The sequence below is a fragment of the Arabidopsis lyrata genome (genome assembly GCF_000004255.2).
Source record: "Arabidopsis lyrata subsp. lyrata unplaced genomic scaffold ARALYscaffold_3, whole genome shotgun sequence".
Classification (NCBI taxonomy): Eukaryota; Viridiplantae; Streptophyta; class Magnoliopsida; order Brassicales; family Brassicaceae; genus Arabidopsis; species Arabidopsis lyrata.
Window position 1 is genome coordinate 23,528,216 of NW_003302553.1, and position 72,089 is coordinate 23,600,304.

A 72,089-nucleotide genomic window follows, 5' to 3' on the forward strand; every position below is an offset into this window, starting at 1 on the left:
GAACAATGATGACGCTGGTTTTGTCACCATGTATGTCCGAGTACAAGTCCTTATTATCACCAAAGAAGGTTAATGACTTAAGTCCACTTGATTGATATCATTGAAAATCTTTGCAATATCTTTTTTAATAAAAAATTAAAAAATTAAAGTTATATAATATCTTTATTAGAACTTAAGATTTTAATTTATCTTTAATTCTACCCAAATATACAAAACATAAAACAAAAAGAAAATCTATTTAAAGTTATTTTATATCTTTATGACCCAATCTAATCTTTATTTTCATTATTTGGTTAAGTTTTTAACACATCAATTACTGTGAAAACCGATTCTTGATTTACACGGATCATGGATGGTTAATATCGATATGATGACTTATATTGATTATTGAGTTGATTGGCCTCAAATGATTTTCTTGTGCTAAATATGTACTTCAACGACGATTAGGCATTTCTATTGCAATTCAAGTACAGTCACGAGTGGTTTTAAAACAACTGAAATCACTGAAACACACCAATCATCATGTAAAGGATTATATTTAACTAGATTTTTCATGTCACATACCAAAAACTCAAAACCATGAAAGGTATTGTTCAATAAACCTACCAACCATCTTAAAAACTATCGATTAAACAAACACACTTAGTAAAGGGATAGAGGAATAAGAAGTCCAAAAAATTCCAAACATGAAATATCTAATGACTCAAACATCAAAACATCTTAAAATCAATAAACGAAACAGACTGTTTTTAATTTAGTTACAATCAGAATTCACTTTGTTTGGCGATGCCGCTTTTGCCATATGAGAAAAAGTATGGCATAGCCGATGCTTTTAAATATCATATACTTTAGAGGAGGTTTAATACGTCTGAAAACCCATCCGGTTGCTGCTACTCTAACTTGCTTTGATAATTGGGAAGATAGTGAAATTTATAGAGGTCCTATGAACCTGTCTTACTACACAAGTGGGGGACATGAGGTTTTGATGCTTGATTGTATAGAAATCAACGAAGAAAATGTGATTAGATGTAAATCTAGCAATGGTAAAGAGACAGGGAATGAAGGATATACACATGTTTCACCTGAAGTAATGGTGATGGTGTTGGAGGCGCTAGGAAGAAAATGGGTGTCTATAGTTGTCTAACAAAACCACATTATCTTCTATATGATTTTTATTCCATAGAAATGGCGAAGGGTTCGTATTTTGTCCAAATTGAAGACAATGATCCTGAAAATAGAAAGTATAGGATTGACTATGCCAAATAAGTTGCCAAATCTAAATCTCCAACAAGGATGTGTGGTTCTCGAAGATATGTTTGTCCCTTTAGGTTTCTTCTCTCTTTCTCTTATTTTCAACTCTCATGATTAACTTTAGACAATCAATTAGTTGTTTTGTCTCTGTTTTGTTTGAAATGAATTATTAAATGAACCAATAAAGAGAAAGTGAAATATTACTTTTATAGATATAATTATTAAATGTTTCTATTTGTAGTTTTTTCAAAAGGAGAACAAAAAATAGATAAACATACAATTTGAGATTTAATTTTTTGTGCCGACTACTAGAAGCGTTTGGAAAATGGGAACAATGACGACGCTGGTTTTGTCACCATGTATGTTCGAGTGCAAGTCCTTATTATCACCAACGAAGGTTAATGACTAAAGTCCACTTGATTGATATCATTAAAGATCTTTTCGTTTAAAAGTTTGCAAAGTAATTTCTTTTTTTATTTATTTTAAGTTATATAATATCTTCATCAGAACTTAAAAATTTACTTTATCTTTAATTCTACCCAAAAATACAAGACATAAACCAAAAAGAAAATCCTATTTAAAGTTATTTTATATCTTTATCACACAATACAATCTTTATTTTCATTATTTGTTTAAGTTTTTAACCCGTCAATTACTGTGAAAACTGATTCTTGATTTACACGGATTATGGATGGTTAATGTCAATACGATGACTCATATTGATTATTTACTTGATTGGCCTTAAAGGCGTTCAATTTTCTTGTGCTAAATATGTACTTCAACAACGATTAGACATTTCCACGCCAATTCAAGTACAGTCGCCAATGGTCAAAGAATAACAAATTATAGTTTTGATTATTCTACATTACAAAACCACTAAAATCACTGAAACACACCAATCATCATGTTGATGATCATATTTGACGAGATTTTCATGTCACATACCAAAAATTCAAAACCATGAAAGGTATTGTTCAATAAACCCATCAACCATCTTAAAAACTATCGATTAAGCAAGCACACTTAGTAAAAAGATAGATGAATAAGAAGTCTAAAAACTCCAAATATGAAATATCAAACTATCTCAAACATCAAAACATCTTAAAATCAACAAATGAAACAGAGTGTTTTAACTAGCATAAGCACTGTTAAATCTCCTGTTCAAAAACGCGGCCTCCGCGGCGGCATAATCGGCGACTAGGCGCTCGGCGGTCAGGAGCCGCCGCGATTTCGTCAATTCGGCTAACAAATCGGGAAATGTTAGAAACTTTTATTTTTAGTGAAAATAAAGGTATAAATCAGTTTTTAAAGTATAGATCTATCATATTTGGGTAAAAATCACTAAAAATACAAGAGAAAACGATAATAATCGTGAGAAAAAAATGAAACGGCTGAGATTAGGGTTTGAAGTCGCAGAGAATGATGAAGAAGACGAGGGCATTTTTGTCATTTCACTAAACCAGAAAAAAAAAAGAGCCAAAACAAACATATGCGAGGTTCGAACCCCGGTTCATTAGGATTCCTACACGCAACAAGCCACTGGACCAAGTTATTCTTTAAGTTATGTTCTAATATTTAGTTTATATACATATATGTCGATAAAAATACTAAAAATTAATCCCCGATTTAATTCCGATTTCCGATTAATCGCTAGGCCCGTACTCACCGCCCGACTAACGCCTAGCGATATTTTGAACAAGGGTTAAATCCTCCATTCACCATAATTATTCTTTCATTTTTGTATGTTGATTAAAATAATAAATATAATAATTGCTACTATGGCGGTTAAAGTTGTAAGAGAAAAATGGTTAAGTGTGGTTATTGTTATAAACCATATGGATGGACTCCATAACCGGCCTATGGCCCATTAGGGTTTTACCTTATTCTCTATATCCTGCTATTATCCTTGTATATATATCTTTTATACTATTAATGAAAGACACAGTTTACAACACGTTATCAGCACGAGTTCTGCTTAACTGAGTAAACCCTAGCCAACTAAGCAAACACGAAACCCTAACCGCTTGAGACAAAAGAAAATCAGATCAAACCCTAGCCGACCTAGCAAACAAAAATCTAAGTCTAAGCCATGAGTTCCTAAATCGATGCCGCCTTTATTTTGTTTGACGATATCTCCGACCTTCCGCTTCACTCGTCCCATCGAAAGAAAACCACCGTATTCGAGATAAGTTTTCATGCCGTAGTACTTACTTTATACGTTTTATATTTGTCGGCTTAAGAATTAGCATATCTATTTATATTCTATAACTAGCGATCTTGTATATCATATGGTATAACTACCATTGATATTATAGAATTATCGATCTGAATAATTAATATAATTGTGCTTCATAATCGGATCATCATATGCACGTTCGCATCATCGTCGTGATTAATTGCTTTATGAAACACTTCATGATATATTTTATTGTTTGATTCCACTTGTCTGGTCAATATTGTCATGCTGTGGTTTGTTATTTCTTAGCCTATTGCTTGACTAATATTCTATTAATTAGAGTTTTACAAGTACAAAGCATATTAGTAGTCGACGTGATCATGCTTTATTATTTGATTCAGTTTGCTTGGTTAATACTGTCAGGTTTTATTGTTTAATTGATACACTCAAACCGATAGCATGATTTAGTGCTTTATTGCTTAATGTTGTATTGAGGCACACACTCGTACGTCTGGTCGTATCGAATTAATTAATAATCATGTTTGGTCTTCGTTGGTTTGGTTCTTATATTTTCAAAATTTGTTGGTTCTCCTTACTACACATATATTTTATACTTTTAATCTTACAGTGCCATGGGGAAATCATTGCATCAATTATTAACCGACTACTCATACTTACTCTCGTTTTAATTACTAAGATTCGATCCAGTATTTAATTGACTTATATGATTGAGATCTTTGAGCATTGTCGTTTGTTTGATTCATGATAATTCTATGAGCATTACAGTTTGTTTGATCTTGTATTTAATAAACGTTTCTTATTTATTAATTTTTGGAAACGAAGGAGTATAAAGAAGACTAAGCAAATAATTATCATCCGTTCACATCTGCTCCATTTCATACGTATTAAGAGGATCTCTCCGATTAAAAGATAAGTACTATTTATTCATCATACTTAATATTGATACATGATCAAATAAAGTTTGATTTAATTGAAATAATTTATATATATATATATATATATATATATATATCATATGATCTCGTTTGATAAGATAAAATTTGCACGAAAATTGGCACATGTGATTTGATTTATGATTTTTGTTTGGAGAATTAATTGAGAAGTTAGTGAATGGAAAGATGTTTAATGGCATGATAGATTGAATGTTTTAATATAAACCCTAGGTTAAACCGAAAGTAAACCGGTTTAATAAATCTTAAGTCACTGTTTAAGATCAAGTTTCCCATAAATGGAAAGTTTCCAGAAATAGAAAATTTCCATAAATAGAAAGTTCCATATAAGGAAAGTTTCCAGAAATAGAAAGTTTTCATAAATAGAAAATCTCCATAAATAGAAAGTTCCATACATAAAACTGAAATCCTAGCAAAACTAAAACTAAACCATAAATCGCGGATGCTAAAACTCTAAAACTTAACCGCGAAATCCTAATATCCTAATCTAGTATGATCCGATTGTTTGGTTGTTCTTCGTTGTATACTAGATCAATCTTCTAGGGTTGATTTCATCCATATATATATAACATGATTGTTTAGAAAACACTTGCTGAAGACAAGCATGGCTCGGTCTTAAATACCGCATGACTTGATCTAACTGATTACATGAGTTCTCATTTAACTCTATATATTGTAGATGTCAGAAATCAACTATTATGAATACACGGCACTCAATGCCTCTAGTGACAATTATTTACAATGGGCTTTGGACACTGAGATTGTCCTAAAGAAAAAAGGGCTTGGTGAATCTATTGTGGAAGGAAACAATGTTACCAGAAGAGAAAGATATAAGGCGATTACTAACATACGCCATCACCTCAATGAGAGTCTCAAAATCAGTACCTCACTATTAAGAATCCTCTGGACCTCAGGACAGAGTTGAAAAAAAAAATCAATATAACCACCAAAGAACGGTGCTATTACCCAAAAGCCCGATTCGATCGGAAGAATCTCAGATTCCAGGAATTTAAAACCATGAATGAGTATAACTCAGCACTATTTAAAATAGTGTCAATACTGAGATTCCGTAGTGAGGAAGTTACTGAGAATGACTTGCTAGAGAAAGCATTCTCGACCTTTCACACAAACAATATATTGCCTCAACAACAATATCGTGAAAAAGGTTTTTACCATATATGCGAGTCTAAACTCTTGTTTTGCTACTTGCTGAGCAAAACAATGAGTTATAAATAGTGAAATGAGACCTCCTGGTCCTACCCCATTATTAGAAGCCCATTGGGCTGAAGAGCCTAAAGAGCCTAAAGAGACTAAAGAGTCTAACCACGTCCAAAGAGATAAGTATCATGGCCACAGTCATGGTAAATGGAATGAACATGGTAGAAGTGGCAATTATAATTTATATGATCAAGGAAACCATTCATATGGTTAAGGCCGCCGACCCGACTTTGGTCGTAATCGAGGTAGAGGCCACGGTATACCTAAACCACAAGACTCAAATAAACTTGTTTGCCACTGATGAGGAATGGGGAAACCATTGGACTAAGACGTGCAGGACACCTAAGCATCTCGTTGATCTCTATCAAGAGAGTTTGAAAAGAATCTAGAAGCTCATTTAGTTCATCACGATGGTGAAGAAGATTTCGACCATGAGATAGATGACTATGAGAATTTAATAAACGAAAAATATCTAAAGACATGGTTCATTAGCCAAATTGCGGGTATAGCTAAATTTAGTGAAGGCTAAGGGCAGGCCCATGGCAGGCCCATATTCCCAAGGGCACACATTCTCAGATGCTTCATATTCACCCAGCCCAAAGGGGCTTGTTGAGTTTCAAAGAAATGTGTTTGAATGGTTTCCACATTGAAACTAAGGGTGAAGGGAACAAAGGATTCCCATATATTACTAAGAGCACCCAAGACCATGAGAAGGTCTTAGAGACTATACCCGCGTCATAGAATTTTACTATTTCAAGGTCAATATGATAAAGGCTAATACAGTAAACAAAAGGGTTTACTAAGAAATTCACTAATGGCATGACTGGCCTGGCCAGCCTGGTTCTAACATGATGCGTAAAGCTGATATTAAAATCAAAAGGGCACACCTCTTAAGGACCTCACGTGTGTAGCATGTACACAAGGGAAACTCATACTAAGGCCATCACCAGTCAAAGCAACTAGAAACTTGGTGTTTCCTAGATTGCTGGCCCAGACCATAAGTCTGTGAGCCCACATACTTAAGACTATATGTCTAGATAATGCTGGTAAATTATGTCCCAAGCGTTTTATGGCTACAGTATGTCCATGAGGGGGAGAGTAGTATACCCCGTGGCACATGTCCATACTTGAACTCACAGTAGCTGCTTGGGGACACGCAATATTACATGCAACAAGAGCATATACGCATCAGGCCATTCTAGTGAGCATAGATATTCACCATCCCAACTACTCACAGGTCAGGATCCAGATATGTCCCATCTAAAGACATTTGGGTGTGTCACCTATTTACCCATAACACCACCACAAAGAGCAAATAATGGGACCTCAAAAGGGGATGAGAATATACGTTAAAAATGATTCTCCCACCATCATTAAGTATCTCGAGCCAAAGGCCAGATACAAGGATTGTCATCTCAATGAATCCGTTTTACCAACACTAGGTGGAGAGACTAACAAGCTGGTCAAAGAACTTACATGGAATCAAACATCCTTCACATAGCAAGATCCTCGGACTCCATCAGAGATCCAAAAGACTATATATCTGCAAAAGCTAGCTAAAACAGTTGCCAAGATTCCTATAATAACCCAAAGAGAGTAACAAAATCGTACATACCAGCTTGTAATGCACCAGTACATATTGATGTTCACAAGGAACATAATCAAGTTGTTACAGAGGCTACAACACGTAAGAAACGTGGTAGACCCAAAAGGTTCCAAAGGCAAAAACCCTCGGAAATCAAAGAAAGGTGCAAGGGAAACCGAGAAGGTTCAAGAAACCATAGACATGGCCGGCTAATAGACATAACCCTAAGGTACCAATCAATGAGGTTTGGGACGCCAAACCTCAAGGTCCTGAAGGTGTAAAGAGATCTCTATAAACTATATCATGTCTAGAATACAATAGAACCGAAAAGATGTCGACATCAATGATAATATATTTGTGCATAAGGTAGCAACTGAAATGAATGAGGATCAGGAGCCCACATCTATACTAGAGTGCACTCAAAGACCTGATTGATTAAAATGGTACAAGACCATAAAACGTGGAGCTAATAATCATTAAGAAGAAGAATGTGTTTGGTCCAATACGAAGGACACCATTCAATGTAAAGCCAGTGGGACAAATGAGTCTTTGTGATTATGTGAAATAAACATAGTGAAAGCGTGATATATCAGACACGGCTTGTCGCACAAGGATTCACACAAAGACCAGAAATAGAGGAGATATACTCCCCTGTGGTGGATGCTAAGACATTTAAATCTTTGCTAAGTCTGGCTATATAAAAGAGAAAGATTTGCGGCTAATGGATGTAATGCCTGCATATTTATATATGTCCACTGGATAATATATGAGATTACCAGAGGGTATTGAGCTCAAAGATAAGAAAGATTCTCGAGAACAACACTGCATAAGGCTGGACAAATCCTTATATGGACTGAAACAAAGCGGACGTATGTGGTATAACCGGTTAAGCGAATATCTCATCAGAGAAGGCTATAAAAACGATCCGATCAGTCCATGTATTTTTATCAAGAGGTTTGCAAACAAAGGATTTGTAATCATAGCAGTGTATATGAATGATTTAAACCTCTGGGTAATCGACCAAACAGTTGAGTATATCTAAAGAAAGAATCTGAAATGAAAGACCTAGGCAATAATTAAGTTCTGTTTGGGATTACAACCTGAGTACGTGAATAATGGAATCCTTGTGCATCAAATGACATACACTGAAAGAGTACTCAAGGAGATTTAATAAGGACCAGGCCCGCCCATTGACTAGGCCCAATGGTGGTAAGAAGCCTCAGATTGGATAGTGATCCATTCAGTCCGGAAATGCCATACCTCAGTGCCATAGGAGTTCTAATGAATTTGGCTAGACACACTAGACCAAACATTTGTTTTGCCATGAGTCTCCTGTCTAAATTTAGTTCATGATCAACCCAAAGGCACTGGAAAGGTTTAAAGGAAGGTTTGGTTAAATTTTAAAGTTTATTCTTCCTGCGTTGTTTACTTAGGTATATTCTATACTGATCTAACCAAAGAAGTTCCAGTTTGCTTTGGTTTAGTTTGATTTGCTGATGCAGGTTATTCATAAGATCAGATTATGGCATGGTCAATGAATAGGAACTACGTGTGGCTTGATCCCTTCCAAGGGTACGTAGGCAGCCTTCCTTAAGGCGCAACTACTACTACATCAAAGACCATCATATTTGAAGACAACGCAGCATGTATTGCTCAACTCAAGGACGGCTACACTAAGAGAGACCGGACGAAGCACATTTTTCCAAAGCTCTTCTTCACTCATGAATTACAGAAGGACGGTCAGGTCAAAGTTCAACAGATCCGGTCAAGTGAGAATTCAGCCGACCTATTCACCAAATCATTGCCGACTTCAACGTTCCGGAAGCTCATTCATCAGATCGGGATGCGCGGACTTAAGGATCTACAGTGATGCTCATATCAGGGGGAGTAATGCGTGTTGTACTCTTTTTCCTTCACCATGGTTTTGTCCCACTGGATTTTCCTGGTAAGGTTTTAATGAGGCAACATTCCCCAGCGCATTATAGAGATCACGTTTTAGTATCGGGCACGGTTATGTCTTCCAAGGGGGAGTGTTATAAACCATATGGATGGACTCCATAACCGGCCTATGGCCCATTAGGGTTTTACCTTATTCTCTGTATCCTGCTATTATCCTTATATATATATCCCTTATACTATTAATGAAAGACACAGTTTACAACAGTTATATCTATTATTTCTTTTTTAAAAAGACAAGCATAAAAAATTAGAAAATCTTATTGACCACTACAACTGTATAGGAGAAAAAAAAATGGGTCAATTTAAATACTATAAAAAATTGTTAAATTTTGATAACTATCAAACCGTAGTTAAAATTTCTCCATTCTTTATTTTCTTTATATTTTATGAATATTAACTTTGTGGTTTGTACCATTTACGTAATTTACTATAGTTAATTTCTAAGTTTTCAGTTTATAAAAAAATAGCTTTCATTTACGTAACAACAAATATATATTTTTTAAAAAGCTAAATTTTAAAATTCTAAAACTATTTTATTTTATGGTTTGTTAATATTATTAATTCATTTTCATTTATATATATTTACCTAAAATATATATTCCATACCGTTTTTAACACTTTCACCATTCAAACATTTGGACCGTACTGCATGTGGTTTTGCTTACCATTCATATATTGTTCCGCACCGCTTGTTACACAGTAACCGTACTTGTTCCGAATGGTCTGTTTCTTTCAACCGTACTACAATAAAACTGCATCACACCTCTATAACCGATTGTTCCACATCTCTATTATCGCTTATTCTGCAGCGCTCAAACCGCTATAACCATTTGAAGCCTTAGTTATACTTATACATTGACCCATTAATTACCGATGTGTATATGATAAATGACTTTACCTATATTTTTTTTCTCTTCATTGGTATATTAAACGAAAATATCTAAAAGGTTCAGAGAACAAATACTGCTATATCACGACCACTTCACAACATATTTCAATTTGCTCAACATGGGGATCAATCATACTTTGAGCACCCCATTGAATGCTCCTTAAGTAAAGATGAATCTGTTGGAACTTGTTTTTGACAAAATGGTTTTGACCATTGTTACGGTGGAGTTTCCGGTGAAGACGTTCATCGGAATGACCAGTTCTTGGGCACGATGAAATCGTTGCTGCGAGCACTACGTGGTGGTGTATTGGAATGTCAAAAATAGAGTTCGTTTGAATGAGAAATAGAGGTCCAAAGTGGTTAGCTTGCTAAGCTTGGAATTTTAACTAAATGTTAATTGGACCACATTGGAGGTCAAAGGAGAAACCCAAACACATATGGGTTGGATTTGGGATTTGAGATTAATAATATGGGCTTGTAACCCATTAGTTTATTCTTGTTTGCCCTAATCCATATTGAATTATGTTGTTGACTAATTCAAAGAAATATCTCCTTGATTGATTTTGTAACAACCTAATTAAGTCTCATGAATTAAGGTTGAAATCAATTTACGACATTGACGTTAGAGAATCAAATTCTCATAACTCACGTATCCTCCTCTTTATGGCATAGACGTTGAGCTTTTAGTATAAAGTCAAGCCTTTGTCTTCTCATTCTGATCACCAATCAAAGCATAAAAAATCCCTGTCTTCTCTTTTCTTCTTTTTTGTTTGTGTCTAAGAGTACAACACAAGACTAGTGTTCGTTTAGCTTTTGATTTGAGTGTTGCAATCAAAAGGAGAAACAGTTTTATCCTGGGACTCTAATTGTCATCAAACCGGCACACTACGGGGCGATTTTTGAGTTAAGGAGAGAGATCATCAATGTTCTCGACTCTGTTTACCACCGTCAATCTCCGTTCTTCAATCATCCTTCCGGTATGGTTGATTTTTGATAATTGTTCAATGATAATTGCTTTACAAATATTAGATTGTACCCCTGTTGAAATATTCAGCTCTTACAGAATCAAGTCTCCTTCGTCTGGGAAAACGATCTATTTCCCTACGATAACTATAACATCATACCAGATCCACACCAATCTATGACCTCATGCTATATATCCCCGAACAAATAGTTGTCAACTTATGTTCCCCCAAATCAAATAGTTTTCATCTATTTGTCCATATATCTAGGTTTAATTAATCGGTTACGAACTTAACCGATAGAAAACCATAATAACCCAAGATAACCGATTTAAAAATCTGATTGACTTAAAAACCCGACCCATTCTCAAACCCGACCCGTATCTTACCCGATTTCTTCTTCTTCTTCTTCATCTTCTTCCAAGCCATGATTTTGCAGATTTAATTTGGCTTCTCATGAGATTAATGGATCCTCACGGAGACTTGAAATTATCTAGCCAATCTAATCGAATCTCAACAAGTCTACACCTAATTCATGGGTTTTTCACGTTTCAATTTATGGGATTCACCACATTTTCTTGACTTCCGATCTCCATCTCCTTAGAATTTGAAGCCACCTAAGGTCATAGAAAAGGACAAAATTCCACAATCTATTGATCTCCACAAGCTAAACAATCTTGATTCATGAGATTAATGATTTGCTAAACCAATGCCGTACACAAAACATCAAATTTTTCGTCCAAATATTCAGATCAAAAGCCAAACTTATACAATCCGATAAATCTGCAAATCCATCGTTATCTAGCCTCTCCAAGGAAAAAAAACAGATCAGAAACCGAAAGATAATTGAACCAAAGGAAGATTCACTAATATAGACATTGCTATTTTCCATGCTTCGCCGGCACCGTTGATCGGAAAATACTACCAGAACTGGCACATTTGTGGGTTGAAGATACGAAGAATCAACGGAGAAGACAAACGAATTGGTGAGAATCGTGGATCTAAAAACCATTATAAATTTTACTTTCAACTCAGTTTTTGATCAGAGAAGACAACGACAAGAGCGAGCGAGGGAGGGAGAGAGAATTGAAATCGGATCGATTGGGTTGGGTTTGGTTGTCATTGTAATCGGGTATGGGTCGTCGTAATTTGCTGTAACCGGGTTTTAATTCGGTTTAGCATCGTTTCTATGTGGTTAAATTTGTTTTGTAAACAATAAACCGATTAAAACCAAAGTTTATGGAGATACAGGGGAAAAACGGTCTATTTCCCCCAGAACTATCGTATCTGGCCAGATAAAGTTCGATCTTTGACCTCTGTCTATATACCCATGAAACGGAATTTAAATGTTTATTTCTCCTCCAATTGAAAGTTCGAGAGTTTAATGTCCATGAATCCTGGTTTCGTCGGTTTAGTGCGTAAACCCGAGATGGAACCTTGTTTCGGTCGTAACTTAACCAAAAAATAAAAATGGATTCCTTATTAAAACCCGACCCATTATCGTTGTCATCCCAAAAATCAAAATTCCAAAATCCCCAAATTCAAATTAAAAACCCTAAAAAGGCTGAACTCTCAATTTTCGAATGTGTGATGTGTTGTATAGTCTACGTGGACGCACCACTTGGGGCACACTATATGAGGGCATAAACACGCAACTCCATAGGAAGTTTCTTGAAGCCTAAAACATTATGCTGCTTCTCGATCTTTTAACCCCCCATACATATTGCTCCATTATTATTCTTCTTTCGTGACTTTCAGGGGAAACTTTGTTTTTTTCCTTACGATTAAAATTCTATGACTTCGCCGCCGGTGGACGCAATGATTACCGGAGAATCATCTTCTCAGAGATCTATCCCGACGCCGTTTCTCACAAAACGTATAACCTCGTTGAAGATAGTTCCATCGACAATGTTATCTCATGGAACGAAGATGGTTCTTCTTTCATCGTATGGAATCCAACAGATTTCGTCGAGAGCAATTTGGGGATTTTCAATTTTTGGTTTCTATTTGTTTTTTGGGTAATGGGTCATAAACTGGTTGTAATTTGGGTTTAGACTGGTTCTAATTAGGTTTAATTGGTTAAAGGATCGGTTAGGTATACATTAAACCAATTAAACCCAGCTCTATGGGGTTTTAAATCTCGAACCATTAAGCTCTCGAACTTTCAATTGGTGGGTAAATAAACATTTAACTTCCGTTTCATGGGTATATAGACAGAGGTCAAAGATCGGGCTTTATCTGGCCAGATGCGATAGTTCTCGGGGGGAAATAGACCGTTTTTCCAGATACAGGTTTCAAACTTTGTTTCGGGAGATATAGGTTTTGGAATTTTAAATCGGAGAGATTTAAGATGAAAAGTTTTTTTTCGGAGGTATTTAGCACGAGGTTATAGATTGGTATGGATCTGCTATGATATCAATAGTTCTCGTGGGGAAATAGATCGATCGATTGGCCCAAATTTGGTAAATATAATGGGCCTCGTTAATAATAGATTGGCCCAAACATCTTAATATATTTCTAAGTCACGTGGAATGTCACGTGCTAATCATCTTCTTCATTCTAAAAAGTAAAAACCTAAATCTGCAAGATCTAAACAAAAACAAAAACTTCAGAAATTTGAATTCCTCAGAATTGCGGAGCAGAAAAAAGCAACCATGGCGAATCCTATTCAAGAGGTACAATTTCGCTAATGCAATTTGGATTCAATCTTCGCTTTTGCAATGTATTATTTTTCTGTGAATTGATTTGTAATTTGGATTTTTTGATGGCAGATTCTGGAGAAACAAGTTCTAACGGTAGCGAAAGCTATGGAAGATAAGATAGACGACGAGATCGCGTCTTTAGAAAAGCTTGACGAAGACGATTTAGAGGTTTTGAGAGAGAGAAGGTTAAAGCAAATGAAGAAAATGGCAGAGAAGAAGAAACGTTGGATTAGTCTTGGACATGGTGAATACTCTGAGATCCATTCTGAGAAAGACTTCTTCTCCGTCGTTAAAGCCAGCGAACGCGTCGTCTGCCATTTCTACCGCGAGAATTGGCCTTGTAAAGTATGGATTCATGATCTCTTGCTTCAACATTTTCGAACTTTTTGGTGGTTTCAATAGATTTCGATTGTGTAGTTCAATGTATGATCTTTGATTAGAGATGTTTGGAATCAAAGAATGGTGCATCTTGTTCATAGATACTAGACCTTGTGGATGTGTCTGCATTGCTTGATTCTTAGAGCTTGTGGATAGTGATGTGTTTCGATTCGATGTCACGGTTGTTTCGATGATTGGTGATTTGTGAAAATCCTGTGTGTTTGAATGATTGATGTTTGTGTAGGTGATGGATAAACATATGAGTGTATTGGCAAAGCAACACATTGAGACACGTTTTGTGAAGATTCAAGCTGAGAAAAGTCCGTTCTTGGCTGAGAGGCTCAAGATTGTTGTTCTTCCTACTCTTGCACTTATTAAGAACACTAAAGTCGATGATTACGTGGTAATAATAATTGCTTAAACAAGGACATTTTTTTAGTCTCTTTAGGATATGATTTAATGGATGATGAATGTTGTTGTTGATGATAGGTTGGGTTCAATGAGCTGGGAGGGAAAGATGATTTCAGCACAGAGGATTTGGAAGAGAGAATAGCCAGAGCGCAAGTGATCCATTACGAGGGAGAGTCATCATCGCTTAAAGCAAAGTCTACTACACAAGTCAGAAGGAACGTGAGGCAGAGTGCTCGTTCAGATTCCGACTCCGAATAAAATCCAAGTTTTTTCAGCAAATTTTCGTTGGTATGTTCATGATCCTCACTCTATCTTCAGCCCTTTTTTGTGTGAGTTTGTTGTATTGTGCGAATTCAGTTGTGATGTTTAATACAAAGTAGGAGATGATCTAACCTTGATAGTTCGAAAGAACGTGTTGATGAACTTTGCCATTCAAGTAATCAAGCCACATGCAAAGCTTAGAGTCAAAACCAAAATCTTTAGAGGGAAAGTCATTCAAAACGTCTGTGTCCATGGATGATTCCATACATCCAACGAAAGAAGTCGCCAACCATTTTCAGTTTTTCTTTTGTTCTACATTACAATGGAAAATAGGGATCTACCTGATATTGTTTACCGGCAATTTTTAAGATCATCACATGAATAATCAGCAACAATTTTTTTTTTATCTCTTAGATATCTTAGTTTACCCGTACTCTAAAGAAGAGTAAGTTTACACGCATACGAACCCTTGTGATCGAAGCTATCTTAGATGTCTCTAGACTAACTTGTTGGCGAATTGTTACAAGAGAGAAAAAAATAGGTGAAAAGTATTCGAGTATTTTGCATTGACCCCAGTTCAGAAACCGGCCGCACTCTCTCTGAATAAAATACAACCACATTCTCACCAAGAAGAGTTATTTCAGATTTCTGATCTTTAGTCTCGAACACACTTACTTCCCAAGAACGACTCTTTTTCTCTCTCGTTCTCTTACTCCTTCAAGCTTTTCTTGAGCCTCGAGACTTAGTTTCACATTCTTTCGTCCTCCTTTCTCCCTTTTGCACATATCCCATCAGTGTTTTGCCGGCTTCTACGTATTTGTTTCTTACTTGCAGTTCAAAAGATGATTGCTCTAGAGATTGAACATAACATTATTTTCCCCCAAACAAGTATATTCATGTAAATGAATACCAAATGAATATATTTAACAAAATAACATACTACATTTACAGTTTTTCACCCAGTTTTTTTCCAATACATTTTTATATTTTCTAATAAGGGTTTTGTGCAAAAAAACCCTCGAAGTAGCCAATTTTTGCAAGAAAACCCTCCATCTCAAATAAATGCAAGTCAATACCACCATCTCAAAAGTCATCCGCAATATAGCCCTCGCGTGTATCGATGACGTGACAGCCGTTAACTCCGTTCCAAAACGTCACGACAAGTGAACTTTTGTGAAAAAAAACACTCAAAGTAGTCAAGTTTTGCAAGAAAACCCTCAAAGTAGCCAAATTTTGTGCAACAAAACCCTCAAAGTAGCCAAGGTTTGTTTTGAAAAAGCGACTGTTGGAGAATTCGATTGTACATGGAAGCAAAGGAAACAATATGGTAATAATCGATTTTGATATCTTCTTAAATTTATGATCATTGGCATGATCAAAGTAAGACATGGTGGAGCCATTTATACGAGAAGGAAAAATCTAGGGTTTAACAGAAGAATTCTGTAAAATTTACATAAGTTTTCTGTAAAACCAGAAAATCTTCTGTAAAAGCCCAAATTCGTCGCAAAATAGACAAAATATTTTGTAAGGCTCAGAGCCTCGAAAAACGTGCAAGCCACGAAATCAACTTCTGTAAGACTCCGAGCTTCGAAAAACGTGCAAGCCACGAAATCAACTTCTATAAGACTCAGAGCCTCGAAAAACGTGCCTGGCACGGAATCACCTTTTGTAAGGCTCAGAGCCTCGACAAAACATATATTACTTCTCTAAAAATCATAGCTAACTCTTGCGTATATTTCGTATTCTCGTTCACTCGAATTCCATCTCTGTAATCACAGAAGCACGATTATCGTTAATAAGAGAAATATCTCCGTTCGCTCCCAAAAACTCGTACTTATTTATTATTGCAACTTCGGTACGAACAATAGGGTGGATAGATTTACATACAACAATTTTTATTTTTGGGTATTATAGGTAAACCCGAACCCGTACCTGAATTTTAAAATACCCGAAAGGTTTTTTTTTGCAAAAATTGGTTTAATGAAGGGTTTTTTTTGCAATTTGGCTACTTCGAGGATTTTTTTGCATAAAACCCACTGACGGAGTTAACGGCTGCCACGTCATCGATACACGCGAGGGCTATATTGCGGGTGACTTTTGAGATGGCGGTATTGACTTGCATTTATTTGAGATGGAGGGTTTTCTTACAAAAATTGGCTACTTCGAGGGGTTTTTTGCACAAAACCCTTCTAATAACAACTCTAACAATTTTCATTTACTTAAATAAATCTTCATTCTTTTATTAATTTTTTTAAATACCATAGTTTTGACATTATCTTTTCTATATTACAGTGAGGGGTAGGATTTGCATTATTTTGTTTAACGTGTTTATCGGTCAAAACACGAAAACTATGAACAGCCAAGAGATTATGACACAGGCTGCGTAGTTTCTTCCTTGAATCAAGGTTTCATACCATGTGATAAGTTGTCATTTTAGAGCTCTCAAGATTTATATTAATTTTTGTCTTAATCCATTGGAGAAATTTTTATATAATGACTAATCAACTTAATTACTGCCTATATCTCATCTCCCGTGATGCTTTTTTCATTTTATAAAAAAAGATCTCCAATTTCATAAGTTTTTTTTCTAGTGATAACTCACTCAATTGCATTATATCTAATTATGTAGCTTAATAATTGGTAAGTAGCAGACAACAGACAAATGAAATAATGTTTTGAACTTTTCATGGATCATCAATCAGACGAACAAAAGAATGTTATTAAGAAAATTTAGGCCATATATATCTTAAACATTTTTAACATCTTTTTATCTGCTCTCTTTGGCTCTATTTTTATCAACGGATCCTACTTTAGTATGGTCCTTAATCCTTATTCATTATTTTGAAAATTTGCAGTACTTGTCAACTTTTTTTTTTTTGACATTGTAGATCATCAAAAATAATGTATACCACACCAAAAGTCACTTTCCATCACTAGTCAACTAAAAATCATATCCCTCGTTGTAAACTTAGATCTTGGGGAGGATGTAATCTGGTAAGATAGATCAAATCACATGAGGAGTTCTTCTTAGCCCCTCTCTTCTTCAAGTAGTTGCTAAGAAGTGGTAACATGGCTTTGAGTTGGCAAAGATAAGATCAAGATAAATTTAAACTTGACAGTGAGATTGGTTTAGTTTTGCCTTAAGCTCAAAAAATTTGATTAGTTTTTTTTAGTGTGACTAACAATATTTTTTCTTCATAATTATGTTTTCAGTCAATTAAACTCTTTGATGCATTATCTAAAAAAAAAGCCATATATATAATTATATATTGAGGGTTGTATTTATATATTACCAAAAATACATGGTTGAATAATACTTTCAAAGAGACATATATAATCCCAATTAACCCAAACATGTAATATTCTATCGTTGACCAAAACAAAAGTAAAACTTAATCTTGTTTTTTGACGTCGTAATTATTTGCAATATAACAATTGGACGTTTGAATAAGCTTATGCAAATATGTATTTAAAAAAAAAAAAATCAAATGTCCACAATTAACCCTATCTACAAGAAGAGTATAATAAAATAAAATAAAATAAAATAGAAATCACTATGTGAGCCTCAACCTAGCCTCACATCAAATTGTCAAAATCTATGATTGGACATTACAGAGTGTAACAAAGTCATTATCATAATTGTATTCATCAAAATTATAAAATAAACTAAATTGCATGTACCATACGTAACCCTTAATTATAAATTTCCTCTCTATAAAAAGAGACAAAAACACACACAAGGAACAAAACATTAACTTTCTAAGCCATGAAGTACCAAGGCAGCTTCTCCATTGTTGCTCTTTTTCTCATTCTCTTTTCTTCATCTGTCTTTGCTCAGCTACAGACAAATTTTTACCGGAAGTCATGTCCTAACGTCGAAACTATTGTCCGCAACCCCGTCCGCCAAAAGTTCCAACAGACTTTTGTTACGGCTCCAGCCATCCTCCGCCTTTTCTTCCATGATTGCTTCGTCCGTGTAAGATTTTTATCTAATCGATATATTGAATTTTTTCCCCATAAAATTTGTGTTTAAGTTTACATTTTGTAAACGATATTGGATAGAAAAAGCAGACTATGTGTTTTTTCATGAAATACAATTATTAAACAAGTAAATGAAAAATATAAATATGAATGTTTGTTTAAAACAATGAAAAAGTGTTATTGGTACTTTCATTTGCAAAAAAGTTTTTTAGATAGATTTTTATTATTTTGGTTTATTGATTCTTCTTATTCTACATAATTTCAATGGTTTGATGATTTTTAAATTCCACTCAAAATCTCTTTGTTTTTCAAAACGTTTAGTTATATTGATTTTGTAATTCTACGAATTTTGAATGTTGTTGAAACAAAGATATTCAATTTATAAAAACTAAACGTTCAAAATACTATGAAGTTGTCATCATGTTTTAAAAATTTATAAAACATAATGAAATCTCTCAACTAAACAAAAAGGATCTCTGCCAAAATGCAAATTAAAGTACCAATAATTAATTCTTAGGAAGACCCATTCTCTTGTATATATTGTTTTGACTATTTAACGTTATATACAGGGTTGTGATGCTTCGATATTGCTGGCGTCTCCATCGGAGAAAGATCACCCTGATGACAAGTCACTAGCCGGAGACGGGTTTGACACGGTGGCAAAGGCAAAGCAGGCCGTTGATAGGGATCCCAATTGCCGTAACAAAGTCTCATGCGCTGACATTTTGGCTCTAGCCACTCGTGACGTCGTCGTTTTGGTACATTTCAACTCTTATATTGATCGTCTTTTTCTAGTTTCCTCGACAACTTTTATCCATCTATTCAGAATTCTATTACTCATCTAGGCTAAAGGGAAATGTCAAAAACACAACAAAAAAAAACCTAGGCTAAAAGGAAAAACAATTCTTGTATTCCTTCTTTTGTGACACTAAGTAACATTAATACATTACTGTTTCGTTTATATGTAAAAAAAAACAAAATCATGATTATAAAAAAATCACTAACGATTTGGTTATTATTAATATTATTATTATTATTATTATTATTATTATTATTATTATTATTATTTGGTTATTATTCTTTTTGTGTGATCATCCATAAAGTTCGGATTCCAATAACGAGAAGGCAACTTATGTGCAGATTTCCTAGCTAAGAGAGTGCTCTCATGTAATGAGTTATGGTCTTTGTATAATGCTTATCCATCTTTTCTAAACATTCTTGTAAACCATGACATTGACTATGAAAGCTAATAAAGTTTTTAGAAGGAAAAATAAAAAAAATCTTTTTGTGTGATTATTATTTTTTTTTTTGTGTGTTATTGTTACTAAAAGACAGTGAAACTAAAGATAATAATATATTGTAGACTGGCGGACCGAACTATCCGGTAGAGCTAGGGAGGAGAGACGGCAGACTATCGACGATAGCTAGCGTTCAACACAGTCTACCCCAGCCTAGTTTCAAATTGGACCAACTTAACACTATGTTCGCTCGTCACGGTCTATCCCAAACCGATATGATCGCACTCTCAGGTATTTAAACCGATGCAAACTGGATTAGACCGATTTTCATATATCTTAGAACCAAGTCTAACAGTTGATTTTTATGATATATAGGAGCACATACTATCGGATTCGCACATTGTGGAAGGTTTTCAAAGAGAATTTACAATTTTAGTCCTAAACGCCCGATTGATCCGACTTTAAATACTCAATACGCGTTACAGTTGAGACAAATGTGTCCCATTCGGGTTGACCCGAGGATCGCGATTAATATGGATCCAACTTCTCCAAATACCTTTGACAATGCTTATTTCAAAAACCTCCAAAAAGGGATGGGTTTGTTCACGTCAGATCAAGTTTTGTTCTCTGATCAACGGTCTAGATCAACTGTCAATTCATTTGCTTCTAATGAAGCAACTTTTAGACAAGCTTTTATTTTGGCTATAACGAAGTTGGGTCGGGTTGGAGTTAAAACCGGTAACGCCGGTGAGATAAGACGGGATTGTTCACGTGTTAATTAGTGATTTGTTGTTTCTTTTTTAAGTTTTGTTAATTTTTTGAGTTTCATGGTTCTTTGATGAAAAAAAAAATAAAGAATTGTTTTACCACCCTTATCTATACTATTAATTGGGAAGCATTGCAAAATAAATAACCTCACTAAGGGTAAAGTATTACATTGAATGCCATTGGAAATTTTTCAATCTATGACTAACTAAAAAATTTCGTCAAGGGGTATAATGGACAATTTGACTATCACTAACACAATGATCTTGGATCTTGTAGTCGGATCTCCATTCGGTAAAATACGCGGGTCTCGGATCTACAAACGGTAAAACACGCGGATCCTGCATAATAATCATAGTGGGCTTTCGAGTAAATAGGCCCAATACGATGCCTGATATTTATGATCGAGATCTACAAAAATTAAAGTTAAAATAAATTAGAATCAATACTTTCACATATATTTCCATAACAAGAAAATCTAAAAATTCGAATTAGAAAATATCACTTCTTCTATATTTCTATAACTACCCAATCCCATATATTACGTTGATTAAAAGAAAACTTATTCCTAGATTTTCGATTTCATTTATGAGTTTTTACCACAATTAATAAAATCCGTTTATATCCATATTTAGTTATGAGTTTTACCAAAAAAAAAGAAGGAAATCTATATATTCGATTTAAACAAAAATCATTTCACCGATCTTTCTATAGCAACCAAATCCCATATATGCAATATATTAGAAGATAACTAATTTCTTTATATTGGAAGGTTCAAAATTTCACCGATCTTTCTATAACAACCAAGTCCCATATATGCAAATCTAAGAAGAAACAAAAAATGACATTTACGTATTTAAAGATATTACCAAAACAAACGTATCCCATAAATTTCGTATACAAAATAAGGATAGATAGTAAAGGTAACAATAATTCGTTCAAAATATTCAAATTTGAAGGTTGTTTTCAATCTGATTCGAATTCAGTTAATATATTTTCCAAATATAACAATAACTATATATTCATTACATCTCAAATCAAGTATATACCTTAAAACTTTATTTAAAAAATGGATTTGCAAATATATTCTTTTGATCTAATAGGTCTAACCCTAGCCGACCTCTTTTTCATATAAATATAGAACTAGGGGAGGTCCCCGCGCCCAGCGCGGGGTTGTATGTTGATTAAGACCAGAATTAATAATTAATATTTAGGGTTATCAAGTTAGGGATATTTATTGAATTAATTTTGTCAAGAGTCTAATTTTTATAACGACATTAATATAGAATTATGGTAAAACGCTATAACTTTTGATATATATTATTAGTAATCAACAATTAATAGTTTTTTTGAATCACAAACAATTATTAGTGTTTATATCTTGATATATATAATAGAATTAAATATAAAAAATCTATATATTTAAACCAACAATATATTAGCAACGCCCCGACCGCCACTGTCCATGGGTTCCCACGTCCAGTCTCGGTCTTTAGGCCCATCTTCTTTGTTTTGTCGTACTCTTGATTTTATGACATATTCATGCTTACTCGTTTCTTTCATATTAGCAACGCCCCGACCGCCACTGTCCGTGGGCTCCCCACGTCCAGTTTCGGTCTTTAGGCCCATCTTCTTTGTTTTGTCGTACTCTTGATTTTATGACATATTCATGCTTACTCGTTTCTTTCATATTTGTAATGCCACGACCGCCACTGTCTGTGGGTTCCCACGTCCAGTTTCGTTATTTGAGCACATCTTCTTGGTTTTGTAGTACTCTTGGTTTTATGACATATTCACGCTTCCTCGTTTCTTTCATATTTGTAACGCTCCGACCGCCACTGTCCGTGGGTTCCCCACGTCCAGTTTCGGACTTTAATTTGGGCCCATCTTCCTGGTTTTTGTTGTATTCTGGATTTTATGACATATTCATGCTTTTAGATTGTATGTCACTGGAGTTTTTCGTAGTTGGAAACAAATAATTGAAAAATATAATCTCTTACCATATCTCTTACCTATCAAGTAAGTCATCTTGCTCTTTGAAGTAGTTATGTACGTAAAATTTCAATTGTATAGAAACAGGCATCTCCTTTGTATATATCGTGTCATATTTATCGTCCCTATTGTAGTATCTTTGTCTCTACCTTCGCCATTGGTCGCTGCGTAACCCTTCAGTTGATCTCTTGTTTATAAAACCCATATAAAAAGTTGTAAGAGAAATATCATTTTCTTAACTGTATCGTATATGTATTTGTAGTATATTGATCTGAGATTGCAAAGATGTATGCCTATCAAGAAGCTCTTAGCAAAGTAAACACTGAAGATAGGTACTAAAAATGAGAGGGTTACAGAGAGCAAGTATCTATCCCTTAGAAACCACTATGTGCAACTGAGAATAATTCATATATGTACATACATACACATGTATACAACGTATTGAAGCTTTTAAATTTAAATATCGAATGCTACAAAACTGGAAAATTGCTTGTGGAGAAAGCAATATGAACATGGCCACATATATAACAAATAACCGATTATGCTTGTCGTAGATCATTCTCTTTCAAACCAAAAGTTTTACCTAAACAACATATCAAGTGACTCACAAGATATACATAAGAGCCATATCCTAAAAATATCCGGCAAAGCAAAAACGCTCCAGGTTCGAGAAGGAAGTCATTGGAAAATTTGAGTATATACCAAACTGGAGAGTAATTCGGCTACAAAGAGAGATGTGTTGGTTTTGAAGAAAAAGCTATGTGATGCTCTACCTTTTATTTATGAATTTTATGCTATGAATATATGTTTTTGTCAGGGTTCAACTTCAGTCTCCGGATTAGAGACTTATATTCATCCGACAAACAATTCGATGTCACAATCAACGCTACAAAATTGGTGGGTTCTCTCTATTAACAAACAAAAAAAAATCCTGGGGTATATATATATTTTTTTTTGTTTTGTTAGATCCATACGACGAAGAACATGACGAAGAACACCAAAAATTCTCATCAATCTGGTACGTTTGATCTTATTTTTATTAGTTTAACAATTACGATTATGTCCGAATCCGAAATAACCATGGCTCTAGACTCCTTCACACCATGGCCACATATCACCGGAGTGGAGACGATTTCAAATTCGGAGCTTCTCTTCGCATATAAAATCATACATATGGTCTCTTTGTTTCGGGTTTCCTCTACAATAATTAGTACATATTTCAAAACTGAGCTACAAAAGAGCACATTGTCAATTTTGTTAAACATCAAGATTGCTTCCTACCTTCCAAGAAACATGATAGACTAATTCACATCCAAGACCAAACATTAGCCACATAAAGCCTGAATCAAATTAAACGATCTTAGGATGCTCTTCATAATCCGTAAGTTAAAGAGACTTGCATTAATATTGCAAATTAGACTCTAGAGGTCCACAATGGTTAATCAGAGTGTATCAAAGACGACGAATAAAGCATGAATTAGAATATCAGCAGAGGAAGCACACAAATATTCAATAAACGTAATCAATCACTGAGAATAGCATGGACCCAACTTTTGAAAGATTCATAAAAAAGGAAGATTTTTCCTATGCAACAATATTCAAACAATGAGAAGATCAATGATTGATGACTAACCATACAACCGAAGCAAAGCCATAAACAGAAACGAAAGTACTAAAGAGCCACAACAGCAGTGATACGACATTTGTTTCCTCGCACTGGAAACAATGACGTGCTTCCATAAATCCAATCTAGTTTTTATTGAAAACAAACCTGCATTCATAATAAACACTACTATTAATTATTATTTTTTATGCAAGAATTAAATGGCAGTATAAAAAATTCAATGGTTAGTGCCAAAAAAAAAAAGCAAGGATTAGTTATGATATCAAATCAAAATTAAATATCAAGCAAGGTATTTACATAAAATTAAGGCAGTGGAGGATCTAAGAATTTTTTATATGACAATATCTACAACTAAACAAAGAAAATTTATATATTTTTAAAACAGAATCATTATTTGTTTTTTGGTAAGATTAAAACCGAATCATTATCATATTAGTAAATTTATCATTTATTTATTATTATCCACGTTAATTTAAAAGTTTAAGAGAATATCTGCTTTTTTCTCATAAAAGGATGGAATAATAACATAACTCTTTTAGATTTATAACTATATTTGACATTATCATATTAAATCTATTAAGATAAATATATTTCTTTTTGAAAAATATAAATAAAATGATAATATAATTATTATAGATTTACAATTATATTATTATCCATGTCAAAATTTTAAAACATTTTACTTTTTTCTCACATAGGAAGATAGAACAATAACGTAACAGTTTAAGATTTACAACATAAAAATAATATCATAATTGGAACGCCAAATCATAATCAACACAATTAACACAACTCTAATGGGAAATTAGAGTTATCTTGTGATTAAAATACTAAACAAACAAAACTAACCGAAACAAAACAAAAGTCTTCCTTTCAAAATCATTAACGTGACGGATTGCTGACTGATTAAGTTGAAGTTTTAGGCATTTAAAGATCTAGAAAGATGATTAAGGTTAAACATTTTTATTTATTTTAAACAACGTTTGAATGTTGACAAAAAAAGAAGAAGAGAAGAAGAAGAGAGTGTTGGGACCATCGGGAGAGACAACGTTGAGCAGCTGCGAAAGAAGCCAACGTTGTCTATTATGTTCCTCACAGTGTTTGATTTGACTTTTGATGACATTACACTCCTGTCCACTTGTTATCTCGAAAGTTCATGCAATAGAAAATTATTAAACAAAACAATTTACTTTTATGTATAAATCCTAGGGAAGAACCGATCAAGCTAAGATCAATGGTTGTGGTTTTAGTACCGTATACTTCTCAAATATACCCGTTGAATAACGGAAATCCGCAAGACGGGGAGGAGACGAAGTCAACCTAGCTGGCAAAGGAGCTAACCCAGCTCCTTTGGTCTTATTTATGGTCATATGTATTTAGCAAAATATGGTATACAAACCGAACCAATCAACAACAAAACCTGGTTTTAAATTGTTGTATATTTCTCAAAAGTCAAAACCCATAATAACCAATGGAACAGAAGAAGCTAATGCAGAGCATACTTACGCTTGGAGTAAAGAGTGATGCAAGCTTCCATTGGCACACCCGAAACCGCATCAGAGCATGGAAAGAAACCTAAAAACCAATAAATTAAACAATAATTAAATCTTAGTGCATGGAAAACGAATCCTATACATACCAAAGTCCGAATCTCAGTGCCTTAGAATGACTTCGATACCAAAAACTTTAAGTTACTACTTCCATATATGTAATATTTTAGTTTGGGGAGAGAGATTGGCAACGAAGAGTAATTCCTGAATTTAACAGCCAAGTTTGTTATTCCTAATCTAAAGAGAAGAATACTTAAATTGTATTAACGACAAAAATTAGCCTCCTCTGAAGATTCATCCCTGAAATAAGTCATCTTTCTGACTTTGTGGCAACTGTGTTATCAAAAGTTGAGTGTTTCTTCTGAAAAAAACATATTTGAAAATAATAAGAACATGTACCTCAACAAAATCGGGAGGTACCTCATCTTTTTACAACAAAAAGAAACATACCAAACCATCGATGATTACCTTCTCAAAAGTTGAAACCAAACTTTTTGATTATAAAAATTGATTTGAACATATAAACCATAAATACAAAAAAAAAAAATCAAATTTGAACATATAAACTATAAGATCACCTGTTTATTTATTGAATTAGGTCCAAATTTTCCATACACCAGTTCACATCGTCCCCTCCATACATCCATCCTACAATAAAAAGAAAAATTAAAATTAGGTAGAAGCAAAAAAAAGTTTGAAAAAAAAGAACAAAAAAAACAAGGGTTAGTTATGATCTGAAATTGAATACCATGAGCAAGGTATTTATATTGAATAGGAGGCGGTGCATAATTTAGGGTTTCTAAATTTTTCGACGATAAATACAAAAAAAAGAAAAGAAAATTTACATATTTTAATAAGCAAATCACTATCATAATAATAAATATTTGTAAAACTGCCATTTATTCATTGTTATCCATGTTTATTTAAAATAATATTTACTTTTTTCCGTAAAAATATGGAATAATAACAACTATTTTAGATTTACTACTATATCTGATACTATCTTATAAAATATATTAAAATTTAAGGGAAAATTAATTTCTGTTTCAAAAATAAGGCGGAACAATAATATAATTTTTGATTTACAATAGATAGACATGCATGGTATCCATATGCGTCATGTCACGCTGATCCATATTTTTTCCCAATACTCGATCTAATTGCTATTATGTGCAAAAATCACCGCCGTTCACGTTCATGTTCACGTTAGCACTCCATACCTTAATTCACATGTAAACCTCTCTGCCTATCTCTGACTTCAGCTCTCTCATCTTCGAGTCTCCCCAAGAAAGTTTTGACACCACACCAACATTTCATTCGTCAAAATTAAATCGAGTTTGCACAAGGTTACAACCGATTAATAGGTGGTCTTCTACCTTCTATTTACGATTTTATGCTATGAATATATGTTTTTGTCAGGGTTCAAGTCAATCTCCGGATTAGAGACTTATAATCATCCGACGAACAATACGATGGCGTGATAACCGTTTCTAAATTGGTGGGTTCTCTTTCATTGATCTACATATTATTTTTTTTGTTCGTTTTTTTTCCAAATATTTAGATTGAAACGACGACGAACACGACGATCATACCAAAAATTTCATCTATTCCGGTACGTTTGATCTTTATTTTAATTAGTTTAACAATTAATAGCCGTTTACGATTAATTTCGGATATCTAAATCTTATTAATTTGAGTAAGGTTAGAATAGTATTCTTTTATGTTTATATTAATGCTCCGATTAATAATTTTCGGATATTTGACATTATCATCTTAAATATATCAATATTATAATAAATATTTTCCTTTTCCGATTTTTTTTTTTGGTATAATTCCTTTTCCGATAAATTATGAAACAGATCTGTTTACACAAAAGGACAAAAAAAAAAAAAAAAAAAAAAAAAAAAAGAAAAAAACCATCAACCGTCTCCATTCACACGTTTCTTCATTATGATCACGAATTCACGTTCATGGAAGCTTCATCATACATTAACACTTACAAGTTTCTTCGTCGAGTTTTTATCCAAGGTTTCTTCGTCAACTCTGTATCCAAGGTAATAAATATTTGTTCTTTTCATTGGTTAGAATTATAGGGTGCAGGATAGTATTGACGTCTTAAAGACATAACATGGGCAAGATACTATGAGAAGCTTGACTATTCTGCTTCGACAGATCAACAGGTGAAATTCTATCACTAAATTATTAGATCTCTGTTATTGCTATGAATATATGCTTTATGTTAGGATTTCAAGTTTTGCCTTCGTTTAGAAGAATTATATTCACACGACGAAGAACACGATGAATTCAATTAAAGCTTCCTAACTGGTACTTCGTTGTTCCTTTTTTTTTTTTGGTTAATTATCATGTTTATTGTTTCCAAAATTATTTTTTCTTGGTTAATTCCGAAATTCAATTTAATTTTTCCAAAATTAATTAGATTTCATTAAGGGTAATTAAGTAATTACGTAAAATCAAGGACTCAACAAGAGCCGAGAGTCCGACACGTCAGCAAAAACACTTCTCAAATATTGTTATATATAGATGTCTAATAACATTTTCAATACTCATTAAACTTTCAAACGACCCCTAACCTTTTGCTACTCCTTTTTAAAAAATGGCTGCAAAAGACCAATTTTGCTACTTCGTTTCTCATTTCTAACAATGGATGAAATCTTGGTATCACCAATCTTGCTAACATCAAACCTTTCAAGACAAGCTATAGAATCCAAGTGAAATCGTTCATTTGTGTAAAGGTGATTAATGCATATCAAACAATGGCAAAAAATTTTGTACTTTGCATCTCTTATTTAGTACTTTCATATTAGCATATACTAGGGAAAAACAAAGTTTTCTATATGAAGCAACCACAATTAGACTGGTAAATATGCAAATCTAATAAACAGAGTGTCTAAATTATGATCTCACTAACCTCTAACATATAGATTTCTGAAAAGCTCCAATGACTGATAGCCTCCTCCATATCTTTATGTTACTCGCAATTTACGCTTGACCTGGATACATTCAAATTTGTTTGTAACATGTTTAAATTTTTGGTAATAGCTATTGTTTTCTAATAATCGTATTTGTTTTTTTTTTCTTTGTTTATCCTCTTCTTCCATTAACATAACTATATTTGTAGTATATTGAAATATATATATATATATATATATATATATAAGTTAAATTAAGTAGAACTCTTTTCAGATAACAGAATATACGGTTAAAAATTTATGGGTTAAAAAAAATAGTTCGGTAAACTGGAGTTTTAATGTTCATCTTGCTTCTGTAGCTAACGACAAAAACTACACGAAATCAAATTCGTGTTAGTTTATTTAATTCACTGAACAAAAATTTGGATATTCAATTGACAATAATTACCCATTGCAGATCTAGCTTCTTGACAATCCTTGGACAAAGATTTCTATTCAAACATAAAAATTCACAGATTGGGAATTGAACCAACATATTAAAAATCAGTAGAACTATATATCTTATTCAATAATATCCTTACCTCTTTAAAGAATTCACGATTTGCAACACAGTATAAACGGAGACGCAATAGCTGTCGCAATTGATTCTTCGATCGAGCCATGTTTTGTAGTTTTTTTTAATGTTATTAGTTTTGTTCGGTGGGTTTTCCTTTTTTTTTTTTAAAGATGAGACAACGATTGTTCCTTTTACAAAAAATTTTCTCTGGATTTTATTAATAAGACTACATTCATCAGCAAGAGTACATAATGGGTTTACAAAATTAAGCAGCCCATGAAAAGCCCAGTCGATGATACGCTAAGGAAGAAGAAGAGATATCTTCACTCAGACACGTGTTAGGCAGTAAGAAGCAACAAGGACAACAACGATTGTTCTTTAATAAAATAAAAATCTGTCCAAATAAATAAATTAAAATTCATTAATATTAAATGGGTGAAGGATGCATTATTAAACACATAACTTCTCCTATTGTTCAAATTATATGTTATGCACCAAACTATATATTTAAGAAAACACATAAAATTATCTAATTCTAACGCTAATTTATTTTTAAAATTCTCAACTTTCAATTCTAAAACTAATCAAATAGAAAATACAAACTTTTGCACCAAACTATTTTTAAAGCACAAAATATAATTCTACAATTATTATGCTAAGTTTATGGTATCTATACTATTTTATAATTCACTAACCCAACAAAATATATTAATACAAAGTTTATGCAAAAATGTTCATTAAAACACTTCTCCCGCAGGAACGTGCGGGTCAGGATCTAGTTCTTATTTAATTTGGAACACCATTTCTCAATATTTGTTAAATATTGCTTGTTACCGCAATTTACAACATACCGAACAATTTGATTAATGAAACAATCTTAAATATTTAGCAAAAAGAAAAAACAATGTTAAATCTTTTCAAAGTGAATGAATTTAATTTAGCAATGTTAAATATTTAGCAAAAAGAAAAAACAAGGAAGCAAACAAGACAAATCTCTTACTAATAATAGGAACTCATTGAGGCTTCAAAAGAGTTCCTTAAATCATGCCACATCAGCAACCCAAAAAACTGTGGCCACGTAGCTCTCTTTACAAGTTCTTTCTTTTGTTTTGTCTTTTGAAATTCACTTGCCAATTAGATAAGTTTGAACGACTCGGCTTCCTCATAAAGTCATAATCTCCCTTTTTCTTCGTAACAAAACCTCTCATCACCTTCCTCTCATCAAATAATTTCGCTCGGATTGAAGATGCGAATGGAGTTTCATTCATCACCGCAACGAGCCCAGCGACCAGAATTTTTGAAGTAACCTCCCTTCCCTGTCTTCTTATTATACAAATACTTTATCTACGTATACGCTTTGGATCCCTCGATTGAATCGAGAATGAATCCAATGGAGAGGTTTCAATGACCTCATTATTAGTAGTAGATTTGTTTCACGTTTTTAGATTCGATCGTCCGTATGAGCAGGGGATATCAAGAGTGTTCTTCAGTCCACCCTAGGCATAAGAGCATTTAAAACTTGGAGTTAGAAAGACAAATATGTTTTATGTAGAACTATCCGCGCATCTGTGTTGTAAAAACAAGGTTTCTTCTCTCTTCTCCAGAAATCATATTGAATTGAAAATTTCATCAATGCTAATTCAAGTGAAGAACAAAGTGATTGTTTTCTTAATTTGGTTTGCTTCTTCTATTTCGTTGCAGCACACCGAAGCTTTGAAGATGTGTGACGGTGGCAGGGTCATGCATGTGTAGAAGAGGAGGCCATACAAAGAGTCGTTGATGTTGCGTTACAATATGAACAAATAATCGGAAGTAGGTTATGCCATTTCACGATTTTTAACAGCCCATTTTACATCAATTGCCATAAGTTCTTCACCTATGAAAGCTTTCTCCCCGTTTCTTTACTCTTACAACATGAACAAATCGCTTTGTCTTAGTAACTACTGGATAGATGGTTCAGCGAGTAAAGAGATTAAATAAAAATAGCTTTCTGGCGTGTCATGCTCTAATCTATTACCCACTTTCCTATATGCGCAGTTGTCAACTTAACACATTGATCTTCCAAGGCTTACAAAAGTTGTTGTTGGTAAGCTACATTGACTGCATCTTATTTTGACCAATAGAGCAGAGAGTTTAGGCCTATTTCTTTAACATTTGATCATGAGGTATTACACTTTATTATCTACCATTGGTTGTTTCCCATGACACAAAGCGTTCTTTTCAGTCTTTTATTGTAAAGGTAATAGGGATTCTTTACTTTCTCCCTGCCTTGGGACTCTTAATGTTATTATGGACAGTCTATTGTGACTTTAGAATAGGTTAAATAATACGTTAGTGTTTCCCTACATTATGAAATCCATATATACGTTTGACCGGGGAAAAGGGGATGAGAGTTGATACAAGCATTCACTAAAAAGGTCAAATGTATAGTTTCTTCTCTAATCTTTCAATTATTTTATATGCTGGTACCGGTGATATGTGGGTTTAATGCTACGTTAATGGGTTCTCAGACTCGATTCATAATCTCTGTTTTCTTTCTCAAAATTAGCATGCTTTATTGAAAACGTGGATGAGCTAAAATCAAAGGGTGTTGATGTGATCATCTTCTTTGCCGATAAGTATGATTGTTTCAATGTCAGGTAAGTTTCAGTTACACTAGCCTTCTCACATTGTCACGTAAGTGTGATCATTTTGTTGAGTCTTTTGCAGAAGCATATGAAGAGAGTTGGCATTTGACCGCCCCGGTCGCCCGTTTCAGTTACACTACCCTTCTCACATTGTCACGTGAGAAATTATCAGTTCAGGTTCATAAGACATTCAACGTTGTGTAGTAAATCAAACTTAATGCTAAGATCTCTCAACTGTTTCACCACAGTCTCTTTCGTTTTACATGTTCTCAAGATAATATTTTCTATATTTAATTTGGTTATCCGTTACATGATGATATATAAGGTCTGAAACGCATGGATATAATAGTTTTTTCACTTGGGACGAATATTAATTCTTCACGTAAACTATAGAGATCCCATGTTATGAGATTAGTATAAACGTGAACACCTTTACTATAATCTACGTAGTTTATGATTTTCTGTATTTTAAGAGATAACATTTGTTCGTTTGGATGCCATGGAAGACCGGAGTTTTATTCTTTCATTTGTTTTCTAGAGTTCTTCTCGCTGATCATATTAACTAACAGTTCTCCGTTTTAACAATGAAGCTGTAGGAAACAGAGGAGTACAAGGAATATCAATTTCCCACAAATTTGTATACAATTGTGAGAGGTAAATTGTCCATCTATTATCATTCTCGAATCTTCAAAGTAGAATTGACTTCATCTGATGCTTAGTTAACGTCTACATCAAATTTATCATTATCTTTTCGTCAGATCTTTAATAGTAGTTTAATTTTCTCTTTCTTGATTATTTAGATATACACTTTTTCTTTTAGCATATTTTTTCGTTGCATGTTAGCATATTTATATATACTAGGAAGCCTTGCTACACGCATATGGGGTATGCTATTCAACTACCGAACTCAAAGACCCAAATTTGAGGGGTTTATACATGTCATAAGTTAATTTTTTTAAATGTGATTATTTCTATCTCTAAGTTTTAGTCTAGGAAGTGTCATGAGTCCTAATAAGTTCTTGGAACCAATGGTGAGTGCCTACTATTTCTTTGACGTTTGCCTTTGATAAAATCTACTATGTTGATTTCAACTTATGTCTTTATTTTTTTTAACTTGTCTTTAGTTTCTGTTTTATTTGTAGGTTTGATTTAAATTGTCGGACGAACAAAATCTACATGTAGATGTAATACGAGATCATGGCACTGATAATAGGAAACTTTTTGGAGAAGGATGTAATAGTACCAAAATGAGAAGTAATGAAATGGAAATCAAAGAGAAAAAATTATGCCCCCAAAAAAGGATGGTTAAGACGTGAACCGGTGCACATTTATTCGAGGATATGTGCAACATTACAACGAGGCACTTACAAACTCAAAGTTTAATGTTATTTCTCTGCTTGGATTTGAAAAGACTTTAGAGATTGATCAAAATTTATCAAAAGAATTGCGGAAAATAGCTCTTTAGTATTCATCAAAATTCATGTCTTTCTCATATAGAAAACTTAAATCGGTTGTACAAAATTAAAATATAAGTCCCACGCTATAGCCCCTAGTAATTTTGAAAAGGTGAAAGTACTTACGTTGAGAGAAAAATGGCCAATACTCTTGGCCCAAATGAGGTCTCAAAGTTTTTTTTATACTTCTCATAGTTTAGTGATTCTTTTTCAGAGGTAGAGTATATTTTCCAAAATGGGCTATCCATGTTTCCTACCATAATCAATTCATTCATAACCTCAATGGAAATATCCAACAATATTAATTTCTTGTCTCCACCACGGCACCACCCAACTAACGTTGTGGTGGTGTATTTTTCTTGGATTAGAGATCAGTGATCTCAGATCACAATAGAAGTATATACAACGATGACGAGAAATCAAGGATATTGGATATTCTTATTGCAGCTGTGAACGAATTGATCATGCTGGGAAAACATGGAAAGTCCATTTTGGGAAATAGACTCAAGCTCTATCAGAGAATCATTTAAAATATGAAAAGTAATTAAAGAAGTTTTTGATAATGCATCTTATAACTCTTTGGGAAAATATGTTTATTTGTGTCTTAGACTTTAAAACTCAATTCTAAAAATAACTAACTCATTAAGAAGACTTATATATGCACCAAAATAACTAATCAATAGACATAAATAACGCGCCAAAATAAATTATTAACAAAATAAATATTTTTATATATTGTTTGAATTGACTAAATAAGAAATTATATTTTCACTTTAAAAACTAGTATTGACTTCGCATTTATAACTTTTCAAAGTATTACCTAAAATCATAGGATTTATTTTTTGTTAAAAATTATGATAATATCTTGTTGACAAAATATTAATATTGAAAATTTCAGAAACATACACATCAAATCAAAAATATGGGGACAATGAATGTTAATACTTTTTTCTTTCTCATCTACATGTTTTAGAAAAAAAAAAATGTAGAGACAATGAATGTTAACATTTTCTCCTTCGATCTCATTCACATATATTTTTTTTACCGCTTACAAAAGAAAAAAGCAGACTCATTTATAATTTTTACTTCATTGACTAACCCTTAAAGCCCTAATAAACCTATGTATGAATCTATAATGACTAACCCAAAAAAATTGTTTAGTAAATAGGCTAGAAAAAAAAAAAGAAAAATCAAAATAAAACTCAGGAAAATATGGCCTGGACTAAAAACTACTAATAGGCCTAACCTCAAAAGTCAAAACGGATATTTGATCCATTTTATCTATATAACAAACTGATGTATGTTACAAATTTATGGAAAACAATTCTCGATTATATTATTTTCTTGGAAACTCAATTATTATTCTACGGACTATTTAGACTTTCTTTCTTTTTGACAAAAAAGAGGAAAAATAAAGAAAAAAAACATATGTGAAGGAGAATGAGACTCGTCTTTGTAATTCTAACCAAAACCTTTTCGTTGGAAATCTGGTCAAACTCTTCAGTCTCCCTAAAGTATTAAAAACATTAATGGCTTTTTGGCTTGGAAAATAACATCATTCATTCTTTGATAGACACCAACCTTTAACATATCCAAATCTAAACTAAAATAATTAGATATTTGCACTAAAACCAAAATTGATCTACAACTTAGAATAACATTCTAAAACTGCATTGATGACCTCTTTAACATTGTTGATATCTTGAATACATTTTTTTACTTTTTAGTAGGGAGATCTTTTAACTATTAAAATATACTACTAATCATGCATTATTCAAAATTTTTTAATAAATTCTTAACTAATGTCTTTTGATAATTAACGAATCATATGGTATACGAAGGAAATAAATGAGGGGTTTAGGAATATAAAAAGTTGTAAAGTAAGTGCACGTGGAGACATTTGTGGAAATGCATCCAAATTAAGAATAAAAACAATGTACTTAATTCAATCCACATGCTCCTCTTCAATTCAAAACCATACCTTTGGGTCCCCATTTTTCGAAATTATATTTAATCAAATAGTATTCAGTACTAAAATCATAACATGTCATTCACCAATCACAGACTTTGTACAAATTTTCTGACATCATTGTACGATTTTTCATCATTCAAACCGACAAAAATAGTTCAATGTATCTTATTAATACTGGTTCTAGTTGAATGAGCGGAATTAGATTTTCATGAGATTTATACTTTATGATAGAAATATTTATTCGTTTGTTTAGAAGAATGTACGGAAATAGTTACAGTTGTGCTTAAAGAAACAAGCTAAATATTCTAACTCTGAACATGTTCATATCTAAAAATAGTCAAAAGTTGTTTAGATTTTTAAGTGACACTTTGATATATCAGGTTTAATCCCCATTTAGCTCAGTGTGTCTGACCTTGAAATTGGACAGTTTATTGGCATTACCCAAAAATGGACAGTTAATACAATTTAGCAAAATAGTAAATTCTTTTGTAAATACCATAATACATATAATTTTGTATTTCACAATTTCTATCGAAAACGAGATAGTATAGGGGGTAATTTGAATATTAGGTTCTAAATTTAGACGATATTGTATTAATTCGAGTGGTGGATATTTATTTTTTCAATGTAATTATGTGAGTATAGTTTTTCCTATTTCCTGAAATGTCATAGTTAACACGAGTACTTCAATTTGATTAATAGTCAAAACACAAGTTAATGAATTAAGATATAGTATTAGCTATAAACAGATACATTTAGGGGGTGTTATTGGTTTGTGATTTAAATAGAGTTTTGATGACTTTAATAAAATCATAGAAAGTGAATAAGTGAATGATTTTAGAAGAATTGTTAGAGAGTTTTCTATAGTCTTGTTGATTAGTTTTTCTATAATCTTGTAGAATCTCCCAAACAATCTCAATATTTCAACATACTTTCCATGACTTTATTTTGTAAAGAAAAGTGTTTAAAATCATAAACCAATAACACAATAATTGAATTCATTAACAATCATAGATTGTCATAGATTGTTTTGTTTTAGTTGAATAACACAAAACTTTTAATGACTTTATAAAACTCTTAATCCAATAACACAATATTCATTAAGATTTTAAATGACTTTTTACAAATCATAAACTAATAACACCAAACTTTAAAAGAGTTTAACAAAATCTTGATTGAATAACAACATATTCTACACAACAATTAAAGTCATTAAAACTCTATTTAAATCACAAACCAATAACACCCCCTTATATTTTGCAAGTCAAACCATAGTTTTTGGAGTGTAATATAGAAACATTGAACCTGCTGTATTAAAATACAGCAGAAACATTAAATTATAAAGACAAACAAGGAAAAAAAGAACACTTTGTAATTAATTGGAAACTACTAATCCCTTAACTTTCTTGTGAATAATGAGCCGAAAAAGTGCAGTGTGGTATGAAGAAAATGTGATGTCAATTTTCACAAAAGTGTGATTTTTTTTTTTTTTTTTGAATTTAATGTTAAATTATATTCAAGAAAAAAATAAACATGTTTACAACTTAATGCATATTGTTTTTAAAAACACTGACAAGAACAAGTTATCATCCTCAATTTTGTCTTGAAGCAAACCACTCTTCAATGCCTTCTGCATACTTCAAATCTCCTCCACTCATAATCGTGCTGAACGGTTTCTCATGTTCTTGTCTATCATTCTCATTAGCTTCTCGCACAAAAGTGTGATTTATATACGGTGTGGTTCGTATATGGTATGTTTAATCATTTTTGTCATTTTTTTTTTACTACTTAAATTAGGGTGGGTTATGTGCCTTTACAAACAAAGAGTTTAAGTTGAAAAGGTTAAAAAAGATTCTAAACATAGTATCATAGTAGTTAATTTTATCAACTAATTAATCATACAGTTTTTTATTTTATATAAATATGAGTTACTCGAAATGTTTTAGAAAAACTTAGTGGAACTTTTGATTATTTTAGCCGATCAAACTTATAGTTATCATTTAACACTCGTTCTACTCTAATTGTTATATATTTACTGTACTTACTAGATCATCACCCGTACTAAAGTACGGGTTGAATTTTATTTATTACAAAATTTATATAATATATATATTAGAACTAAGTTTTAATATATTATAATAGTAAGTAAAACAATATTAATTTTTTTGTCAATCCCTATATACAATATTAGAATAAATATAGAATTTTTTCGATAATACTCAATTATGGATAATTTTTTTTTTTTAAGATATGAAAACGGATAATAATTTTTTTTTTTTAAAGTAATATTTTTTGAACAATGAGTTAATTTATGTTAACAACCACAAAATAGGACTGCATATATTTCAGTTAGATCAAAAATTAAAATATAATCGCATATAAAACATAGATTATTTTTGAATTAATTAAGAAAATTAGCTATTATTTTGAATTAATTTAGAAAATTCTTTTTCAATTTATAATTCTTTAGTTGTTGAAAATTGAAATAGAGATTTGTTTGAGCTAATTACAGAATTTGTTTGAGATTTATAAGTACGGAATTTACCAATTATTCGCATAATCGAATATGTTATAAACATATATTTAGTATATAATAATACCAAAATCAACCCGTGCGTGGAGTCTATATTTTTATTTTAGAATCTCAATATTTTTTTTGTAGTTTATAAAATTATGAATTTCAAAAAACAAATTATATGAAATTAAATATAACTATTCAAATAGTTAGTTATAAGGATCAAAACTCATTTCATCATATAATATATTATATTTAACCCGCTACCTATTATAAATATTTTTAAAAATAATCAAATTAGAGTATTTATAATTTTTAACTTTTCGAACTATTAAGTATTGATGATATTCTCTAAAAATATCAAGTAAAACTTATTTTAAATTTTGCAAATTAAAATATTTAAATTTTATTTTAGTATATAAAATTATACATTTCAAAAAAAATAAATATATAAAATCGAATATAAATATTCAAATTCTGACCCGTTGCTCAGTCGGAATTTTTGTTGACTTTTATTTTTGTGTAAAGAAATATATTACTCAAGTCTGAATTTTTGACCCGTTTAATTGTTTCCTTTATAGATAGAACAATTTATATGCGTTTTTAAAAATTCAAATCTTGGCATATGCAGAAAAAAAAATTACTTTTTTATTATGTAGATGATATGATGATTTATTTGTTTCATATTAATATAATCATATAAAGATGAGAGGTGAAGTTTAGTGATTAATAACAAATTAATATGGTAAGTTAGATATCAAATCTTATATGTTCATTTTGATTGGTCATTTAAAATAAAAATAATAATAACAGATTTTCGTTTTATAATTTAATTAAATTAATTAAATGCCAAAATTAGTATTTTACTTATTTATCCTTAATAAATTGAATGAAATTTGTTCTAAAAGAAGATTTTTATAATGGCATTCTTAAGTAAATTCTTACAAAAGAGAAGGTTAGTTAAGGGTATCTTATAAAGTGTATTCCCCAAATAATAGTATAGGATATGTTTTACTTAATCTCCACTAATCATATTTATTCAGCTTGATCCGTATTTTTTCTTCATTAATTTGTCTTGTATTTGGCGCTTATGTGACAGAAAAAAATAAAATAAAAAAAATTTGTGTACTGGCCAAGTGTATTTGAATGGTTAATGCACGAAAGAACATTGTCATCGGAATAAAGGATCCCATCCCAACCTTATTTTGTGTATAAGTTAAATTATCAAAAAAATTAGACTATCTAAGTGCATTTTCTAAGATCTGAAAATTCTTTACATCATACATATATTAGTTATAGATAAAATTAAGTGAGGAAAAAGAGGGAATTCTCTTCATGTGAGGATGGTTGAAGGGAAAAGCAAAGGATCTAGCTGGCCAATGAGACATACATATAAGTATATATCTAGGTAAAATTCACGAGTTCAAACGAATTTCGTGAGAGGTGTGAGAATTGATCGATCTGCGAGCGGTAAACTTTGTATTCGATTTTGTGTAATTCTCAGGATAACGGCTACAGATCTTTGTCACGTTACTAATACGAACAAAGTTTTATCTAGTTGTGTTTTTTTTTTTGTTTTTTAACATTAGTTATAAAGTTTTATCTAGTTTGTTGTGTAATTTCTTTTTTTCAAGTGGGTGGTGAAACTAATAATTCCAAAGTCATCACAAGTGCGGCCAAAGAGAATGATCAAAAGGAGAATAATTGATGAGGAGGGTAAAGTAGAGGTAAAGGACAAAGATAGAACAAATGGGTAAAATCAAGGACACAAACACATGCACACATGCATACATACATGACATGCATTCATATTCTCATACAATATACAAGTATATGTGTGGATCATGTGTATAGAGAGAGAGATCGGGCATGTGAAGGCATTAACAGGAGGTGGGGTTTGAGTGTTGATGTCTTCATATTCTTGCAATGGAGCCACATGGTAAAGAGGGAACTCAAGCCCCCTCTCTTTTAGGGTAGGTATGATTCATCCAAATTTAGACCTCTTCCATGTGACTCCATGTGTTTTTTTCTTCCATCACCCATTATTCACTTCTTTTTTTCCTCTTTTTAATCTCAATTGGCTTCCAAGATCTTATGCCAAATATTGTTGATGTTAATTTAAACTAATGGCATTTCATTTTATTGCATTTGTACGCTTCTGGTTTTGATTAACATCTAGTTAATTTCAAACTTTGTCTGAAAAGAGCTATGTAAATTTTTCTTATACATTAGATCGAAATTTGGTTATTGGTCAAGGTTTTTTTGTTCATTAAAGATTTGCAACCGTGTAAAATATGAAGTAACTAGAGAATAAACGTATGTGATTTTTTCTTTCTTTCTCTTTTCCTTTTTTTGTTAAAGAAAACGTATGTAATTAATTCATATCATAGCTTATCTCATAATTTCAATAATTGTTTGTTAATAAAGAAAAAATCTCATGAATCATAGCAGAATTTTACTTGTTACGAGAGTACTTGCCAACATAGATTACCATAAAGTTAAAGCCCTATTGAACTATATTTTCTATATTTCTGTTTTACCCTTTTCATATACTTGTGCAATGCCCACATTAGTCATTTATGTCAAAAGAAATAACTTCATAAAGTGTGATCGATCGTGTCAAATATCACATGAGTTCTACCAATAGCATTACTCCTTTCATATACATTATCAAACCATCTCTCTCTCTCTCTCTCTCTCTCTCTCGTGAGGTTTTGCTCTATATAAGTATCTCCTTTGTAAACTTCTTACGAAGCAAACAAATTTCACATGGAGAGGCAAATTATAAACAAGAGAAAACGAGTCTTTTCTCTCCAACCAAACAAGAACCCTAAGGCGCTCTTCGCAAGAAGATACGTGAGTCACTTGGTTCCAGCTCTCAAGAAGATCAACATGAAAAAATCCTCTTCAAAAACAAACCACCCAAGTTTTGAAAAAACCGTGAAACATGAAGTAGACATGGCTTTCGCCTTGTCTGCTCAAGAATTCGCTTGGAGTCGTTTCTTGCTACAAAAGCTATTATCTTCCGTTCATGATGATCCAGTAAGAACTAGTAGTTCTCCTTCCGAGATTCTAGAAAGATCAAGCAAGAAACAAGGTGGAGGAAAACACCAAGACCGCGACGAAGAAGAAGGAGGAGAGATCAAGAAGAGATTGAAGGAATTGCAGAAGCTTTTGCCAGGTGGAGAAGAGATGAACATGGAGGAGATTTTGAGTGAGATTGGAAGCTACATTGTATGTCTTGAGTTGCAGATGATTGTTCTAAAATCTATTGTACAAGATAATATTTCTTGAAAATAATATAATTCATTTTTTTATTTGTTGTTTGTTGTCTTTTACATCAGAAAAAGAAGAAAGAAAGTTTGCTACGTAGTTCTTAAGAAAATGAACTTATATTACAAATTTACAATGAGGTTTTCTCTTACTCTTAAGATTATTTTTTCTTAGAACAACCAAAAAAAAAAAAAAAACTCTCAAGAAAGAATTATTTTAATGAGGTTTTTAATAAAGTTAAGAGGTTTTTGTTTCTTCTCTTAAATATGATAAGGATACAATCACAAAGCAAAATCTATGAATTTAAATGGGTTATATTGACGTCAAAAGAAATTGGCAGAAAAAATTTTTACGAGAAAATTTTACAAGGTATTTTAAAGGTTTTACAAGTTTTTACAAAATCAAATTTGTAATTTTGATGTGTGCACATTCTCATGTTTTTCTTATATATTTGTGATATCTTTTACTAAAAGAAGGGTAATTTAGTCATTTTGTCATAAAAAGGGGTATTTTTAAAAATGGACAGCCAAAGGGGGCATTTTTGAAAAGGGTTATTGAAAAATTGGCATTTTTGTGAGTCTCCCAAATTTTAATCGATGTGTAACGTTGAACAAACATTTTCGTCAATTGGTTAATATATGTCCGTTTTTAAAATTTTGAATCACAGTATATGCAGAAATTTTTTTTATTTTTTTTTTTACTTTATGTATTATATGATGATTCAAAACAGTTAAAAACAAATCAAACAAAGATGATAGGAGAATCATAATTCTAAATCTTAATCAAATCTTCTAAATATCTAAATTATTAAATATGGAATATCCAGAATATGAGTTGGGTTAAATATAACCCGACCCAACAAATTTTTTATGACTAAAATTTGTAAACGGAACGGATATCCAAATTATCTGAGAACAATATTACCGACCCGATTTAAAAATGACTGCAAAAATACTAGTATAGATAAATAAAAGAGTGGCTGGCCATTTATTTTTTCTTGCTTTGTAACCTTGTTATATTTAGGACCGGCTCTTATTAAAACACATTAATATTATAAGATTTATTTACCTAGTTTTTATTTATTTAAGGTTTCATTTAGAAATTGAATTGTTAATTTTTAGATTAAATATTATCTTCAAGCTGAAATTGATCAAACAAAAGAGAAACAAAAGAGTGATAAGATCACATAAGGCCATTAAAAAGGGTGGTGGTAGCCAAAGTGCCAAACACGGCAAAGACCTTGTTTCTTCAAAGGCAAATTTGCAAAGCTCATATCGAGTACAAGTTTTAGAACAATGACTAACAATAACAGAAGAAAAAAAAAAGAGTTTTGGAAGAGTTATGGCAATACACAAGAGTTCTCTTCCCTCTACTGTAATGACTTTAAAAGAGAGATTTGTGATGACAAAACAAAAGAAGAGTAATGATGGGGTCGGTAAATGTTTGTGTTGTTGTGCAACTGCAACTACACAGTGTAGTGATGTCCTGCTGTATCAATGTCCAATCCCTTTAGCTTTGCGACTGATTCCACATGTCCCTTCAATGTGTGAAGCTCCCTAAGCCTGTCACAACATAGTAATAAAGCATTTACCAATCAGAATCTCTATCAATGGCATCTTTCGGTTGAGATCGATTTAATCACACTACTTACCTAGCTATCTCAGCCCTTCTCTTGGCTTGCTCTGCGATCTCAGACAGCTCTCTGTAACTTCCTTTCTCTGGGAAGATGTTAACATCTTCTTTTGGCTGCAGACCGTGCAATGTCCTTTGAGCTTGTGCCCATTGAGCTTCTCTTTCTCCAATACCGTAATCTTTCTTGGTCGTGAAAGCAGTCTGTTAACATAACAGAAGATATGATTAGTATGTTACCATCAGCCTGTAGAAGAGGTCTCTATAGTGGTAGATAGATGGAGTTAGTTGTATGTACCCTGTTGTCAAACAAGCTGGTCCAAGCCTTTCCACTCAAGATATATCGAATGGCAAACTTCAAAATGTCCTGTGGGAAGTATGTTACGATACTGTAAATCCAAATCACACCTGCCCATCCCCAACCGATACCCTTCACCTTTGCAAATGTCCAGTCGGCATAGACAGCAATCATTGTCGCAACCTGCATTCAGGAGGAAGAGTGAATGAATTCATTGGGTTTCTTTAACCTAATTGAGGTTCAGAAAATATTTGTACTTGATGTTCTTACCAGTTGTGCAACGACGAATGCAACCATCAGAAGTGCCCCAGGACGTTCGACAAATGACCAACTCCTTGACCTGGTGACAAAGATTAGAGCTTGACTGATGATACTAACTTGTAGATACACAGCACCCATTAGTTCATCGTTATTGTCCCTGATTGACCTCACACCAAACTTGTCCTGCAAATCAAAGGTGAGATAATTTTTTAGGACTCAGAGCAAAAGGCCTGGCCATATATCTATATAATCCCTGAAGCACCTGTACCAAAAATGCAAAAGATGATGAACTAATGGGTGCTAAAAACTGATGTATAGCACCCATTAGATAGATATATTTATATACATATATTTATAAACTGATGATGTACCGAGAAAAAGTCAGTCTTGTGAGCAGCCCAGAAGAATATAACACTCATAATGGCTTGATAGCCTCCCAGCACAATTCCAGTGGCGAAAATTTCTTTGAGCTTCCAGCTATCAGGTGTGGGAGATGGCTTGACTCTGTCCTTTGAGATTGTCATGATAGTACCTAAGAGATAGTCACAACATAATACCATAAGATATAGCTGCTAAAGTGTGAGGAAGCTGTCTAGAAAAGTAGGATGTTATTTGCTCACCATCATTAAGGATGGCAATAATCAGAACCATGAACGCCGAGAAGTCAAATTCCCATATCAGAGCAATAAGCATGAAACCAAACTGCAAGAGTTACAACGCAATATGATCAGTACACATAAAGCAAAATCATGCAAAACAAGTGATAGATTTTTAAACGGGGTTTCTACATACCACAATACGGATTGTGATTGAGACTGCATAAATCTGTCACAAGCAAGAAAATAGAATTATTAGTTTCCACCGCAAACGAACACAACTGGTGGGCATAATTTAAGAATACGATTAAAGAATACGCACGGTGTAGTTCTTCATTCTCTGGAAGATAGCTCTGCTAGTGAGAACGGCACTGATGATGACACTTAGCCCAGGTTCCGTGAGAACGATATCGGAAGCACCACGAGCAGCATCTGTAGCATCGGCCACAGCAATACCGATATCTGCTTTCTTCAAAGCGGGTGCATCATTAACACCATCACCGGTCATACCAACAATGTGCTTCCTCTCCTGCAGCTTTTTCACAATTTCATATTTGTGCTCTGCAATCAGAAAACATAAGAAGCTTGGATCAATAAAACAAACCTTTGTAATGAACATATGATGAGGTTTAAAACTGAAAGCAAGTTATGACCTGGAAAGACGCCGGCAAACCCATCAGCCTTTTCGATCAACTCCTCAACAGGGATGGATGCAATGTTGGCGTCCTTGTCGGTACCGAGAAGAGCCGCAGATGGATACATATTGGTTCCCATTCCAAGCCTGCGACCGGTTTCCTTACCAATAGCAAGTTGATCACCTGCCAACGCAGTTAGAGCGCAAGTTAGGGGAAAACATCTAAATAACCATGAATTTCATGAAAAAAATGATGAATAAGTGTAGTTACCAGTGATCATCTTAACATTAACACCGAGATTCAACGCCCTACGAATGGTTTCGGCACTGTCGTGTCTTGGAGGGTCAAAAAGAGGCAACAAGCCAACAAATTCCCATGGCCCACCTGGGCTTTCTTTTGTTTTCTCGGGGACCACCTAAAAAGGACTAGGCAATTAAACGGTTGTTTCCAGGCCAAAAATAAAAGCCAAATAAGACCGCTGGTAAATAAGTACCTGTCGAGCTACTGCCAATGACCTAAGACCGCGCTCAGCGTACTTGTCAATACAAGAGAGTACCTTCTTCCTAAGGTCAGGCCTGGCATTGGCAAGGTCAAGGATCTGTGTGGGAGAAACGAATTAGTAGACCGAATTAAGGAAAAAAACTAACATCTGTAGGTGAAAGCTGAAGATTCATCACCTGCTCGGGAGCACCTTTGCTGACTCTGTGCCAGTTACCATCAGAGTCGATGTAAGTCAAAGCAGTTCTCTTGTCCACCGGGTTGAATGGAAGGAAGTGAACCTCCCTGATTCCAGCTCGGGCCTACGAAAATCCAAGTGAAACATATGAACTTGTTTTCTGGAATTTTCACTTAATTACAGAAGTAATTCAAAATGAATAGGGTTATACCTCTTTCGGATCAGCAAGCATTCCAACCATGGCTGCATCAATAGCGTCCTGGTTCTCCACCCTAGAAGCCATAGCTGCAAATAGTAGAACTTGATCTTTCTCCACACCCTTGCAGAAAACCTCAACCAAGTTTTTATCCACACTCAATTTATTGAGGGTTAGTGTCCCGGTTTTGTCACTGCACAGGACATCCATTCCCGCCATTTCTTCAATGGCTGTCATACGTTTGGTGATGGCACCTTGCTGAGACAACCTGTGAGACCCGATAGCCATAGTCACAGACAAGACCGTGGGCATAGCAATGGGGATACCACCGATCAAGAGGACCAAGAGATTGTCAATTCCATCTCTGTACTTTCGGTGTTGGATAGGGTACATGACGATTATTTCAATCACTATACCAATAGCAATAGAACAGATACAGAAGTTTCCAATGGATGTAAGAACTTTCTGGAAGTGCCCAACTTGGTTAGTGCTGTCCACAAGGTGAGCAGCTTTACCGAAGAAAGTGTGAACTCCTGTGGCTATAACAACCGCTTCGATTTCTCCTTGTTTACAAGTTGAACCAGAGAAAACTTCTTGACCAGGGTGCTTGGTCACAGGAAGGGACTCTCCAGTTAGAGCAGACTGATCAACCTTTAAAGGATCTCCTTCAAGAAGACGGGCATCGGCTGGGATAATGTCTCCAAGTTTAATGCTAACAATATCACCTGGGACAAGGATAGCAGCTTCTTGTTCACTCCATTTTCCATCCCTAAGAACCTGACAAAACAGAGAAACGGGTTAAGCTCTCGAGAAGTCTTGAAATGTCTTGAACAATAACATCACAACATTCACCAACATATTACCTTGGTTTTAGGAGCAAGACCAGCCATGAGGGCAGCTGCAGCATTTCCGGCGTTGTTTTCTTCAATGAAACTGATTGTGGAGTTGATAACAAGCAGACAGATGATACCCACGAAATCTTGCCAATCCGGAGGTCTACCATCACCATTAGCCAAAGCAATGGCCATGATAGCTGCAGCTTCCATGACCCATGAAAGCGGATTCCACATGAACCCCAGAAACTTCAGAATTTTGCTTTCCTGTGTTTTTTTAACGAAAGATCAACCTCGTGAGTTCCACAAAACAAAATTTACAAAACCAAAGCTTTCTATTATCATAAAACAACAATGCTAAGTCAAACTCAAACCTTCTTCTCTTCGAGCTTGTTGGGGCCAAAAAGCTGAATCCTCTCTTCCCCTTCCTGCGTCGTCAATCCTTCCCTTGTACATTTTAGACTCTGGAAAACTTCCTCAATCGGAATTTTTTCCTGAGAATCAAAGCAAAAGTTTTGATCAGAACCCTAACAATAGTAAACTCATGCATCTTCAAACAACAAAAAGAGTAATAAAGATAAAAACTTTTTTAGTTTTGCAATCTTTTTACAAATGTCAGAAACGCTCCAACTCGGCGACTCGGAAAATGAAGAGTGGCGTTGACTCAAGTTGTGACAACGAAAGGTGAAAAGAATCTGGCAGTGGAGGAGACAGGGACCACCACTACGACTACTACTACAACAATGCACGTGTTAACGAACGTGTAACACACGCGCCTGCGTGATTCCCTCCATGAAAGGTGGCAACTTTCCGGCGTGAAAGCCAAGGTCCGGTTAAGGGTATTTCGGTCAAAAACAATTTCACAAAAAAAAAAAACTAAATTTTTACAATCAACGAGAAATTCACAAGTTACGTCTATTGATAGATGTTTTACAAAAGGACAAAGAAGCCAAAAAAAAAAAAAACGTACTACGGAAAGGTACATCAAAAAAATTCTAACTTCACCAACAACAATTTTAAAAAAAAATCTATACTTTTTATATTTGAATTAAAACTCTTGTATTATTATGGGTGGAAGATAGAAGAATATTATGAACTGCTTTAACAGCAAAAACGTTATCTTTACAAAAAAAAAAGATGATCTTTTTTTAAAAGGAAAGAAGACTATATAGCACAAGCAAAAATCAAACTTTTTGTGATTTTTTTCTCTTTTAATAAATATGTGAAAAAGACTTTTATTGAGACGTAGCTTAGCTTAGCTCCACCACTAAAAAAGACGATCTATTTTCTTATCTTTTTTCAGCGTTTCACATGTGTGTAGTTTTTGGGTAGATCTACTTTTTCTGATGAACAGTATAAAAATTAACTTATTTTTGGCTTAATACCTAAAAGCTTTAAAAGACTTCTCTTATTTTACCCTAATTTTAGACCAAAATTAATAAAGTTGAAATCTTGATTTGGGTTTTGGGTTTTGTATCGGATCCATGATAGAAACATCGGAAATTGAGGCAGCTATAATTGGGAAAGAAAAAAATCAATTTTTTTGCTGAGAAAAATCTGGGATTTTAGGCTTTAAGATCAGTATCCGATCCAAGAAAAGGAGAAGAATCATCTGGAAATGATTTGAGCAAAAAGGGTAAAAGAATCAAACGCGAAACCATGCAAAGAGAAAGAACAAAACAGATCTATTCTCATTCAAGCAAATCATCGAACACTTTGTGGGCATGAAGAACAAACACCAAAAATGAAAAAAAAAAATATCGAAGAATTAAGAGAGAAGAGAATCAAAATAATACCAGATCAACGGTCTCGTTCTTGATATCTTCGAGACCTGACATCTTCACCCGGAAGAAATCAACAAAACGACGTCTCTCTCTGTCGTTTCACCACTCGATCACACACACCAGAGAGAGAGAGAAAGCGAGCTTCTGTTGCAAAGGAGATACGCCTCCTCCTTTTATAACCACTTAAAACGACGAAACTCTCCACCGTTTTAGACTTTTTTTTGTTTTGTTTTATTATTTTCATTTCCACCGTTGATTATGATTTGGTGATCATCAATGGTTGTTAATTTTTTTATGGGTCCTTTCTCACTTGGAAAACGTACAATTGACTTTGGATTTCTTCCGGTTTTATGATTAAAATTTCAGATATTATACTGTTTTTTGAAAAATTGATTACTTAAACTGGTATTGTATTCTGATCCTGTAGTTTAATGTATGAGAATCTATATTATTTTTTTCCTATATAGATAAACATTTTACTTTTGAGTATCAAAACTTAATAGAAATCTTAACATTAACAAAATTTAGTAATTTAGGATGATACTAGATTTAACATAAGAAATTTAATTTTATGGTTTTTGTATGTTTCTAGATATTTATACATATTAGAAGATGATTAAAAAGACAACATTGTAATGTATAGATTTATATTGAGTATAAGAAAATTATATAAGATATATTTAAGTTTATGAATAATATTGTTGTTATGTATGGACATACAATATGCACAATCTCAATTTCTTAACTGATATCTTTTTGTGTTTATAAAATTGATTAATCAATAAGAAAAATTCATATACATAAATACATAATAATTATATTATATGAACACTGAAGAATGCTTAAAATTGGGTTCTTTGTTTATTTGTTCCCAAAGAGTAGTGCAAAGCTAAACTTAATTGATACTTCTATATAAGTTACTCATTTTGAAGGAAAAATCAAAATTTAAAATACATACATGGATGTGTGCATATACATACATATATATAGATATAAGAGGTATATTTCATATAAGTGTGTAAATACTAATTAATTAATTTACTTTTTATATGAGAAACGTGCACAAGTTATTTTATAAATCAACCTAATTTGCTCGTAAGTTTAATTTTCATACTGACTGTTTAGGTCGGACTTTTAAACCAAAGTTCTTTAAAAAAAATATATTTCTAAACATTTTTCCTTCGGATTATACAACCAATCAAAAAAGGGGCTTTTGCAAAAATGCCCCCTTTTCAATGCCACTTTTCAAAAATGCCCCTTCTTTAAAACCTTATAAAAAATGCTCTTAAAGATATAAGATTTACCCAAATATGTATGTAACATTATTAAAACATACACAAACTACATTTCTATGTATCTAAAATCTTATAAATACTTTATAAATACCTTATAAATGCATTTTAAATACCTTTAAAAAATTTTAAAATATCTTGTAAAACCTTTGAAAAACCTTAAAAATCCTTTAAAATAACTTGTAAAACCTTTAAAAACACCTTATAAAACCTTATAAATACTTGGATCGAGTCTTCAAGTAGTAGTTACAATCCATAAGTACCTTATAAACCTAATAAAACTTTATAAAAATTTCAGATTTAAAAAGGAGCATTTTTGAAAATGGACATCTAAAAGGGGCATTTTTGAAAAGGGACACACCAAAAGGGGCATTTTTAACAATTTCCCATCAAAAAATTGGATTTTAATTAATTTGTAATTAGAAAATTAAAATCAACCCATTTTGATTACTAATTTATTTAATATTTGGAATAATATGTTAAAAATAGTGGCGAATTAGTCATCGGGATAATTTGTGTATCTGGTAATTGGACTTAACTTAGACTATCTAAAAAAATGATGATATCATGTAGTTGATTGCTGAGAAAATCACAACTATTGGAAAATAAAATTTTGAAAGATAATTACTAGTTGAGATGAAAACTAAATATTTTATAATTTTTGGAAAAGAAAGTTACAACGACAACTCTAAAACCCAATTTAAGAGTACCAATGTTGAGAAGAGATGTTCATAAAATTGTTACCGATGTTAAAACAATTTAATGAGGATTTACTTGACCTTTTTAAAGGTAGAGAGTAAACTAAATTAACTTGACTTAGTCTCCAAAGAAAATTGAGGGACAAATATCTTGAAGAAAAAAGTAATGTTTTGAAATATAAAAATTAGGTACAAAGTACAGATGCGTCAGATGACGTCGGTCTAAAACTATATTTACAAATATATATTTTGTTGTATGTGAAATTTTGGTAATCCTAATCTCATATTTATGGCTTTAAAGATTGGTAGAGCAACATTATTTGGAGATGCTTAGTTTTGGTTCTTAGTAAAATTTTTGGTTCTTATCCCAATTTTTGACTCTTAGCTAAGAGTCATTCCTTAGCAAAATCATCAGTTACATCTTTAATTTTAATCTCTTTTGAGCTAAAAACCAAGTTAAACACTTCCCAATAATGAAGCAATGGCTCTTCCAAGGTGCCTCATGGCAAGGTCAGCAATTGCTGGAACAATTCACATGTTGTGGAGATCAATATTTTTATAATTTAACCAAAATTTTGTTTTCAAGGTTATTTATTTATTTATTCAGCAAATTGGCTGATGAAGATTGACTTTTTGATCGTGCTGGGTCCCCCAATAATACACCTCCCCTACGTAATTTTTTTTCTTGCTTCCATAAATTCGATTGTATTTTATCTTAAAAGATCGATTTCATAAGAGAATTTTTAAAACAAAGAAACAAGAAGATGATGGTTTTATTCAACTGGAAAAATATCGGCACATATGGGCAGGTTTTTATCATTTATTATTTGATCATTCATATATCGGATAGACAAATCACACTTTTTAACCCAATTTTATAGGTAAATTCATAAAATTATTTGTTTCTATTTTTTAAGTTGTTTATCTTTTAAGATTTCAAAGTAACGAAAACGCATAGTTCGCTAATCCGTCCGCGAGGCGATTAGCTTCCCTATACACATGTGAAATCCGGACTATCCAGTCCCTTGAAATAAAGCCATAGCACAAACGTACTAGGAAAGACAACGGATGAGACTCGCTTATCCCCGTCTTTAGAAAACCGACCACTATCTCCGAGTCTACTTCTAGCTCTAGTCTCGTGAATCCACGCTCCCAGGCTATGTATAGACCATAGTACACCCCCCACAACTCCGCAAGAGGCGCCGAACATATACCAATGTTCAAAGCGAAACCACCCCGCCAATTCCCACTGCTATCTCGCAAGACTCCTCCTGCCGTCGCTCTACCCGGATTACCATGAGAAGCTCCATCTGTATTTAATTTAACCCAGTCACTCTCTGGCGGTTTCCAAGCTATCATCCTTGCTTCTCTCATTTGACCATGTCCGGACCCCGCAGCTGAACCAAAGGCGCTGGATACTTCCTTGGCCATCTCTTTAACAAACTTCACCCTGTTTTCGTTACCTTTAGGATTTCATTTGCTTGAGGCTAGACCGGATGTTGTTAATCATATTGTTTTAGATGACATTAGTGGGACTGCGTTTCCACGTGATGTTCGATTGTAATTTTTTTTTTTTTTTTAATTTTAAATAAATTGGGGAGACTTTTCTCCCCTCTGCTTACCAAAAAAATCTTTTAAGATTTCAAAGTTTTAAAATTAATCATCGTATTCTTTGTTTTCATAACAAGGAATAATAAAATAAATATCCAAATAATCATTTATTTATTTTTGGTCAAAAGATCCCAATAATCATTAGATTCTCTGCAAATATCCATTTTTAGCTGAGTTAATTAGCAAAATAATAATGGAGAAAATAAAAAAAAATACAAAAAAAACAATCATCTGATTTCCTGCCATGCTATTATTTCTGTGATAAATTGTTTTCTACTTAGGATATTAGAGTTATGATATTGCATCAGAGAACTAAACCATAAAAACCACATGGTGGTGGGCGAGTGGTTCTCGTTTGGTTGGAAGGATCGCCCTGTTGGTCTAGGCCAGGGATCGATCCTCTCCAGACGCAGTTTCGCTCTCTCACTCCTGTGGCCACCTGGGAATTTACATGCGGACTTGCTCAGGCGCCCCAGACCACCAGTTTATCAGGGGGCCTTTAAGTGGACCTAGTGACGCGGGCTTAGGCCCAGTGGGCTAGTCAGATCACTGTGTGGTCTGGATACTGGGTTATCAAAAAACTAAACCATAAAGCTTCAACTCTATTTAATAAATTAGATGTTAACATTAATATCATCTAATATAAAAGTGATATTTTACTGAAAAAATCACCCAATCTGTAAGGTTAAATATGAAAGGTTAGATCATCCAAAAAAAATAGTACTCCCTCCGTTTTCGAATAGTTGTCGTTTTAGAGAAAAATTTTTGTTTTTAATTAGTTGTCGTTTTCAGTTTTCGATGCAAAATTCATTATTTTTTTATTTTTTATATTTATTTTTATTATGCAACTTGATTTACTAATGGTTAAATTATGTTTAGGTATTAAATTAATGATATTTTTATATTGAAAAACTAACAACATTAATAGTTTCTTAATTTGTGTGCATATAGTTAAAACGACAAATATTCGAAAACGGAGGGAGTATATCTTTAATTCCATCTTCTCCAATATTAGTTCTAAAGCCTATTATTTTTTTCCTTTTTTCCTGTCCTATATATTAGCCTCCAAAAAACAAAATCATTTGTTACCACGTTTTCTTAAATTTTACCAATGAAATAGAAACGAGTAGCTTCTACGTGAAATATTAAAAATGAAATATTTTTGAAAGTCAACTAATAAAAGTAATTTTTCATATGCAATTAGTTTATTTAAATTTTTTTTTAGAAACTATAAAACGATTAGCCATTTTGCAAATAAACCCTTGCTTTTGACTCCGTTTAATATATCAATTGATATATAAACATAAACAGTAACACCTGAAAAATATTTTAGCATATAATAGGTCGCTAATTAAATTTTTACATAGGTCTGTTCAAAAAAAAAAGAAATTGGAACTATTCACGTAGATAATAATGTTGAGTGAACATTATAACCATGTTTTATATTAAAAAAAAAAAGTTATGCTCGCGTAAACTGCGGACTAATCTACATTGTCGCTAAGTATAGAGTTATCTTTAAATATGAATTTTAATTGTTACTTTTTTCACAATGACACATCGAGAAACAAGAAAAAATATTGTATATGTTTTAGAAAGATACAACCATACCGTTCAGCAGAATCCGAATAGAACACCATATAATAAGTGTGTTTTTCATAAAAGTTTACTTTCATCCTTATGCGAACATATTAGAATCCAAGTGTTTATTATTTATTCTAATTTGTTAGTAAGCCATATAATCATAAGTACTAACAAAATTCTAATTTGTTAGTAAAGTGATAATTTTGTTAATACACTGACATAAAATATAAAAATATCAATATAGCGAGGGCAATGAGTTTTCAACTATACGCTTGTGATTAGATCATTGGTCGTAGAAATGGTCACAGAATTAAAATAAATTTATTATTGTATTTTCCATTTTATAAACATGTGAAAACAACACGATTCTTCTCTTTTTAGGACCCAGCACGATTTCATAATTGAATCTTAAATTAACAAATATGAATCAAAAATATAAAGTATCTCTCTGCCACTGAACCTAATGATACTTTTTTTTTTTTTTTTACCTAATGATACTTGCGTTATATCGTTATCAGGAAAAGTAATGTTATAATCTTATATATTCTTTTTGTTTTTTGGAAGAGGTAATGGGAAGAGTTATATTTAGGTATTGTTTGTTTTGCTAACGAAAATGACTACCGATAACAATAAGCAACGTGTTTTATTATTCGTTTCTTTAACACTAACGACCAACAAACAACCAATTTTAATTATTGTTTGTTTTGTTATCAACTAAATTATATGTATATTACTTATAAATTTTTTATTTAAGACCCATGTATGTGTAGTATTAAAAATTTTAAATAAATTTAACACTTCATCGAAAAATAAACGAACATGTTAGTCAAGTTGGTACAGAAATTTACTCATTGAAACCCAGCAACAAATGTTTTTTTACGAACAACTATTTCCAAGAATTAACCATCCTGCAAATCCAAAAGATATATTTCAAATTATACATAAATATATTTGTTTGTATCAATGTTTAGTATTTATACAATTTTCGGAAGTGCGAGAGCGAACAAAAAAAAAAAGTCTATAACTAAAATCTACTAAATATATCAACTAGAAAACACAACAACAACAACGAAAGTTTGGATTGTCTAGGGCTTATAAATTGCATTCAAATCACAAAATATTTTGAGATTTTGACGAATCTAAAATCTCTATTTTATTCGAGGAATATTCTATATTTCAAAATACAAAATATCTAGTTTATATTATATTTGGGAAATATAATAACTGTTTCTTAAAACATTTGAATAATCAAATTTGCTTTTTATTTCTTCCATCTAAACTAATCAAAATTAATTAGTATAGTTTTATTATGGAAATTTTAAAAATCAAAAATAAACTATGCTTTGTTATTTTTCAATTATATTAAATTGGACTGTCGCTTCCGGAAATATCTAACATTACCTTGCCAAATTAAATAAGTTAACATATCTACAATTTCAAAAAAAATTCTTCCATTAATCAGAATTTATTAGTATATTTTCTTAAAGATATAAATTAAAATCAAAAATATATGATGATATTAAATTGATTTTTTTTGTTTTCCGGAAATATTTCAAAATATATTACGAAATTAATAGTTAGATTTTTTATGGAAATTACTTTAAAAGATTTCTATAAATCTTGGGTAGTTATTAATTTGTTTATTTTATGGAACTACTTCAAACAATTTCCATAAATATTGGGTAGTTGTTAATTTGTTGATTTAATTTTGGATTTTGTTTTATACTAGGATTTAACCCGTGGTACACCACGGGGCAAATGTTTTATTCATATATATAATAAATATTAAATTTTATGGTTTTTAATTTAGTATTAAAGTTATATAATTTTATATTAATGTTGTAACTAAAAAAAATTAGTGATGATAAAATAATAAAGTATAGATATAACCCATGTTATATTAATCGAAACCCATCCCGCTATATAACTCGTCTCATGATATTTTAATTAATAATGTTTTATAAATTTAAAATATATCAATAATAATATTTCAAAAATAATAATTGTTTTTTGACGTTAATGTGATGACATTCTTTGTAAATTCTTATTTTACTAACACAAAAGTACTTTAAAAAAGGTACTTCAAATTTTTTAGTATATATAAATTTATTGTTTTGGGTAAAAAATATATAAATAAATATTTAGTTTAATCATAACTTGGGATTGATATACTTGTGTTTTTGACTAACTGTTTTTTCTTTTAATATAGCCTATATTTGGGCATTTTTGTTAACATTATTTGAATTAGCAATATCAACGTAATACATGTACAATTTATTCTTACCAGAAAAAGAACAAAATTTAATAAAAATCAGAAAAGAAAGTTTTAGGGAGTGATAATTATTTTGAACAATTGCAAATTGGAAAAAAGTATATAGAAAAACAAAATTAGAACGCCGGAATAAAAAAATCAGAAAAGAAAGTTTTAGGGAGTGATAATTATTTTGTACAATTGCAAATTAGAAAAAAGTATATAGAAAAACAAAATTAGAACGCCGGAATTAAAAAATCAGAAAAGAAAGTTTTAGGGAGTGTTTTTTTTTTTTTAAATTGTGATGGATGGCTTCTACATATGAACTACTATAAGAGGAAGATCATACTCTCCAAAAAGTGATTCAAAATAAAATAAAATCAATTTCGATCTTCTCAAGAAAAGTGATATTGTATTGAACAAACATGATTGGCAAGAAACATAATCAAACATATGAAAAAATAAAAAAAAAAACATAAAACTAAAACAAATTTTTTTTTTTAATGAAGAATTAGGAAAAATTTAAATGATTTTTGTAATTTTTTTCTTTTAGTTTCCTAAATTTTAGTAACAAAATCGATTAATATTTAGATTTGAGAAATTTTTTGTTAAAACATTAAATGCCAATGGCATTGTATTGTAAATAAGTTCCAAGTCCAGGATTTATTTGTTAAAAGTGATTCAAAAATGTATATATAGATAAAAAAACAAAACATCAAATGGATATTATATTTTTTTCTTTTTCAAATTCAAATATACCAATGGCATTCTCTGTAATTAATCTACCAAAATAAGGTTAGTTATGTTTGAGTGATTCCCAATTAGTAGTATAGATTTTCATTTGAAAGAAATAAGTTTCTTTAATTAGTTATCAAAAACATTACCTACCCCAATTTGGAAATTCCTTATGTGTACCTTGAGAATTTTGCAATATGTACGGCCTCACACGCCTCCATCAAACTCGATATACACTCCAAACTTAGCTGCTATGTTCAATTGTTCTTTATTTTCAATCATTTATTTATTTTATTTTGTTACTTCTGAAAAACCGATTGTGTAGTTTTCTGAAAGCATCTGGATCAAGAAATTCCGGGTATTTTTTTGTACGTATGTTATAATTGATATTGGACTCACATCTTTCATTGATCAATGGCGTGTTTATAATATTCAAAGAAAACAACATTCCTGAAATTCAAAGTAATTGACTTCAAATACAATTTTCACTCATTAATTTCTCTGTTGTTATTGTGTAAACAACTTAAATGCATAATAGCATAGGTATTAGGTAATAGTATCAAACAATTATACGTCTATTGAATGATAAAAGTCTACGTTGAACAGAAAAAAGTTAACATATGTAATGTAATATAAATTATATAACACGAAAATATCTAAAAGCAAAATTTCTTATAAAAAATTATTCAGCTAGAATAAAATGTTTGATACTATGTAAAGCTACGGAAAATGTATATATAGACTTCTAAATTATGCCGAATAATCAATCAATGCCGACTATGTCATGACAATAAAAAATGAAGTTAATATTTTTGAACTACATAGGAGTGTTTCTTAGAGAAATATCTTAGAATGTCAAATTTTTATAGAACAATAATCGTGATGTCATCTGAGGAATGCATTGATTTAAAATACTACCATTTCAAATTAGAATAACAGTACTCCCTAATTGAACCTCAAACTAGAGAAAACAAAAACTTACAAAAAATAACATTATCAAATCATCATATTTATTGATTCGTGTAAAATAATAAAAATTGTTCTTTTTGGTTTATCTCATCAACTTATTTAACCGTTAAAGAAGAATCCAACGGCCATAACATAGATACGATTATACGAAACAAGTGTCAGTTTATATTGAATGTCGTGCTAAAGTTTTAAATTCGATATACTAGAGTTTTAGAGTGGGGACTCCACATGACTGTAAATTTAACAGGACCGTTACGAAGAAGAAGAATCTGACTTTTTTACTAAATCACTAAGCTTTTAAGGATCTGTCATTTACGTAGGTGACACACATACATCCAATCAAATATTGCCACGTGTACGGTCCACTTTCTGAAACAACTCATCAGTCACAGACGTGAAATGAAGAAAAAGCTAGGTGGATGGATCCGTGGTACTAGCTTCTGTGATTTAACATCCACTGAATCTCGTGATGTGTGAACCCACTTGACCCAATCTTTTTTTTTTCATGTTATTACTAATCAGTTTATAATTGAAAAAAATAACAATAAAAGTTAAGTAAAATTATTGGTGGTGTGTAATCGTGTAATCAATATATGTGAAGTAGTATCTTTTTTTAGTATTCATGTTCTAATACAACCAAAAACTTCTCAAATAATTACATACTACTTTTGTTTTTACATGAAAAAAATAATAATATTTTTGACTGTTTTTGGGGAAAAAAATATGGAGACAAACTTTCGTTGACTTTATGTTATTTTATTTATGGACGAACCAGAACAAAAGACAAGAAATTCACTTTTACCGTTTATGTAATGTACTTTCATTTTAACTTTTGTATTATTTCTTGTCATATCTTTTTTTTTGGGCGAATCTTCTTCATGGATTCTAAAGATAACGACGAATGAAGATAAAATTATAAGACATAATATACATGTGTTTATGTATGTAAAGGTTGGCCAAGGAGAGATAGATGGGGCAAAATAGAACTAAGTCTAAACTGAGGATGTGTCATTACTCATTAAGATAAAAAGACATAAATTGATACATAAAATCTATATATATAATGAGAGAGTTTCTCTCCTCTTAAGGTGTCCACATCATCACCAAATTAATATTATGGATCCTACTAATTAATAATTATGTCAAATATTTAGTTTCATGTTTAATTACATCTCATTATCAAAGAAGTAATCATCAATTAATGCACAGTTTTAAATAAAGGTTATTTGAATAATAATAACACAAGTGTAACATATTTACATATAATAATGGGAGAGTTTCTCTCCTCTTAAGGTGTCCACATCATCACCAAATTAATATTATGGATCCTACTAATTAATAATTATGTCAAATATTTAATTTCATGTTTAATTACATCTCATTATCAAAGAAGTAATCATCAATTAATGCACAGTTTTAAATAAAGGTTATTTGAATAATAATAACACAAGTGTAACATATTTACATATAAAATACTTACATTAATTTTTTGTTAATATATAACTTAAAATGAACATAATCCCTAAATATTTAATTAAGAAATAAAAAATAATTATGAAAATTTCATAGAAATACCAATGTTATTTAAGATGGAAAAAGGCTTCTTAATGAAATTTATTATACAATTACAAACAAATAATAACTTATTAAAAATAAAAAACGTTTAAACTATCACTTTTAAGAATAATGAGGAAACCTCATAATATAATTTAAGGATGAAAAAAAATTGAATTGAAATGGAAGGCTATAAGAGTTTTTTTTTTTTAATAATAAGAAGATATACATATTTCATGGAAACATTAAATTAAAGAGATAATAATGAAGTGGAAGAAATTTATTTAAAATAATATTATGGGGAGATTAAAAAATAAATGGTTAAATTTTATAGTAAATGTATGATTGTAAAAGTTTTTTAAGATATAAGAAATAATTCATATTTAAAATTAAAAATTATATTTCAAGAGAGTAATAGTATAAATTCACATTGACGAAAAAATATAAAGATTAATTGTATCTTAATATTAAATTATAGTAAAATATAACAATAAAAATAATACAATTATATCTATATTATTGTTTGTTTTCTAAATAAAAAAGTGAATATGTTTAAATATAGGTAAAAATCTAAATAAGTACTGTTGAGAAAATTTTAACAAATATATATCTTTCGTAAAATTATATTACGTTGAAGCATGAAAACCATATAATTAATAAAAGAAAATAAACTAAAAAGATGAAAATGAGGAAATAGTTTTCAGTTAAGAATCAATTTAAAGTTTTATTAAAGTGAGCATAGAAGATAAAACAGAGTAGATGTTGGGAAGCGAACAAGTGTATCATAGAAGATGACGAAAAATATTTGAAGAGAAATTGAGTAATGCTTGAAGCATCGGATATATGTATGCACATGATAAACGATATTCATCCGATCTATGTATGCATTAGCGGATAGTTTGATTTAGTAAACCAGACTATCATATTCAACATCAGGTTAAATCGTCCAGCCATGTAAGCGTAGTAGGATAGATAAGATTAAGATATTCATGATTTTGCCAAAACTTTCCTTAAGGTATGATGGTCTTGCTTCAATAGGTAAATAATGCTCTCCAAACCTATTGAAGCGGCATGAATATTACGTTTAAATATTTTTCATAAATTGATGTTCAAACTCAGCAAATTTACTTTTAGTATGAGGTACGAATAGGTCAAAACATCAAGACAGTTATACTTACAAGATTTGTTTATGGAAATAACTCTTTTTGATAAAAAAAAAAAAAAATTCATTGATGACTACCGAGACCGATTCATCTTATATAATTTTTGTTATTATGCGGTACCTACTAAATATATTTTATAATATCTATGTTGTATATTGTTTTGTAAAACAAGTATGAATGTATATAGTTTTTAAAATTCAAATGATTATGATTATTCTTAACATTTTGTATTATACCCAGTTAAAATTTGATATTCCGCGCAACGCGCGGACGAGTTAATCTAGTATTAGAAAAATCTAAGCCAATTTGTCCCATCTTTTGGCTTTATGAAAGAGACCATATAACATATGATATGTGTACCCTTTAATTTGTTATTTGTTCTACACATGTATATGTAGTTGTGTATACCCTCACACGCACATATATATAGAAAATATTTAATTGTGGAACAATAAGAGTCCAATAATAAGATGACATGTACATGTGTTTATGTACATCATCATGTCTATAACGCAAAGCATTTTATTAGTGGTTATTTTGATTACAGGTTATATATTGGAAATTAGTAGAAATTTATTAAAAAGTCCAAGTTCATTGGATTGAAACTTAAATCCAGAATCTCAGAAAACATAACAATCATAACAACAAATTTTTGAATTCCACCGTTCTCCAACAATAATTGTTTCTCATGTAAATAAAAATCATGTTGTAAACATTTTCCATCCTAAAAACCACCATAATTCCTTTTTAAAATCTATTTTTTTCACTTAAAACTTTAATACATAGATTTTGGATATATGTTTGGGCTTAGATCCGGAAACTCTGGATTATTAATATTTTTAAAATGTGATTAGTATAGTATAAGTATAATAGAATCAATCAAACTCTTATTTTGTTGGTAACACATTATTTGGTGAAATAGTATGTCAATTCCTAAGGTAGATAATATGTCAATTGTTGATGTCAAAATTTTAATCAAACACGTGATCGAATGGTCTTACGTATACTTTCTTTCTTTACTTCGTTATTTATTTCCAAGTCAACCAGAGCGACTAGCAAACAATAGGAAATGAAAAGAAATTAAACCCAAAAAATACTCTCCTAAAAAAAAGTAAGAGAGTAACATTTGAAACAACAAAATAGAAAAGATAAACATCCGCAGACTTCCTACTATATTCCAAACATGAATCTTTGTGTTCGTTCATTAAAAAGTAAGAGTTGATTAGCGCACAACGTAACATTAAACAGTTGTTACAGGTCACCAATAAGAATAGGGGAATCTGTAAATTTTGAGTCTTGCACTTATATTTATTCTGACTAAATTTACTCAGAACTCAGCACTGCTGTTAACTTATATTCAGACACTTATATATCATAAGAGAACTAGTTATGTTTATGTCTGTAAATTTTGAGTTTCAAAGTTTTAAACCATTCTGACTAAATTAACAGCACTTCCATGTTTTTTTTACAGAAGAGAAATAGGTCGATTTAGATTTGACAAAATTTATAGGTTTTACACTTATATTCTATTAGCTAGGTCAAACAAAGTTGAATCTAATTGAAATCTGGTTTGGACTCCAATATTATTATGTTACCTCAAATTATACATACCGTATTTGAAAAGCCAAAATAATGTAATGCTAATAAAGAGTAAACTATCATGGGAGTAAAAATATTTTGAATACAAAAACATTTTGAATAAAAATAGCGAATTTTCTTAATTGAAGTTGAGATATCCGCTATAGTTTTTCAGGTAAAATTTTCCAAAGAGAAACATGTGATCATGTGATATTCATTCATAAGGATATATTTTGGATGATAAAAAAAAATAGCTAAAGGACCTAACATGCCGTTTTAATGTATATGTGTGTATGAATATATCCATCGAGGAAGTAGACACAAATTAAGGAACATATATATATAATTAAAATACAGATTGGCAACACTACATAGACCTAATTCTATTCTTGTTATATATATTTTTTCTTGTTATTCTTGCATTCTTGTTATATATAATTCTTTGTATATAAGTAATTCAATTGTGGTATGAGGCATGTGTATTTTTCTTGAATTTATTAGGTGGCCACTGAGCCATGCTTGTGCATCCGCTTATATACCCACCACTTTCTCGCATCTCATTATAATCAAAATACAATTTGCCCATGTTTGTTAAAAGTAAAATCTTATTACAGTTGTTCAAGATTCCATTAATCTATCAAAGTAAACATAAATATGCATACAAAGAGTAGAAGATATACTATGGTAGATTATGTGAGCTAAATATTGGTGAATTTAAGAATGTTGTGTTCATTTCACGTTAATAACTAGGATCGAACCCGCGGCCCACCGCGGAGAATATTGGTTTACATACGTTGATTTTAATAGTGCGTGTTTTAAGTAGAGCGAATCGGATAGTGTACTTATAAATATTCATAATAACGAATTGCAGAGAAAATGTTAAATTGTTTATAATTAAACTGATCATATTAATTATGATTAAAAAATAGAATTTTATGTTTTAGAATTATTAGATGATTCATAGGGATTAGAGCAGTAAAAATAGGTCAAAAATCCGTAAATAAACGGACCACACGGATTGATTCGCAGTGGATCATAGGTTTTAATCGGTTTTCGTCTGCGGGTTGGCGGATCAGCCCGCATGTTAGTATTTATTGATAAAAGTATAATTTATTCAACATTTGGTAATTTAAAAAACTTTTAATAAATGAAATTATAATATTTATAAATATAATGAGATATAAAATTATTTCCTCTAATTTTTTATTTATTTATTTTAGTAGTATTTTAAATTTTCGTTACTTTAAAATTATTTAAACAAAATCCACGGACAACTCCGCAAATCAGCATATATTCGCAGGACGGATTTGTATTTCATATATGCTATCTGCGGGTCGTGTGGACCAACTAACTATATGTCAAAATATATTTTGCCTATCACAAAACGGGCTTAACGGGACGAATCAATTCGCTTTGACAGCTCTAGTGAGAATATTATTTAGTCATACAACAAAATAGAGTTTGGACATAGGAATAATAGAATCTATATCCTATTTCTTAGATGAGAGATTGAAACTTTGAAAGGTGAAATATAACGATTAAAAATTAATTATTATTTTTCACGATTCACAAAATTTAATAAATATTTATCATCTTGTTGAATAATTCTAAAAATCATATTCAAGAAATCTTTATAATTTTAAAATTAAACTTCTTTGGTAAGCTATAAGTATGAAAATACCATAATTTCTTTTAATTTAATTAAATTAAAATTAGTTACATGGATTTCATATCTATTTAATTTACACGACCAAAATAAAAATATCTATTTAATTTATAAAATAGATGGGTTAGTTGTGATAAATTTTCTAGAAATCTTTTGAAGCAAGTAAGATATCTTTCAATTAATGCTAATTGGCTAAAATAAGCAAAATTAATGACAAAAACGTTGATTGTTATGGAATTAGTTCCAAAAATATATGAACAAATATATTATACGTAATTAATATATAGTATTGTTCGGAATATGCTTTTATAATTAGTTACCATAAATACAATCATATTTTATTTGATTTCAATTAATATTTTATTTTAGTTAGATTTTTCATTATAAAATATTAATTAGAAATTATATTCCAAAAAAAATTCAAATATCCGATTTCAGAATTTTGGGTTAATTTTCTGATTTTGACCCGACCCATTTGCATTTGTACTTCTCTTTTAATAGTATAGAGATTAGTTCTTCTTATCTTTTGTCAATAAATTTTGATTAATTAAAATGGTTTGGATCTGTACAGCACTTAGGTAACATAATATGAAAAAACAAAAAAAATCTACCACTAGTCTACAAGTTAAACAATCATCGTTTTAAGTATAAAATTACGAAAAAGTTATCTTTAAAATTATTGTATGATATATTTTTACCCACACTGCCAGATTATTTTAAAATTCGAAACTTCCAATGAATCTAAATGAAATATATCCTTCAGCTGAAAAGAAATGTTCAGTCCAAAAATACTCAGATGCTACAACATCAATAAAAAAAATATGGATTTAATTTAAAGCTCACGAAAACGACAATGATAATATAAAATAAAATGCTCGTTGTTTCTGTCAACTTCATTAAGTCTTTAGACGTGTCTCTTTGGCACATTTGTGAAAGTGTTGATAAACCATTAAAAGTGTTAGATTTTCTTTTTAGGCTTGCTGAGTAGTGAAACGTTTGTTGCCAACCTTATGTCTTTAGGTGAGATTCTAGGACGCTAAAGACTTATTCCATTTTTATTTTTATAATTTTCTAAATATATTTCTTTGAAATCTTCATTTCTCGATTTGCTTATTTAGCATATATATTGCTATCTTGCTAACGTGGGTTGTGCTAATTATAATTTTATAAGTTTATTCAATACATTCCTAATTAGTCGGGGGCAATGTTTATGATTGAGTTTTGAAAATACTTTTTTCATAATATGAAACCTAAATAATCATTTGTTTTGAAGTAAAAGTGTTAGGGTGTTTAATGACCACATAAACCAACTTTTAGACAGAAAAGATGATAAATTACAAGTTTTTAGCAAAGAAATTATCAAATCAGCGACTTTGATGCTTAAAACAAAACTTTGAGGCTGGAATAGATTGAAGTGACTCGGCTAAGAAAGTTTATTACTATAGACCTTAGCCTCATTGTATGTTGGAGCTTCAAAGAAAAATATGTGTCAATGGACCCAAAAGGAGGAAAAAAATGTAAGCAAAAAGAAAATGGAATAATATGTTTATTTATCGTATAAGTAATTATTGGCTCTTAAAAAAAAGGAGGTCATATATGCTATATGGAGCATCTTGAGAACTTTGATTTTATGTTGGATTCTTTGATTGTAACCAAAGATGGGCACTTTTGTGCCCACTTCTCACTTTAGAAACTTTTTGTTGAATTATTGGTGAGTTTCTTGTTTTTATTTTACATAAAATATAGTTATTTTATTTATTTCTTTTGATAATGATGAAAGTTCTCTCACAAATCGCATATATTCTTCAAAGGTTTCTATAATAGAGGAATAATCATAACATTCTTTTGTCCATTTGCTCCAACTTTTAATGGACTAGCTTTCTTCTTATCCTTTATTTTCTGCACTTCGATTGCTTTTTTCTCCCATCCCACGATTTGATAGAATAAAAGCTTCAATCGTTTATTAACCATTCATGGTACGACTACCTTGAATCTGAAATTCGATTTTGCTTGTTCTTTCGAATTGTTGATACACCGGAATGTTTTTTTATAAGTTTGGCACCTTCTATTTCACACCATGATCTTATGCAATTGCACGAAGTTAGTTCAACTAGTTATTTTTTTCCCCGATTTCGTCGTACTCATATTTTAAAGACAAAATTACGTTTAAAACGGTGCAAAAATCAACCACATGTGTTAAAAATGACATTTAGATATAACGGTTCAAATATCTATTTATATCCAAAGAGTTCAACAACACTAATAAATAATAATCATCGTTATGTAGAATTCTTAAAGTCTCTTGCTTGGTTTTACAAAAATATCAAAAATGGGTTAAAACATGTAGACCGAAAATAATCCACTTCCACATAGAAACTTAAAATTTTATAATTTCTTTATACATAAACTGGAATATGAAAAATAAATAACTTCTTCTATGAACGTCTATTATATAAAAGTTTTCCTTACAAAAAGAATTGTTCACTTTTTAAAATAAGTAGTTCTAAATTACTAAATAAAAGCCATGGTTTAAGACTCTACTAGAGTTCACTTTATAGGTCTTTACACCGTACGTACTCTAATAATAATCACCACCACGGGACAAACGAAGCGGCTAAAAAGCTAATGAGCTAACTAAACCATTGCGTGCTATACTTGTTAGGTAATACGTATTATTGGGCCAATAAGCCCATGAAAAATTGAGGCATTGGTCACATATTCAGGGTTGTTAAAAATTGTGGCATAGGTCATGCTAAACACATAAATACAAATAATCTATACTGTCGAATTTGTTTAGGGTTTGAAAAAAAAAAACCTAAAATGAAGAGAGAAAGAAAAGAGAATGATAATGATGATGAAAAGACCTCAAAATCTTCTACATCGCATGATCTGAAACGTACTTGCTCCCGTGAAATCAAAGCCGCTGCTAGCAAGCTCCCTCTCGATCTAAAGGTGGAGATACTGAAGAAATTCCCACGCAGGCAAGTCCTTAGTAAGGTTCCAATGCGTCTCTAAGCAATGGTCAACCATAATCAGCAGCCGTAAAGAATTCATAGACTCGATCGTGACTCGTTCTTTGGCTAAGCCGCTGCGTGATGATCTCCACTTCATCTTCCACCACAGTCGTTCCAGTGAGCCTTTCTTCTTCTTCTCATCTACTTACACTCACAAAGAACACGCAGTATCAATCACTGGGATAAAAATCCTAAGATGTTCCTTAGAGTTTCAATACGTCCGCGGTTTAATATGTTATTCCACTTTAATCTCTCATGATTTGGTCACAATATACAACCCTACCACGAGGAAATCCATTTCTTTACCTGATATCAAATCTCCTAATATCATGTACAGAAGCTGTTTCTTTGGGTACGACTCTGTCATGGATCAATACAAAGTAATGAGCGTGATTAATAGGTTAGAAAAAACGTTTGAGCATGTTTGTCAAGTTTTTACATTGGGAGATCCAATGAAGCAATGGAGGAACATTCAAGGCATTGTAAGTCACTGTCCAATAAATAGAGGGGTACACATCAATGGAACTATCTATTACGGAGGAAACCCACTTGATAACAATGATGTAACAAGTGAATTTATGCTTGTGAGCTTCGATGTTAGGTTCGAGAGATTTGATCATATTAATGCTCCTATGGTAGTGACAAATGACATGAGTTATCGGCCGACTCTAGTTAACTACAAAGGGAAGTTAGGATGCTTTTGTTACAAAAACATCGGTGTAGAGATGTGGGTTATGGAGGATGTTGAGAAACAAGAATGGTCGAATACTATCTCTTGCTTGCCTAATGTCCCGTTGGAGGAATATCCGTATTACGATCTGTGTGTCACTTTAGGTGGTAAGATATTTGTACTCCCAACGTAGATGTGAGCCTGATGATCCTTTGGATATCTACTATTATGATCCGAAGCAAAACAATTTTAGAAGAACTGAAATCCAATGTACTACACCGCGTAGGGATGGTTTTGTTGAGGTAGTAGGTGTGTCCGACCCACGAGTATAAAAGTTTCCAAATGCACATCCACGACTCTTCTGACAATTGCAACACTATCGACATCATCACCAGCCCGAGCCTTGCAAGGGTCCTTGTACCTAATGTAGAAAATAGCATCATAGGCGCCAAGTCCCTTATAAAAGGGCTCCTCCTCCTCCAGGTGTGGTGTAATTTCCATAGCCACTTTCAGAATCTTCAAATTGGCCACACCTTCTTCTAAATGGTCCCTATACAATAACTCAGGATGATGTAGTTTTGTTCTTGTATATATGTAAGGAATACCAATTAAATAGTATTATATTACCTGGAGGTCCAGAACTAGTGCAGACCAAAACCAATCTGGCATATTTTTTTTCATTAACTTGAGCCTTAAAAGTTTGATAAGACGACTCTTGTGGATCCTTGGCTTTCAAAGTTATGTTGTAACCGGAAGCAGCAGAATGCACGGTCTTGGTGAATTGCGTTATGTGACCGAGCTGCAACGATTTTCCCTATATTCAAAAAATTGAAATTGAACAAAGAAAGAAATGGATTGATAGAGATATATATATATAATTGAACCGAGCATAAAGGAGTAAAGCCCTAAGATCAGTTTGTTTGTTATTGATGATCGAGAAGAAGAATCAATTAAAAACAAACAAGCAGGTACGACATACTCTTCCTTCTCACAACCACCGTCTTTTGACTTGAACCTCGACGCCTTCGGCATCTTCTCTTCGGATTCGGATGGATGCTTTTAGGTCGATTTAGGTTTACTTCACTCCACGCCATTTTATATACCTCACTTATGGGCTTTAACTGGGCCTTCACAGCCCATTTGAGATCGGTTAATGTCGATGAATTGGACCAAGTTGAAGGCGAAGTAGCACCGCCTAGTTACACAAACACAACAGGCTCGTCTCTGCTCAAGCAAACAAGTTCAATGTCTTGATGCACAAGAAAGGGATCCTTTTTATCTAGCCAATACAATAAATTATTTTCTTCTATGAAATACTTTGCAAGTCTGTTGATGTTTCAGAATAAAACCCTCCTAGTCACACTACCTAATTTCATCAACTTGTCTAAACAAAAACAGATGCATAGCGTTGACTTATTCTTTATCTTCCTCTTAGTTCCAAATTGGAGCTGAGATGTCAGTCACTTCAAAAAAGGTAACAGCAAGTACTCTGCATAAAAGAGCTGATGCAAAAAATGGAGAAATTATCAGTATAATGGTGATTTGATGATATTGAAAGAATATTTTAGTTCCAAATTGGAGAAGAAAAAAGGCGATATATATACTGTATTTATAAACCAATCGCACCTTCCAAATGAACATATAACATGAAGTTATTTCGGTTTTGCTACTCAGATCAACGGACTTAGCTCGAGTCCACAAAGTTGTTGCGAGTATAACATGACCCACAACCTAAAAAAACACCAAAAGAACATAACAAAATGAAACCTTTATCACTCAAACGATGAATTAGCGAGTTTTTGATGGGTAAAGAAAGATTGTTACCGAGATGACTTTGCTCCATATGAATGGAGATGTGGCTCCAACAAGAATCGCAACAGCGTAAGCCATTTGAAGTAGTGAAATACATGTCCAAAACACCTGAGTTTTGCAAGAAACAAAAATAGTTTTCTTTCGTCTGTAATCTTAATCCAACCCTTGAGTCAAAACAAACTCTTTAGTTTCGAAACTTTACCCGTTTCTGACCCAGAGTTACAGAGAATGACCGGATCCCGAATATCTTATCCCCTTCAATATCAGGTATATCCTGCATCCAACCAAAAGAGAAAACTTCTCATCAATAACAGCAGAATGCTTTACTTTAAGTATACATAGATTTAACCTTTTAACATCTTTGTTTACCTTAAACAATGCGATAACGACAGAGAAAAAGCTCATAAACGCAGTGGCGAAAATAAGAGGCCTCGTGAACAAGATTGGTCTTCCAAACACATGGGTCTGCAACAAAGTTTCACAGCTTTGGTAACATAAAAGTGATTTTGATAAAAAAAAAAAACTTCAAAACAAAGGAAAATAGTTTAGTACCTGAATATGGAGATAAAAGGCGATTTGAACAATAATAGCTCGGACAGCGAGGATACACATTGCTGCAACCAATGCAAATCTTTTCCACCGTAAAAGTGGCAACTGTTTGTAGTTATTAAAACCTCATTAACCCATAACAAGAAACCGCGATTTTGATTTGATCCAAATCCTAGTAGTGAAAAACTTACTTACATTGATAGAGTATGCAGTACCGAGCATGAAACTCACGAAAAGAGCCCAGAACAATGGCCATGAACCAACAATCCACCCGAGCCAGAAACTCTATAACGATTTAATAATAACCATAATTATTTATGTAACTTATAGAATTCTAAAAGTTGAAATTTTGTGAATATGGAACCATACCATGATGGAGAAGGAAGCTACTATTGCAATGCCGGTGTTAACAGAATATTCCCCTGATGCCAATGGAAGATATGGCTTGTTGACCTGCAAAATCCAACAGAGAGTATGATCTAGGGACTAGCGGCAATTAATCTCATCAGTCTCTCAAACTCATATGAAGAACACACGCATGTTACCTTATCTATTTCAACATCAGACAGCTGATTTAGCCCAACTATGTATATGTTCATCATGAGAGCTGCAACAACAGCCTGAAAACAAAACCCAATTGTTCAAACAGAAAAACGATAAATGTATCTTCTTGATCGGTCATTATGTGTTTTATATTCATTACCTCCAAGATGCCAGTAAAAAGTAATGGAGATATATCAGAAACCTTCTCTACTGCTAAGAAAGATACAGATAAAATGCTAAGCACCTGCAAACCCAATCACAGAGCTAATGTTATCTCCTTGAAAACCCCGAAAGATTGCGGTTAAAAGAGATTCATTTCTCAAGAGAAACTTAACTGTGCCGATAACTGTATGAGGCCTAGAAAACCTGTAAAACGCATCTAACGAGTCTCTAAAAGACTTCTGTTTGCTATTCGCATCGAAAGCCTCGGGCTGACCCGCAGTGGCATTAACCCGAAATCTCGACTTATCTTTCGAATACAACAACAATGAAGATTCTTGACCATCAAGCCTAACAAGATTGTTCCTAAACTTCGGTTTAGCGACAACTTTACTCGAATCACAACGCAGAACTCGAATTTCTGCAAAATTGGGTATAAGAATCTCAAATCAGCTACTAAAACCAAAGAAGAACTTTTAACTAATTCCAATATACATTGTCTCATAAATTCCAAAGTAGAAAATGTGAATCTTCAAAAACCCATAAAACCCTAACGCACCTGATAAAGAGTGGAGCTTTAGATTCTGCTTCCTCCAACAAAACCCACCAGCTGATTGATAAAGTTGCATGCATGAGAACCAAAATTCAAAGTCAAGCCCAGAAATTAAGCTTCTCCACATAAAAAGAAAAACTGTCACCTACTTCGATCTAATAAAACAATTCAATAAAAAAAAAAAATCGAAACTTTTTCTTTTTTATAATCAGAATTATTCAAACTTTTGTATGGTACTGAATCATAACAAATAAACCTGAAACCAGAAAAAGGACGAGAGATTTTACCAGCGGAAACAAGAGAAGAACTAGAGAGCAGCGACTCCATTAAAGAAAGCTTCTTCCTTTCGTACAATTTACTCGTCAGAGAAGAATATCAAAATCAAAATCAGAGACCAAAGAAGTGATTTTTGGAAACCAAAGAAATGATTTTTGAGAACAGAGAGCAAAAAGAAAAGGTTTTAGCATGAGAACTGTAGAATTGTGTGGGTCGAGGATGATTAATTGGTGTCATTGTTGCGTGTTTTTTTTTAATAATTTTGAATTATTAGATTAGATTTGAAAATTATAATTTGACCTTTTTGGGAAATTTAGGGAATGTAATTAGAAGAATTATTAGACTCTTTTTAGGAATTTAATAGATTAAGCAAAAAATGTGGTGTAGATTTGCCACTTGTTTCTAGTTAAAAATATCTGACTCTGCCGGACGAGGAAAAATATCACGTGTTGTCCTTTAGTTTTGTTACCAAACAAAAGTATGGTGCCTGAAATTAAATATAGTGAAACATATGGGGCAAAAGAAAATTTATGTTTTCTGTCTTTTGGACGAGGGAGGAGGATTCGGCATTTACGGGTTACGGTTCTTGTTTTTTTAACCACCGGTTATAAACTTTCTTAGTCTTAACCGTATAGTATACATTTGAAAGTTTAAAACGGTTATTGATAATATTTGGTTACAGAAAATATGGTTTTATGGTTTAGTGGTTAAATATCTAATTTAATTCAATTGGTTAAGTGCTCAAATTGGTCTAATCAACCAATTTATATAGATTCGCGTATATTTAAACTAAATTGGTCTAATCAAATTAAAACGTGATCTGAGTAGGCAGAGGTAAATAATGCAAGGACTCTGGTCAGCTTTTCGAGTTGTCGAATAAGAAGTGACGAATTTTTGTAAATCCGAGAAAAACGGATGAGTATTCTATTCAATATGTATTATTATTGCCTTTTATTCCTAAGAGTGGTCATAATTAAGCCGCGTGCAAAAAAAAAACTATTTGATTTTTAGGGGTGACACCTTTATCCAGGGATAATTAATTATCCAGGGAGTACTTAATTATTCAAAGTACTAAATTTAAAGTTCTTCTATTTTTATCCAAAACCGTGTTATGTAAAATTGTGTTAAGAAAGCGCTCTTAGTTCAGTTTGTGAACTCAGTTAAATCTCAAAAATTACACTTCAAAAATCATAAGTTTTCATTCACAAATACAACTCTTTTTTATGACATCACTTTTATCGATCACAACAATTCTTCACTATATATA

The 72,089-nt window shown here is 32.0% G+C and overlaps 5 protein-coding genes and 2 long non-coding RNA genes across 10 annotated transcripts; 4 read left to right on the top strand and 3 right to left on the bottom strand.

Moving 5' to 3' along the window:
- Nucleotides 1-13,574: 13,574 nt before the first annotated feature.
- Nucleotides 13,575-14,938, top strand: LOC9322316 (thioredoxin domain-containing protein 9 homolog). The gene is made up of 4 exons (XM_021033849.1): nucleotides 13,575-13,686; nucleotides 13,783-14,058; nucleotides 14,336-14,494; nucleotides 14,581-14,938. Exons 1-4 carry the CDS (start codon nucleotides 13,666-13,668, stop codon nucleotides 14,758-14,760), a joined length of 636 nt encoding a protein of 211 aa, XP_020889508.1. The 5' UTR covers nucleotides 13,575-13,665; the 3' UTR covers nucleotides 14,761-14,938.
- Nucleotides 14,939-18,381: 3,443 nt separating this feature from the next.
- LOC9320246 (peroxidase 16) lies at nucleotides 18,382-20,851 on the top strand. The gene is made up of 4 exons (XM_002884134.2): nucleotides 18,382-18,739; nucleotides 19,314-19,502; nucleotides 20,108-20,273; nucleotides 20,358-20,851. Exons 1-4 carry the CDS (start codon nucleotides 18,530-18,532, stop codon nucleotides 20,762-20,764), a joined length of 972 nt encoding a protein of 323 aa, XP_002884180.1. The 5' UTR covers nucleotides 18,382-18,529; the 3' UTR covers nucleotides 20,765-20,851.
- A 164-nt stretch (nucleotides 20,852-21,015) lies between these two features.
- LOC110230438 lies at nucleotides 21,016-29,508 on the bottom strand. The gene is made up of 3 exons (XR_002333542.1): nucleotides 29,425-29,508; nucleotides 28,843-28,924; nucleotides 21,016-21,158 (listed from the first exon to the last, which is right to left on the bottom strand). It is a non-coding gene; the product is annotated as an uncharacterized LOC110230438 (long non-coding RNA).
- Nucleotides 29,509-30,444: 936 nt separating this feature from the next.
- Nucleotides 30,445-33,518, top strand: LOC110229760. 3 transcript variants are annotated; one of them, XR_002333151.1, is made up of 7 exons: nucleotides 30,445-30,701; nucleotides 30,867-30,983; nucleotides 31,101-31,211; nucleotides 31,437-32,038; nucleotides 32,109-32,203; nucleotides 32,617-32,680; nucleotides 33,169-33,518. It is a non-coding gene; the product is annotated as an uncharacterized LOC110229760 (long non-coding RNA). The 3 variants fall into 3 exon arrangements; XR_002333150.1 differs by having other exon boundaries at nucleotides 31,437-32,203; XR_002333152.1 differs by lacking the exon at nucleotides 32,109-32,203.
- Nucleotides 33,519-40,635: 7,117 nt separating this feature from the next.
- LOC9322317 (transcription factor bHLH146) lies at nucleotides 40,636-41,352 on the top strand. Its single transcript, XM_021033224.1, has one exon. The coding sequence runs from the start codon at nucleotides 40,737-40,739 to the stop codon at nucleotides 41,259-41,261; it is 525 nt and encodes a 174-aa protein (XP_020888883.1). The 5' UTR covers nucleotides 40,636-40,736; the 3' UTR covers nucleotides 41,262-41,352.
- Nucleotides 41,353-42,445: 1,093 nt separating this feature from the next.
- On the bottom strand, nucleotides 42,446-48,552 carry LOC9320248 (ATPase 1, plasma membrane-type). The gene is made up of 16 exons (XM_021033222.1): nucleotides 48,161-48,552; nucleotides 46,739-46,858; nucleotides 46,395-46,631; nucleotides 45,547-46,308; nucleotides 45,337-45,459; nucleotides 45,153-45,257; nucleotides 44,930-45,074; nucleotides 44,678-44,842; nucleotides 44,347-44,585; nucleotides 44,221-44,253; nucleotides 44,049-44,130; nucleotides 43,800-43,960; nucleotides 43,438-43,611; nucleotides 43,168-43,350; nucleotides 42,892-43,073; nucleotides 42,446-42,802 (listed from the first exon to the last, which is right to left on the bottom strand). Exons 1-16 carry the CDS (start codon nucleotides 48,200-48,202, stop codon nucleotides 42,706-42,708), a joined length of 2,850 nt encoding a protein of 949 aa, XP_020888881.1. The 5' UTR covers nucleotides 48,203-48,552; the 3' UTR covers nucleotides 42,446-42,705.
- Nucleotides 48,553-68,129: 19,577 nt separating this feature from the next.
- On the bottom strand, nucleotides 68,130-71,155 carry LOC9322319 (homogentisate phytyltransferase 1, chloroplastic). Of its 2 annotated transcripts, XM_002886207.2 has the most exons (13): nucleotides 70,834-71,155; nucleotides 70,553-70,603; nucleotides 70,170-70,414; nucleotides 69,995-70,078; nucleotides 69,837-69,911; nucleotides 69,661-69,744; nucleotides 69,487-69,576; nucleotides 69,295-69,396; nucleotides 69,112-69,207; nucleotides 68,945-69,016; nucleotides 68,755-68,850; nucleotides 68,557-68,661; nucleotides 68,130-68,432 (listed from the first exon to the last, which is right to left on the bottom strand). In XM_002886207.2, exons 1-13 carry the CDS (start codon nucleotides 70,871-70,873, stop codon nucleotides 68,391-68,393), a joined length of 1,182 nt encoding a protein of 393 aa, XP_002886253.1. In that variant the 5' UTR covers nucleotides 70,874-71,155; the 3' UTR covers nucleotides 68,130-68,390. The 2 variants fall into 2 exon arrangements, with proteins under 2 accessions (XP_002886253.1, XP_020887086.1); XM_021031427.1 differs by lacking the exon at nucleotides 70,553-70,603 and having other exon boundaries at nucleotides 70,834-71,039.
- Between the last annotated feature and the right edge of the window lie 934 nt (nucleotides 71,156-72,089).

Excerpts from the sequence above, each read along its gene's own strand:
- LOC9322316 (XM_021033849.1), top strand. The coding sequence starts at position 13,666 with ATGGCGAATCCTATTCAAGAG. Across the intron at positions 13,687-13,782 it reads TGGCGAATCCTATTCAAGAG|ATTCTGGAGAAACAAGTTCT; the intron begins GTACAATTTCGC and ends TTTTGATGGCAG. Across the intron at positions 14,059-14,335 it reads GCGAGAATTGGCCTTGTAAA|GTGATGGATAAACATATGAG; the intron begins GTATGGATTCAT and ends ATGTTTGTGTAG.
- LOC9320246 (XM_002884134.2), top strand. The coding sequence starts at position 18,530 with ATGAAGTACCAAGGCAGCTTCTCCATTGTTGCTCTTTTTCTCATTCTC. Across the intron at positions 19,503-20,107 it reads CTCGTGACGTCGTCGTTTTG|ACTGGCGGACCGAACTATCC; the intron begins GTACATTTCAAC and ends AATATATTGTAG. Across the intron at positions 20,274-20,357 it reads CGATATGATCGCACTCTCAG|GAGCACATACTATCGGATTC; the intron begins GTATTTAAACCG and ends TATGATATATAG.
- LOC9322317 (XM_021033224.1), top strand. The coding sequence starts at position 40,737 with ATGGAGAGGCAAATTATAAACAAGAGAAAACGAGTCTTTTCTCTCCAA.
- LOC9320248 (XM_021033222.1), bottom strand. The coding sequence starts at position 48,202 with ATGTCAGGTCTCGAAGATATCAAGAACGAGACCGTTGATCTG. Across the intron at positions 46,859-48,160 it reads AGAACGAGACCGTTGATCTG|GAAAAAATTCCGATTGAGGA; the intron begins GTATTATTTTGA and ends TTTGATTCTCAG. Across the intron at positions 42,803-42,891 it reads AGAAGGGCTGAGATAGCTAG|GCTTAGGGAGCTTCACACAT; the intron begins GTAAGTAGTGTG and ends ATGTTGTGACAG.
- LOC9322319 (XM_002886207.2), bottom strand. The coding sequence starts at position 70,873 with ATGGAGTCGCTGCTCTCTAGTTCTTCTCTTGTTTCCGCTG. Across the intron at positions 70,604-70,833 it reads TTCTTCTCTTGTTTCCGCTG|CTGGTGGGTTTTGTTGGAGG; the intron begins GTAAAATCTCTC and ends TTTATCAATCAG. Across the intron at positions 68,662-68,754 it reads TATGGAGCAAAGTCATCTCG|GTTGTGGGTCATGTTATACT; the intron begins GTAACAATCTTT and ends GTGTTTTTTTAG.